At 36.2% G+C, this 72,089-nt stretch overlaps 2 protein-coding genes across 3 annotated transcripts; one reads left to right on the top strand and one right to left on the bottom strand.

The window, feature by feature from the left end:
• Positions 1-24,776: 24,776 nt before the first annotated feature.
• On the top strand, positions 24,777-30,463 carry LOC136210766 (intracellular protein transport protein USO1-like). Of its 2 annotated transcripts, none has more exons than XM_066002164.1 (9): positions 24,777-25,222; positions 25,545-25,745; positions 25,839-25,961; positions 26,086-26,123; positions 26,226-26,334; positions 26,447-28,690; positions 28,927-29,082; positions 29,548-29,684; positions 29,833-30,463. In XM_066002164.1, the coding sequence occupies exons 1-9, from the start codon at positions 25,145-25,147 to the stop codon at positions 30,080-30,082; spliced, it is 3,336 nt and encodes a 1,111-aa protein (XP_065858236.1). In that variant the 5' UTR covers positions 24,777-25,144; the 3' UTR covers positions 30,083-30,463. The 2 variants fall into 2 exon arrangements, with proteins under 2 accessions (XP_065858236.1, XP_065858237.1); XM_066002165.1 differs by having other exon boundaries at positions 24,778-25,222; positions 29,836-30,463.
• Positions 30,464-47,113: 16,650 nt separating this feature from the next.
• LOC136214298 (protein LURP-one-related 4-like) lies at positions 47,114-48,274 on the bottom strand. The gene is made up of 3 exons (XM_066002869.1): positions 47,952-48,274; positions 47,647-47,853; positions 47,114-47,535 (listed from the first exon to the last, which is right to left on the bottom strand). Exons 1-3 carry the CDS (start codon positions 48,195-48,197, stop codon positions 47,401-47,403), a joined length of 588 nt encoding a protein of 195 aa, XP_065858941.1. The 5' UTR covers positions 48,198-48,274; the 3' UTR covers positions 47,114-47,400.
• Between the last annotated feature and the right edge of the window lie 23,815 nt (positions 48,275-72,089).

The following is a 72,089-nucleotide window of genomic DNA, read 5'->3' on the forward strand; positions in this document are numbered from 1 at the left end:
CATTTACTCAACCTACTACATATTTAGACTATGTTTGTGTGACTTTCCCAAAATACCCTTACCCTTTCATCTTCCCCATTCCCCTTTCTTTTGGTTACGCGGACGGTTGGTCTTCCCAAGACCTTTGATTTTCCTCTTTTCCTTTATATTTCGTGAAATATGCACCATTTCTCTACATCACCATATCTTTCTCTTCATCTCTTCATCTCTTGATTCTTCATCTTCCTAGTGCTAGAAAACGACGCCATGGTTCTTTATCTTCCTGTTTATGCTCGTCTCTTGGTTTCCTTCTTCTTGTGCGGATCGAATCAATCGTTATTCTACGTTATTTTCATCGTTTTTCCCAGTTTATCATATGGTTATTGACGATTTTAATGGTGAAAGATGGAAAAAATGTAAGTATCTATTGTTTTCTCTACGTTTTTTCCCCAGAAATTCACTTAGCGTAATCTAGTTTCGCGAAGGTCTGCGAGGAGAAAGAGTCTAAAATGTGACGATCTGACTTCACGAAAACGGATTACGGGAAGTCTGTGAAGAGAAACGTTCATGATTTTCCCTCGCAGACTTCGCGTAATCCGGATTCGCGAAATCAAATCGTCACGTTTCTCCTTGCAGACTTCGCGAAATCATCGTTTCGCGAAGTAAAATCATCCTCTGTCTTGCACGTTTATATTTGCATACTTCACGAATCCTTATTTCGTGAAGTCAAATCTTCATTTTTTCTACCTAACACGATTAAATTTTTCTGAAAGTGGTTGAATACATAACATCCCGCATGGAGGCGGTGTACTGAGATGGAGAGGGGATGACTTTTCTTCTGATACAGGGAGAAATTCCCATCAAGATTGGTCACATTGACTTTGAAATGGTTTGTTAGGAGTTTATTGTGGCAATCTTGTTGTGGAACCTGTGAAACATCCATCCCAAAAGGTCTGGACTTCCATTTCTCATCCCAAAAGGTCTGGACTTCCAATACAGGGAGAAATTTCCATCCAGATTCGTCACGTTGACTTTGAAATGACTAGTTAGGAGTTTATTGTGGCAATCTTGTTGTAAATTTTGACAATGTTATGATTTTAATGTTAGAATCTCTTGTTGTTGTGTCTTTTTTTTGTTATATACCACTTCGCAAATTTTGTTAAAAACACGTCCAGACTTCGCATACTATGAAATCTGCGAATGGAAATCATCTAACCAAACATTATCTTCGGTGATTTCGCATTGCGAAATCTGCGAAGTCAGGCGGGAGGGCGAAAGGCTAAAATTTTTCTAAGTGTTATATATATATTAAGGGTATTTTGGAAAAGTCACACAAACATATTCTAGATATATAATAGGTTGAGTAAATGAGTTAAATATGTAAATGAGTCTTCTATATAACCTAATTTTATAATTTTTCTATAAATTATTAATAAAAAATGAAGTTAGGTTTTAATAAATATATGTAAGTGTATATGTATATTGCCTCTCTTGTCCAGGCTCAGGACGGATCTACCTAAAACTATCTACATACAATTTTGACCTTTTCATCCACATCCAACATTATTGTAGGTTTTTTCTTTGTGAGTGGGCTTTTAAAATAAATCAGCTTGAAAAAGCGAATTAAAATCAGCTTGAAAAAGCGAATTTAACGTTTATCAGGACTTGGTCTGAATATATATACGGTAGTAATTTCTTTTGAGAGAAAATATGATAGTAATTTTTTAATGGCATTACACTCAAATGAGTCTCTAAACTAAACCTTCAAAATTATTAAGGACTCCAAACTCACTCATTGAGTTTCTAAACTAAACCTTCAAAATCATTCAGGACTCTAAACTATCAAAATCATCAATCAAATTCTTAAACTAAGCAAAAATCATCAATTGAGTCATCATCCTATCCTAAAATCAGAAACTGTCACTATTTGATATATATTATAGTAATCTCTGTATTGGTTCAAAATGAGGTTGGGGAAGAGGGTCTTGGACTGTTTAACCGAATGATTCAATGAGACCTCAATTGATGATTTTTGTTTAGAATCCAGACTCAATTGATGATTTTTGGTTAGTTCAGGGACTTGATTGATGATTTTGATAGTCTAAAGTCCTAATTGACTTTTAAGCCTTAGTTTACGGAGCCAAGTGAATATTATGGTTTTTTAATTGTAAATTAAGAAATAAACTTAATAATACTATACGGAGGAAGTATGTTTTTGATTTAACAATAATAAAAATACTAAGTAGATAGGTTTGAGATAATCTTTTTTGTAGCGGCGATGAAAGAGAGGTCTAGGTCGAAAGAACGGGTGAGGGAGAGATCTAGGGAGCGGGCGGCGCGGGGTGGGGGTGAGGAGAGATCGACGGCGGAGTGGGTTTTTCATGAGGGTGGGAAGGGCTTTGGCGATGGGATGAGGGAGGAGGGAGATAGGGGATCGGCAGGGGAAGAGAGGGGAGGGAGCGGCACTTCGGGTATTGGAGGTGAGGGGGAGATCCGACGGGGTCGGCAGGGAGGTGAGGCGAGGGACCTAGGCGGCCGGATGTACGGGGCGGGGGAGATCCCTAAGGCTGGGGTTTGTAGAAATGGCGGAGAGAAGGTTTCTAGGTTAGGGGATTTTTGTAATGGCCAGGGGTTTGATGCGGATGGCCAGGAGATGGTCTGGGGGGGGATGTGAGCAGGAAGGCGGCAGGTGGCTTAGGTAGCAGAGGAGCGGTAGGGAGTGGTGTAGGGAGCAGGGGACTTGCGATGGGTGGTGCGGGCAGTCCCACTGCCCTGGCTGGTTGCGGAATTACGGCCGTTCCTGTAGCGGTTGGGGAGATTCGGGACAAGATGACTGAGGGGGTCATTAAGGCCCCTACTATTTTAAATAAAGCTAATAGGCAAGACGGAGAAACAGTAAATTTGAAAAACTCGTGGAAAGATATGGTCATGGGAGTGGTCGATGATGAGCCATTTTCTAATGATGATCTGGTTGATGATGACGCAGAAGATTTTTATTCTGATTCAGACGAAGAGGTTGGGGAGGAGGATGATCTTTTGTGTCCTGTGATTCGGCTTTCCTCGGCTGATAAACGTGGCCTTAGGGCTAAATGGAAATTATCGTTAATAGTAACGGTACTTGGAAAAAGAATTAGTTTCAATTATTTTGCTCAGAGGATCCAGGCACAGTGGGCCAAAAAGGGGAAAGTCACTATAACTGACTTAGAGAATGACTATTATGTAATCAAATTTACCCGGGCTGAGGACTATAACGTTGTGATAAATGGGGGTCCTTATATTATATCCAATCATGTTCTGGCCTTAGAGCCATGGGTCCCTAACTTTAATCCTCATGATTGTTCAGTGAATAGAATTCTGACTTGGGTAAGATTCCCGGGCCTCCTAATTGAATATTATAATGAGAGCTTCCTTAATAAGATTGGTGGGCTTGTTGGCAAAGTTCATCATGTGGATAAAACAAAACCACTATTGGGGGCAGTCAGAGGAAAGTTTGCTAGAGTGTGTATTGATATTGACCTTGCTAGGCCCCTTTTGTCTAAATTCTGTCTACAGAATACGGTATACTTTATTGAATATAAAGGCATCCATAACATCTATTATGAGTGTGGGATGTTTGGTCACACTTTTGAGGGTTGCCCAAAGAGGAAGAAGGTGGTGGAAGAGGTGTTTGATGCTGTGAAAGAGAAAGAAGGAGAGATTCAAAGAGATGGGAGGATTTTTTGCTCTTGGATGGTGGCTAAAAGGACGGGAAGACGTAGGTCTCGTGCGTCGGTTGTTCAGGTTCATCCTCCTGATATTAAAAAGGGTTCTGATATGATCCAGAAGAGCCATGGATTCCAAATGAATGTTGGAGCAAAATAAAGGCCCTACCTTAAGAAGAAAATAGGTACTGGTGATACCTCAGTTATCAATTCAAGGTCTAGATTTGGGGCTCTTACTATTGAAGATGATCATAACTCTGACCAGTCGATCAAGAATGTTGAGATGAGTATGCCAGGGTTGGAATCTGCTGAGCCGGCAATTATATGGTAGAAGCTGTTAACCCTCTTTTTGTATCTAAAGAAGAGGTCCAAGGTGGACCCCTGGCTCATGCCTCCCAAGGGAAAGAGAAGCTCAATGAGGTTAGTATCCCTAAAATCTGTGTTGAGTCTAAAAATGGAAAGGCTATGGGTATCAATAAAACAAGTATGAAAAAACCTAAGGGTAGTCATAAAAATAACCAAACTTCTTTGGAGTTGATGGATAAAAGGGGACTAGCTGGTACCTCTTCTAGGCTCGCAGGAGCCCCAAATAAGTACCTGGTTTAGGTTTGGGCCTGGGGTCATTAGTTTTCCTATTTGATGGATTTGTTTATTTGGAATGTTAGAAGATCGGCTAGCAAGGCGACCCGCATCCATGTTAAAGATTTAATTAAGCAATTTAACCCTTCTTGTTTTGCTTTAATGGAAACTAAGATTAGTGGAGCTAAAGCTGATGAGGTGGTTAAAAAGTTTAGTAATTGGAACTGTGTCAGATCGGAGGCTACTGGCCGGGCTGGTGGGATTTGGCTTTTTTGGAAGCCGGATCGTGTTCATTTTGATATCGTTAGTATGGATAAACAATTTATTCACTGTAAAGTTATCTTTCCTGGTAATAAACCTTTCTTTATCACTTTTGTTTATGCTGATCCTATCCTGGCCAATCATAAGAGGTTGTGGGAGGTTCTTTATAATATGAGTGTTAGTATGGTGGGTTCTTGGTTTGTGGCTGGGGATTTCAATGATATTTCCCTTATGAGCGATCAAAGAGGGGGTGGTATTCACTATGTTAATCAGTGTCTCAATCATAAACAGAGTATGGATATGTGTGGGCTTTCGGATCTGGGTGCCGCTGGCCATAAGTTTACTTGGAGATGAAATAGTACTTTTGTTCGTTTAGATAAAGTCTATGCGAATATTTTGGCTCAAAGTAATTTTCCTGAGGTGTCTGTTTTAAATCTCCCCTCCCGGCACTCTGATCATTGTCCTATCTTAGTCAAACTGGTGAAAGGCCATCGTCAGGGGTTAGACCTTTTAGGTATCAGGTGGCTTGGGAGTCTCATCCTGAGTTTAATAACTTTGTTAAGATAATTGGAAGCCTCATTCTAACGTTCTTCAAGATGCTGAGAGTTTTAGGAGTAATGTGGCGGGTTGGAATAAAAACATCTTTGGCCACACTATCAGAAGAAAAAATAAATTATTAAGCAGGATTGAAGGCATCCACCGTTTGTTGGAGATTAGGTTTGATCATAGTTTGGATGGTCTTCTGAGAACCCTCCAGAAGGAATTGGAATCTGTGTTGATACAGGAAGAGTTACTTTGGTTTCAAAAACCAAGGAAAGCTTGGATTAAAGATGGAGATCGAAACACAAGGTATTTCCACCTGTCTACGGTTATTAGAAGGCAGAAGAATCGGATTGACGCTATCAAAGATCCGAATGGAGAATAGGTTTATGAGGATGATGATATTCGTCAGTTGGCCCTTTCTTTCTATAAAGATTTATTTAAAGAGGACCAAGTGGATCCGGATAAAGCTCTTTCTGGGTCTACGTTTCCCATATTGGAAGATGTTAAGGTTCTGGAAGCTTTCCAGCCTATTGAGCAGAAAGAGATTGATCAGGCTATCTATAGTATTGGGGCTACTAAAGCCCTTGGGGTTGATGGTCTCTCTGCCGGTTTTTATCATAAACATTGGGGGACAGTGAAGGATGGTATTTATAGCTTTATGAAAGGAGTTTTTAATGGATCCGAGGATATTAGGCTTGTAAACAAAACTCTTCTGGTTCTTATCCCTAAAGTGGAGAAGCCGTCATCTTTTTTACAGATGAGACCTATTAGTCTTTGTAATGTGCTTTACAAGGCTATTACAAAAATTGTGGCCAATAGACTCCGGTGTATTCTCCCTGATATTATTAGTCAAAATCAAGGCAGTTTTGTGCCTGGGAGACAGATGATGGATAATGTGGTTATTACCCAGGAGATGGTCCACTCTATGAAAATTAAAAAAGGGAAAATGGGTATTGTAGCTCTGAATTTGGATCTAGAAAAATCTTATGATCGCCTTAACTGGAGTTTTCTTCTTGATAGTCTGAAGAGAGCAGGTATTCCGGACAATTGGATGAGGCTAATTGAAGTCTGCATCTCTTCTCCGGTGTTTCAAGTTTTAATAAATGGAGATATGTCTGAGGAGTTTACTCCTTCTCGGGGCATCCGTCAAGGGGACCCTATGAGCCCATTCTTATTTGTTATTGCTATGGAAAGGTTGACTCACCTCATCCAAGATGCTGTTAGCAATGGGAAATACCACCCGATTTCCATTAATAAATTCTGCCCCCCGATTACTCATTTGTTCTTTGCAGATGATGTGATGATCTTTGTGGAAGGGAATGAGGAGCAAATTGGTGTGATCATGGATATCCTTAATTGTTTCTGCTCTGCTTCTAGTAAAAAACTTAATACCCATAAATCCCAGATGTTGTGTTCTAAAAACACGAGTCAAGGAGTCTACAAAAGGCTAAGTGAAATTGCTGGGATTCCTCTAACTAATTCTTTGGGTAAATATCTGGGAGTTCCCCTCCATAGTGATAGAGTGTCTAAATCTTCCTTTAAAGAGACTTTTGACAAAACTAACAGTAAATGTGCGAATTGGAAAGCTAAGTCCCTTTCCCTTGCGGGCCGTATTACTTTGATCCAGTCTATCAACTGTGCGGTTCCTAATCATATTATCCAATCTTGTAGACTGCCTGAGTCTGTTCTTAAAGACCTTGATAAAATCAATCGCCGCTTCCTTTGGGGGGACTCTGAGAAGGGGAAGAAAATTCACATTGTTCCTTGGAAAGAAGTTTGTCCACCGAAGAGTATGGGAGGTCTGGGGATTAGACAAGCTAGGGACAATAATAAAGTGCTTTTAATGAAACTCCTGTGGAGAATGTGGCAACTTCCTTCTTCTCTTTGGGTCCGGTTATTGTGTGAAAAATATAGAAAGGACAAGATTTTTGGGAGTCCTAAGGAGAGAGTTATTAATTGCTCCTTTCTCTGGAAAGGCCTTAGTGCTGCGTTTTCATAGTTTTGCTCTGGGATTGGTTGGGCAGTGGGCAATGGCAAGTCTATCAGTTTTTGGAATGATGTCTGAATTGGTAATAAACCTCTTTTAGAAGTCTGTAGAGTTCCACCACCTTTTGACTGTCGGAATTGGAAGATTGTTGATGTTATAGATTCTGAGGGTGAGTGGATTTGGCCGAGGTTCGATTCGTATCTTAGTCTGGAAACGCTCCTGAAAATTAGAGGAGTTAAAATTAGTAGCAAAGAGGAAGACATGGATAGTCACTGTTGGTCTTTGTCTAAAAATGGGGCTTATTCGTGTAAGTCCGCTTTTGAGGCCTTTAATCAATTTGTGGAGACTCCGCACCCTGAAGCTTGGAAAATTATTTGGACCTTGAAAGTTCCTTACCGTATTAGGAGTTTCCTATGGCTTGGGGTCAAAAATAGGTTGCTGACTAATATGGATAGAAAAAGACGTCACTTAGTGGGTTCTGGAGCTTGTAGTAGATGTAGAGGGGATGATGAAACTATTTTCCATGCTCTTAGAGATTGTGCTAAGAGTAAAGAAGTGTGGAGGAAAGTTCTGCCTGACCAGCTGCTATCTGATTTCTTGACCCATTCTGATCTTGACTGGTTTTTAGACGGTGTTAGTGGAAAGTTATTGGCAGGTCTTGAGCATGGTAATATAATTTTTTCAGTTGTCTGTCACCAGATTTGGAAATGGAGGAATGAGGAGATTTTTGGAGGGGAATCTGTGGTTATGCCTAATTTATTGGATTTCTTCGCTAAAAAGATTAGCTCCATTGTTGATAGCTTCAAAGGGGATTCTTTAGATAGGGTTGTCCAAAAGAAGGTTATTCATCTCATTAGCTGGAGTAGGCCTAGGGAAGGGGTTGTGAAGTTAAGCACTGATGGTTCTTGTCTAATGGACGGTACAATTGCTGCTGGAGGGGTTCTGAGAGACGCTGGTGGAGGTTGGGTGTCTGGGTTTGCTCATAATCTGGGTATGGGCTCTTCCTTCTCTGCTGAGCTTTGGGGGATCCATTCCGGCCTCAGGCTTGCTAAAAATCTGGGCGTGAAGAATTTGAATGTGGAATCTGATAATAGCGAAGCTATCAAAACGATCTCTGAGAAGAGTGCTATTTGTTTGAAAAGCCAGAATTTAGTCAAAGGGATTAGGAGGATTTGCTTTTCCTTTGATTCCATCAGCTTCTGCCACATTTTCAGAGAACAGAATAAGGTGGCGGTCCGTCTTGCGGCTGAGGGCCATGACAGGATCTTGGGTGTTTCAACGTTCTCTTCTCCTCCTTAGTTCCTGACTTCTCCCCTCTTGAATGATATGGTGGGGGTTAGCTTCCCTAAGCTAATCCCAGGTTAGGTCTTTTGTTTGTTTCCTTTTGTCTTTCCTTCTTTTCTTACAAAAAAAAAAAAAAAAAAAAAATAGATATGTTTGAGATAGATAAAATATTAATTTATTTAATTTGAAAATCATGCATAATTAATGCATATACACTAGTTTCTATATAATTGTCTCTATCAACTTAGTATCCAAAGTCGAATGATTTATACAGTAACCACTAAGAAACCAATCTAACTTCTAAATATATGTTGGATATGAGGAGTTTGTTTGCGTTAAGCTTTGTCTTCTTTGATTTTGTACCCAATAAATAAATAATACTCCTTTTACAGTATTTGGATAAACAATTACAAGATTACTGCAATTTTACGTAATATATATTATTTATATTGGTATGTATATGATTTACATATGTAGATTTATTTATTTCTGGCTTAATACATCATAAATTTGTCTGAAAAGTTTGATTGCCACTGAATTTTTAAAGTGTCCTGATAATTCCTTCAACTTACATAAAATGTTCAGTTAGTTCATTAAATTTGCATAAAATGTAATTAATTGATCACTCGATTGCAAAAAAAAAATAAATTGAATGCGGAAAATATGTTCCATGCATTTTAGAATGTTATTACATAATTAAAAAATAGATTAAAAAAGAAGTTATTACTTGTTAAACTATAAAACTTATCTTCTCTAATATTAGAACCGCATATACCCAGATCTTGGTCGTTTTACTTTTTTTAAGACTCATGCAATACATTTTTCACATTTAAATTACTTTTTTTGCAATCGAATGATCAATTAATTATATTTTATACAAGTTCATGGGGCTAACTGAATGTTTTATGTAAGTTGAGGAGACTACCGGGACGTCTTGAAAGTTCAGGGACCAATCAATTTTTTTTTTTTGGACAAATTTAGCGAGACAAATGATGTATCAAGTCTTTATTTTTTTAACAGCACATATATGATTTAATTTAAATTTAATTATAGGCTAAAAACCAATAGATGATTTAATTATGGTGCATACGTCATTTTCGTAGCAAAATTATAGAGTAAAATAAAATTATTAATAAATCATAGGTGACCGTTGGCCTTTGCTTCCCCTTTTTTCTTCATTGCCTCATACCTCCGTCGGCGGCCGGCAGTATCTAATCTCATGTATAAATACATAAATACACAAATGACCTTAACACCCCTTGATTTTTTAGATTTTAAATATTTTCCAATTAAACTGCGCAAGCCTGTTTATTTGTATAAATACATAAATACACAAATGACCTTAATACCCCTTGATTTTTTAGATTTTAAATATTTTCCAATTAAACTGCGCAAGCCTGTTTATTTGTATAAATACATAAATACACAAATGACCTTAATACCCCTTGATTTTTTAGATTTTAAATATTTTCCAATTAAACTGCGCAAGCCTTTGCTATTGTTTGCTTTTTTTTTTTTTTAAGATAAATTTCATTAATGAGAATGGCAAAAAAATCAGTACAAAATCAGAAATAAAAGACGAAAATACATCAAAATATGTATGACTAGCATATTGATTAGCCGCCCGAGCCAAAACATGGGCAAAGCTATTAGCTTGTCTTCTAATAAAGCGGATAGAGAAACCACTGTTCAATATCAAGGCGGACCGGTATTGTGTTATAATGTCTCCAAATTCCGAAAGATCCTCCCTCCTAGAGTGAATGGCGTTGACAGTTTCAAGTGAGTCAGTCTCAAAAATCACATTAGTAAACCCCAACTCGCTAACCCATTTTACTGCACTAAGCAAACCTCAAGCTTCCCCTTCTCTGGTTGCCATTACCCTTTCAGTCCTTGCAATTCTGGCATGCATAAAATCCCCTCCAGAGTTTCGGATTACCGCTCCGCAACCCGTTATCCCCAGCACGGGAAAAAAGCTCGCGTCTATACAGCAAGAAACCGCACCAGACAGTGGACAGTGCCACTTCCTCTCGCAATCCATCAAGGTACCATACTCGCTCCCTTCAATTCTTCGTTTTCTTGTTATTTTCCAGTCATCTAGTACTCTCTTGCTGTCCCGTACAATCATCGATGGGGGTTTGTTCAGTTGTCGCCAAAATTTCTCATTCCGGGCACTCCACCAGCTCTAGAGAATGATCATAAACAACTCAATTTGTCTCTTATCTCCATTCCTACATATCTTGAAGAAGAAATCCGCGAAATTAATCGCATTTTCCTCACCTCTGGATATCTGAGCTGTTAACCCCACCTCTAGCCACACTTCTTTCACCTTTGGGCAAAGCACGAATAAGTGCCAAATATCCTCCATCTCAGAATTGCACATTACACATCAAGTCTCCAATTCCACTCCCCTTTGTCTAAGCCAAACCCGAGTTGGTACACAATTTCTAATTAAACGCTAGCAAAAGTATCTTACTTTAAATGGTATTTCTGCCTCCCAAACAACTTCCCAGTTTCCCTCCTCCTTCAGTTCATCATTATCAGTAAGGACTTCAGTCGCCAGACGGTAAGCACTTCTAACCGAGTAACACCCATTCTGGGTTTCATTCCAAATAAGTTGGTCTTTACCTCCCCCATTGCCTGCCGACGATCTAATAATGGCAGCTATATCAGCTTCAGAGAAGATTTTCTGGAGCAATTCCACATCCCATTCTACTGAGTTCGGAATGAACAAATCGCAGACTCTTAGATTCTCCAATCCCTCAATCATTGGCGTTGTAATTTTTTGTACATATGGATCACAAATCCAAGGATCTTTCCAGACATTAATTGTTGTTCCGTCGCCGATTTTCCACCTACCTCCTTTGTTTAGCAATAACTGTGAACCCCAAATGCTACGCCAAATATAACTGGGTGAATGGCCCAGTTTTGCACTTAAAAAATCCCCTTCTGGATAATATTTTGCTTTATATATCTTACTGACAAGCGATTCAGGAGCTGACTGTAACCGCCAACCTTGTTTTCCCAGCATTGCTAAATTAAAGGCCGTGAAATCTCTAAAACCCAGGCCTCCTCCATCCATTTGAACACATAATTTGTCCCACGCTAACCAGTTGATACCTCTTGCTCCGTCTCTCTTATTCCCCCACCAGAATGAGTTAAGCATCCTCTACAGTTCTTCAGCCGTAGATGTCGGTAACATAAAGACACTCATGAAATATATAGGCAATTCCTGACCAGCAGCTTTGATTAAAACCGCTCTACCGGCTTTTGATAGTGGTTTTGCTCTCCATGCCTGTAGTTTCTGCCATAGCCTATCCTTTAGATGGGCGAAGATAGCTTTCTTCTTTCTCCCAACCAATGATGAAAGCCCCAAATACCGCCCTGTGTTGATTGGTTGGAACACACCCAGAATGTTAGAGATGCCCTCCTCAAGCATGGTGTCAATATTTTTGCTACACAAAATCCCCGACTTTGAGAAATTGACGGCCTGACCAGATGCCTGTTCATAAACTTTAAGAACCCTCTTCATCTCTCTACTTTCCTCGATGCTAGCCCAGAAGAACAGAAAAGCATCATCTGCAAATAGGAGATATGAAACTGGTGGCGCTCTTCTACTCACTCTTACTCCGTGAAGCCGCCCCCTAATCTCCGCCTCATTAATAAGTGCTGACAAACCCTCAACATACAAAAGAAACAAATACGGAGATAGGGGGTCTCCCTGCCTCAAACCCCACTGTGGTGAGAAAGGCCCGACCAGTGAATCATTTACCTTAATTGAATATCTCACAAAGGAAACCAAAACATGATATACTTGATCCATGTCTCTGCAAAGCCTAATTTCCTTAATATAGCTTCCAAATAGTCCCAATTAACTCTGTCGTATGCCTTACTGATATCAATCTTGAGCGCCACTTCTCCTTTCTTATGATTCGAATTTTTCCTCATGCTATGAATCACTTCAAAGGCAATAAGAACATTATCATGTATTGACCTCCCCTTTATGAAGGAAAATTGGTTCTCAGATACTAATTTTGGCAGTAGGTTCCTCAATCGATTGGCTAAAACCTTCGAGATTATTTTATAGATGACATTGCAGAGTGCAATCGGTCTGAGGTCTCTCATTGTCATTGGCTGTTCGCATTTGGGTATTAACGCAATAATTGAATCATTTATACCAGTAGGGAACTTACCATTCATCAGCCAAAGCTGACCTGCTCGAAGTATTTCCGTCCCCATCAGTGGCCAAAACCTTTGAAAGAAACTTGGACCAAACCCGTCAGGCCCGGGAGCTTTGTCTGGGTGCATGTCGAACAGGGCAACTTGGAATTCCTCAAGTGTGAACGGAGTCAAAAGAGCAGCATTGTCACTGTCAGAAACTTTTGGTTTAATTAAATCGATAACCCCCTCAACTGCGTTTGTGTCTGCCGCAAACAGCTTGAGAAAGTAATCCTTCATAGTGTTACATAGCTCATCTGCATTAGTGGCCCATGTCCCATCATCACATTGGAGCTTACTGATTTTATTTCTTCTCCTTCGTCCATTAGCCACTGCGTGAAAGAGTTTCGTATTCGAGTCTCCGTCCTTTAACCATTGTATTTTTGCCCTTTGTTTCCAGTGATCCTCCGCTTTCAGTAAGCCGTCAATTAGTTTCCTCCTTACCTTTTCAAACTCCACAATTTCCCCATCAGAGCTCGCTGACCATAGCTGCTCCAGCCGTTCCGAGCAAGACTTGATTTCCTCTCTTTCCGTTCTGATCAATTGCTTACCCCAAACTTCCAATGTATCCGCAATCTTTGTAAGCCTTTTAAGAAAAGGCATGAATCGTGATTCATTCCAGCCTTCCTCCACTTTATCCTTCAAGGCCTCTTCCCTTAACCACTTGTTTTCAAATGCAAACCTTCTTGAGGGGCGTATTAGTGGTTCTTGTTCAGTTCTGATCAGAATCGGGCTATGATCCGATAAAGGGGCCATGGTATTCACTGATACTGCTTGTGGAAATAACTGTAACCAATTAGAGTTGGAGAAGGCCCTATCCAGTTTCTCTTTCACCTCATTCTCCTTCCCTTTGTGTCTGATCCACGTAAACTGATAACCCAACATCGGAAGCTCAAGTAATCCGTAATCATTTATAATTTCTCTAAAACCTCTGATGCACCAGTTTGGGTGGTCATGAAGACCTTGTTTTTCGTTGGGCGACAGAAGGTCATTAAAGTCTCCCACAATAGTCCATGGAAGAGACGATGTATTTGCAATTGAACGGATTAACTCCCACGGTTCCCTGCGTCTAGCCCTCTCCGGGATCCCATAGAAACCAGTAATTCTCCAGTTCCCCTTATTCTGATCTGCCACCTCAACATCGATGTGATTATTCGAATACGATAATAATGAGCATGTCCGAGCTTCTTTCCAAAAGACACACAACCCTCCGCTATGACCAATACAATCAACATTGAAACAACTGTCGAACTGTAACTTACTTCTTAGAAAATCCACACGTGACTTGTTAACTAATGTTTCATAAAGGAAGATGATATCCGGTGCATGAACTCGCACGAGTTCACACAGAACAGGAACTGCCCTGGTGCTTCCCAAACCACGGCAGTTCCAACTTAATATTTTCATGATGATGGGCAGACCCCGCTCTCCGGGCCTGCCTGTGATCTGTTTTTTTGAACTGATACATCTGAACCATTAAGTGTACTTTCGTTTTCCTTCCCCTTACCCGTTGTTATAGTATCGCAGATCATTGCGCTCACACCTTCCTGGAACATCCCATGTTCATGAACCTCACTCCTAGCGTCCCCATTCGCTCTACGTCGTTTCCTCACCTCCCGCTCTATCTCTAAACCCTCCGACTCCTCTTCTTCATCCGCCTTCGAAATGTCAAGGCCTCCACCCCCAGTAACTCCCAGATTCTGCATTAGAAGGACTAGATTCGGTGGGCCTGCCTTCATGTTGTTCTGTTTCACAGCCCAGATATCAGTCTCCTCCACCTCCTCTCTAAGCCAACGTTCCCCTCCCAACAAATTATTACGTCTAGTCGGGGCCCTAATGCTTGCGTCCCAGCTCCTTACCGCCTCCCCCATATGTTGTTCAAAGAATTTGATGCAGTGTCGGTCGATGTGTCCGATTAGGCCACATATAAAACAAAACAGGTAATTTCTCATATTTAAAGGCTCCCATCATCCATTCCCCGCCAGATTTCCTAACCTTCTTTCCTGTTTTCAGTGGTTTCCTGATGTCTACACAAACACGGATACGTAAATATGTTGATTCCATCAATCCCTTCCTCCTATTATCCAGCAAAATAAAAGAGTCGATAAAGTTTCCCAATGCTTGTCCGACAGTTTCTGTGTGGAAGGTAGGCGTTAATCCATGCACTTGTATCCAAAAGTTTACATTGTGCAGCGGAACATTACTAGGGTCAGTTCCTAGTCCTATTGTTTGTAGTGCAAGTAAATGATTATCAAACGTCCACGGACTTCCTTCTATTACCCAGTGGAGATCATGAGGATGATAGAATCTAAACAGTATAAGCTTTCCTCCAAGATTCGAGATTGTCAAACCCTTCCCTAGACGCCAGATTGCTGCCATACGGTTCTTGAAGGCATTGAAATTGTATGCCCTATCGGTAATGAGAGAGCCAACCAGACATAGCTCATAGTTGTCCGTTCCCTGATGCAATCCACCCTCTTGAAATTCGAAACCCTGTTCTTCTGTATTGTGATGGTCCTCCTCTCCCGCCATTGACACAAACGATCGCAGATGCAAACCCTAGCCTTCGAGAATCAAGAAAAGCCTAAACCCTTACTTGGAAGGGACGACTCTCATGAGGAGCGAAAAATAGAAGAAACTTCCTGCTACTGTTTGCTATTTACTATTACTGATAGGAAATACAAATTAGTTGGTTTTTTTTGTAAAAGTAGTTTATTCGAATTTTTACCAAACATTTTTTTTTTTCTGTTTGGATTTAAAAGAAAAAACAGTTTCGAAAATTGAAAACACACCGTGACTACAAATAGTAATGAATAGAAAACGTGCAAATTATAAATGCCCAAAATACAGTGATAATTTAGTCATGTGAATTCTCAGAAACACTACAAACAAACATACTTGAGTATTTGTTTTTTTATTTTATGCTTCTCTATATCTAGCTTATCATATCTTTCCAAAATAAGGACTATTATTTGCATTTTGTTTTTTAGTTTAAATTACATATTATATTCATATTGTGTATTTGAAGAAAACATTCAAACATTATGATTATTTGTTATTATTATGCATTTATAGAAGATTTTTTTAGGCTTAATATAATATATAATAGCTAATTCAATAATTTTTGTTGAATTTCTTACTACACATAAGCCTGCATTATGCTGATAATGACACGGCCTAATATTCTAATAATTAAGAGAATCCAATGGCGAAAAATTGAGTTTTGATTATTTGCTAATAAAATATTAAGTTTTCTACTTTCAATATTCTAAAATCTCTCTCTGCAGAAACCAACAAAAAAAAAAAAAAAAATTCTCATCATTTTCTTCTTCATTCTCTCCCCTTGTTCCGTCAATCTTTGTATTTTATTGACCTACTTTGAAGAGGACGAAGGATCTTCTTTCTTCCTCCTCACATCGGGTTAGATTTTTATATTTTTTTATTGCTTTTTATTCCGTATTCATATATTTCATCGGAACTCTTTATCCGTTTGATTGTATCTGCTCTTTATTATTCTGTCGTTTATGCTTTTTTCGGATTTAGCAAGAGCGGAAATGGTTTATCTTGTCCGTAGATCAATAAATCTACGCGGTTGCAACAAAAAAAGACTCAGATCCGAATGTTCGGAATGATTTAAAGGATGAAGTTTGGATTGAAGATGTCTTTCTACAGATTTGGATTAACGAGAAATATATTGTCATTTTGTGTTTTTTATCCCTTTTATGGGTTCTTTTTGCTCTTTGTAGTCATTTCTATCCCTTTGTGGATATTGTATTTGTTTTAGTCTGTAATCATATGAGGTTTTATTCCTTACATTTTGCTTGTTGTACTTGTTCATATTTTATTTAATGAAATTACAAGCATTTCTTAAAAAAGAATATTCAAAATTTTCACATTAAAAATAAAATAACCTTTTTTTTATTGTAATAATACTGCTAAACTAGATAATAATACTACTAATTATACATTTGGGTGAAGTAAATGACGAAATTAGTATGTTAACCACCCACAAAATAAAATGCAACGTATCAATTTAGAGCCCGTTTGATAAGTCTGTTTCTGTTTTTTTATTTGCTGTTGCTGATATGTATCATATATTAATTATTGGTTTTTAACTAAAAATAACTGTTTCAGAATTTTACCACATACTTTTTATTTTAAAATTAAAATATAAAAAATAGTTCAAGAAAAATAAAAACAAACCAACACTTAATCGATCTGTGAAAGCAAAGTAAGAATTTAATTTGTGTAAAATATAAAACATAAATTTGTCATTTTCTTCATGTTAAGAGCATGTCTCTAATTATTTATAATAAAAAAATGCCAATTTATGAATTTTCTTATTTAGAAACTTGTACAAGAAATTGACCCCTAATCTTAGCTGGATGACATGAAGGCGAATTAATATTCAAATCTTATTTTCATTTTATAATATTTAATTTTTTTTTTTCAAAATTTCACTATTTCTTACCACTGTACATTATTATAGGAAAAAATATTTTTACTCGAGTTATAAACGGAAAGGGTAGAACGGAGATCTGAAATGAAAATGAAAATGTGAATGAAATTTGGGAAAATTACACAAAAATTCATATTTTAAAAACTATTTATAATTATGAAAATCGTTTTTATGTATTTTATCATTATATGATTTTAAATTTTAAAATATCAGAATATCATAATTTTATTTCTATTTTTGTCAAATTTTCAGTTATTCAGTTGCAGGAAATAAAAACAGTTTTAAAAAAACCACCAAATATGACATTTAAATAAATTTGTTTGACATTTATTTAAGAGTCTGACACAGTTATAAATAAATTGTTAATTATGATCATTGTGTAATTTACCAATGGGTTGTTTATATGAAAATCATAAATGAAAAATTATTTATTGTTTTCTTAATATTGATAACTTAATTTCCAACGTATCAAAAGAGTGATTTTTTATCTTATAAAAGTCAAATTAATAAACTAATTGTTTAATTAAAATGGCAGCCGAAAAAAATGAGAGAAGGTGGTTTTCCTTAAAAGCCATAACATTTTTGAATTTGACATAATTGAAATAAATAATTGACAAAATTGTATATTAAATTTTAAACTTGAATTTTCGTGTAAATTTCCCAAGAGAAAATTACACAAAAATTCATATTCTAAAAACTATTTATAAGTATGTCAAGTCATAATTTTAGATTATGTCAAACTAGTAAAATCATTACTTTTAATATATTTTAAGGATTAGAATTTATAAATTAAAAGTCTAAAATATATTTTCTAGGGTTTATGATTTATGAATTGGAGTCTAGATTTTTTAAATTATAATGTAAAATCATAATATATAAAGAATAATGACATATTATGAATTAAGTTTGATAATATGATTTGATTGTAATTTTGTACTTAATTATGATATTGATGTATTTCACCCATGAAATTTTGGGCTCTAAACCCGTAGTATTTGAGCATATGAATTGAGAAAAAAAATTCTCTCCTTCATTTATTTTTATTTTGATTATAAAAATATCAAATTAATAAAAGATAACTAAAATATTTTAATTAAAGACAAATAGTATATATAATTTGTTTAAGTTAAAGTTATGATTAGATTTATTTTATATATTGATATATATAAGTTTTAATTATTTCAAAATCCTTACGGAGTCAAAGATTGGACTGAGACGGGAGGGACACTTTCCATCAATATTTTGATCTAACTTTAAGGATAAAAATATGGACATATCCATCTCGTACAATTATTTTCCTAGAAGTGATCGTCGAGGTAGATTATGATCGAGATAAAAAAAAAGTGCTTGTTTTGTTGATACCTAGATAAATATAAGTAATTTTTATCTAGTCAGTCATTCACTGATTAAGTGAATTTGGTCAGTCATCATTAGATTTAGGAGGTGTAAATCTAAACTCCGTGATGATTTAATCTTCACCATAAAATTTTAATAAACTTAGATTTTTGGTGACTAATCAAAATCATCTAGTCAACCACTCATCAAGTGAAAACCACTAAGATAGTCTTATTTATTACAGAATGTATCCCCTAAAATTATCTAGAAATTTAATAATACATTCGATAACAATTTTTTTTGATACGAAACCATGGAATGAGTCATCACAAAGAGTAGTACTAAGAAAGCTAGGAACTAAAAAATCAGTGAAAGGACTAGTATTGGAACGAGCGTGGCTAGCCATAACATGAGCCACACGGTTCACTAGCCTAGGAACGAAAGTCACGAAAAATCCCGGACGTTGAACTAGTAAACAACGAATATCCTCTACCACCACTCCTACCTCAGAACGATCCACATCACCAGAAGCAATCAAATCAGTAATAGTTTTTGCATCGGATTCAAACATTACATCACAAAACTCCAGCTCGATACACCACTCCATCGCCTTTCGGATAGCTTCCGCCTCAGCCAAAAGAGCAGAAGCTCGTCCAAACAGAAAGCTATTGTAACAGGCTAGAAACGTCCCAAGACTGTCTCGTAGAACATCACCAACACCTATTTCGCCACTATCCGCGAAAATAACAGCGTCTACGTTGCATTTGAGCCAACCTGTAGGCGGAGGCTGCCACCTAACTACCGTCTGACCAGTAGCAGCACCAGTACACGACCCAGACGGTGAACAAGCCATCAACCACTCCTCAAGCAGACGTCCTGCATTTCTAACAATAGATACAACATCCTCGCTCAACTCGAAACCCCAGATCATCGGATTCAATAACAATTTTTTCATCTTAAAATATAAGATTAGTAAATTTATTTACTTGGAATCATAAAGCTTTACACAAAATACCAACTTAAAATTTCTCTTATGAAGTGATTTTTTTTTGTTACATAACTGATCCTAAATCTTAGGCTTATTAGTTATTACATACATTAGCATGTTAAAACTTACACTAATTATTTAAATAGTAAAATAAATATATTTTATTATAAACAAATCAAATTTCAATCATAATATTTTTTTTGTTTGTGGGTTACTAAACCTAGCCACTAATTTATACTTCTAGCCCCTACAATTGAACGAACTACCCTTTGCACTAAATTTCAAAAAATCCAAAACCTCTCAAGAACCCTAAACTATTTTTGCTCAAATCCGGACAACATAGTGAACCGAATCATGGATGACGACAGAAGACGTAAAGAAAAAGATAAAGTGGTAAGATTCACCGCTTTATTTCGTTGATTTTGAGCTCGTAATGAATCTGTGGGTGTTTCTAAAAATTCGTCGGAATCGCATGTCGGGCGTATGAGTATCACGCCCGACCTGCGGTTCGGGCGTATGCGTATCACGCCCTACCAATGGTGAGGGCGTGATAGCCATATGCCCGCACCAACGGTAGGACGTGATACGCATATGCCCGAACCGCTGGGAGGGCGTGGTGCTCATACGCCCTCACCAACGGTAGGGCGTGATGCGCATACGCCCGAACCGCAGGTCGGGCGTGATACCCTTACGCCCACGTTGTTTTTTAATAAAAATATATATTATTTAAAATTTTAGTAATTTTAGTATAAATTTAGTATAGTATTAGCATGATTTTTTTACAATTTTATTAATTTAGGGTAATTTTATAAATTTAGTATAATTAAATTGATTAAAACTTTAGTATAATTTATTATAATTTTATAATTATAGTATATTTACAATTTTATTAATTTAGTAGTATTTTAGCAGAATTTTCTTAATTTAGTGTAATTTTTTATGTAGACGGAGCGACCTACTAGGGGTGGGAAATCCATTCCGTCATCTGCTCGTCGTCTAGATATGGACGGCGAGGATGATACACCACGACATACGAGATTACGTGGTATTGATATTTCCGGTCGTAGACGGAGAGGGGCTGCGACGGACCAGTTGAGGAGGGGATCGATTGTGCAGCAGCCCGATATTGATGGATCGGAGGGGGTGACCGATTATGATGATAGCGAGCCTGATAGCGATGGTTTTCAGGACACCCTGGATGTGGTAGCCGGGTAGTGCGATAGTCTGCAGTTGCACATGATCGCGAGGTTGAGGAGAGCGATGAGCAGCCGACTCTGGTGAGACAGCCGACCCAGCGCGTAGGAGGTCGTTTTGCGAGTAGAGGTATTTTTTAGTAATTTAGTATAATTTAGTATTATTTTAGTATAATTTAGTATATTTTAGTATATTAGTATAATTTAGTATATTTTAGTATATATTTTATAATTTTAGTATAATTTATTATAATTTTAGTATATTAGTATAATTTAGTATTTTTAGTATATATTAGTATTATTAGTATATTTTAGTATTATTTTAGTATAATTTTACAATTTTAGTATATATTAATATATTTTAATATATTTTAGTATAATTTAATATATTTTAGTATATTAGTATAATTTAGTATATTTTAGTATATATTCTATAATTTTAGTATAATTTATTATAATTTTGTATAATTTAGTAATATTTTAGTATAATTTAGTATAATTTTAGTATAATTTTACAGTTTTAGTATAATTTAGTATAGTTTTAGTATAATTTAGTATAATTTAGTATAGTAGTATAATTTAGTATATATTTTATAATTTTAGTATAATTTATTATAATTTTAGTATAATTTATTATAATTTTCAGGGACAAGCAAACGTCCCAAAGGTAGTGAGGACGAGAGCTGGCTAGTTACTGCACCGGTAGATGGTGGCCCCGTTGATGGTTCCGTGATTCCAAGTTTTCTAGGACATGTTGCCTCACGGATGTTGGGAGGAGAGATTCGGTCGTTTCTGACATGCTACAATAGATCATCATCATGCCGAGATTTGTGTCAGTGGTTTTCTGGTGCGTCACCCGAGGTAAGAATAATATATAGTGTCAACATTTATTGTAATTTGTATTTTTAACTATAACCATAAAAAACATTCAGTAATTGTATAAATTGTATATGTGTCATTTTACAGCTGAGGGAGATGATCGAGAGGACTGGTTTGTCTCGCCTTCCACAGACCATGTTTAAAAACCTCGACACTCCGCTATTGACTGCGTTCGTGGAGCGGTGGCAGTCCGACACGAACTCCTTCCACATGCCGTTCGGGGAGATGACTATCCAGCTGCATGATGTGTGGCAGATTCTTCGGATCCCGATCGACGGTCCGATGGTGTCCGAGTCTCCCCCTACTGACGGGCTTCATGCCGCATGATGATGTTTGGGGTGAGTCAGGCTGAGCTTCTGTTGCCGACCCGACATTTATGGGGTGGTGGAGGTGTATTTGTTGGGGCTGTACAGGGGCTTCTCACTGAGGGTAGGGATGACGCTACTCGGGCCACTGCGTGGATGTGGCTTATGCTTGGATCCACTCTATTTGTTGACAAGAGTGGAGATAGGATTAGACCAGCCCATCTTACTGAGGTTTACGGCGGTGTCAGCGGGGCAGCTGGATTATCATGGGGGTCTGCTACACTAGCCATGTTGTACCGACAGCTGGGGATAGCGAGCAGAGAAGACTGTTCAGGTATTTGCGGATGTTTGACCCTACTGCAGGCATGGATATACGAGTATTTTCCGGTATTCCGGCCGCATAGAGGAGCTCACTTGATCCCAGCTGACCATGCCCGTGCACTGAGATGGGAGGTCGGGGTACCAGGCAAGACGACCACCCGACTAGATACCATACGCGGGCAGCTGGACCGTATGACGGCGGCAGAGGTATTTTATAAAATTTTATAATTAATGTAAGTATTATTTATAGTATATTATTATTTTTTATTGACTATTATTTTTGTTTAGGTGACGTGGTTGACTTATGGTCCTGTCCCCGATGATGATCGGCTTCGAGTGTCATACGCCGGTTGGATACGGTGTAGAGACATCGTCGAGCCGTATATGCCCGATCGAGCGCTGCGATAGGTCGGATATACTCAGACTATCCCAGCTGAGCGTATTAGACCTGATAAAGCAGTACGACCATGGAGATCTATAGCGTATAAGTTCACGCATTCCTTAGTCACATTGAGGATACTTGGCGGAGATTTCCACGGGCTCGGTCCATTGATCGGGGCAGATGCCGACCAGTTGGATACGATCCAACTGCCTGTGATGCTGCTTATATGGACTGGTATAGGCGATATTCGCATCTCCATCTCCTTCATGCACCACAGGCTAGACCGGTACAGCATGCTCGCGCCAACAGCGAATTTGTAAGTTTATTATTATTTAATGTTATTATTTAGTATTAATTTATATGTGTTTAATTTTTATTATTTATTTATTAATTTTTTTTTGCAGTGGGTTAGCTGGTTGTGGCGTGTCACCCAACTATCGGCTACCCACCGATCTGACGAGGATGTTCCACGTATTAAGAGGGAGATGGATCAGTTTATGGATGCGTGGCGTCGGGCGAGCTGATTTTTTGTTTTAGACATTCATACATTTAAACACTTTTTGTTGTAGATATTAAATGTTTATTTTAATTTTTATGTTTATTAATTTTTTTTGTTAAGTATATTTATGTAGTTACGGGTTTAACGGCCTATTTACGGGATACAAAAGCTATTTTTTTTGCTCTCTCGACACACGGGCGTGTGTCTGTCACGCCTCACCGTGTGGTCGGGCGTGACAGCCCCATGCCTCACCGTGTGGTCGGACGTGCCACGTCCGACCACACGGTGAGGCGTGTAGATATCACGCCCGCCCACATGGTGAGACGTGGGGCTATCACGCCCGACCACACGATGAGGCGTGATACTCATACGCCCGCGTGTCGAGAGAGAAAAAAAAAGCTTTTTCCACCCCAAAACCCATGAAAAGGTAATTTCGTCCTTTCACGGGACTAGGGGTGGGAAATTGGGGCTGAGTTTAACAACACCCTATTTTTTTTATGAAAATCATAACATTTATTGAGAAATAAGAAATATGGTTAAAATAAGCATAATATAATAAATTAATCAGTCGATTGCAAAAAAAAAAAAAAAAAAACTGCATAGAAAAAATATTGGTTTTTTAAAGATAAAAATAGAAGAAAATAAAATAAAATCAATAGTGGAAATAATAAAATCAAAGGAGCTACATATTCATTTTAATTATATTTTTATTAATTTTTTGAGGTTTTTTTATTATTTAAACCAATAAACAACAAGTTTATATATAATAGAAAAACATAAATTGTCAAAAAAAAAAAAAAAAACATAAACTTTAGTAACTACTAACCATTTTATTAGCTATTAACTTTAGTAATCCTTAACTTATTTATTACATATTATATTTTAGTAACTTGATTGGAAAAAAATAAACTGCATGCGAAAAGTGTTGAATTTTTTTAGGATAAAAATAAAAAAAATGAAATAAATAGTGGAAATAATAAAATCAAATAAACTACATATTTACATTAATTATATTTACATATTTTTATTATTTTTTTTGTTATTTAAACTCATAAACAACAAACCTATATATACCATAAAAACATAAACTTTAATAACTATTAACTTATTTATTAGCTATTAACTTTAGTAATCCTTAACTTATTTATTACATATTAATTTTAATTTTAGTAACTCCACATATTAAAATATATTAAATATCTTTTCATAACCACTGAATCAAAATAACTAATTATTAAATTTTGAATTAAGCTTAACAAACAGTGTATTGTACGCGGTTTAAAATATTATTACGTAATTCACACGAGCAAATTAAAACATACTTCGATCTTGATCGTTTTACTTTTGCAATATCTGATTAATTGATTACATTTTAAAAAAGTTGAGGAAACTATAAGAATATTTTAAAGTTGATGAGTTATTAGGACATTTTAAAAATTTAACGGCGCAATTAAACTTTTTGAATAAGTTCAAGGACTAAATGATGTATTAATTTTTTCTTTAAAGAAATATATCTAACATTATGTATTTGGATTAACTTAAATTAATATTTTTTTTGAAAGGAACTTAAATTAATATTAGGAGTATAATTAATTTAAAAAACAAGACAACTTCTGTTAGAAGTAAAATGACATGTATATCAAAAAAAAAAAAGAAAAAAAAACTTACTGTTCCCTTGACTCAAAGCAAAGCTCTGCCTCTACCTACTAATAATACTTTTTAATTAAATATAATAACATTAGAACTTTTATGAATAATTAAAATTGATTATTAAAAAAAAGGTGGAATTTCTCTTTTATTAAATTCAATTTCATTTTATTTATATTTATATTTTCTTAATTTTAATATAATATATGTGTCATCACTCTCAGCTGATATACTGTTACAAAGAGACAGATACTCACAGAAAGAAATTGGAGCTTCTCTTCTCATCATCAGATCTGCTAAGTTCATCATTTTCTTACCTTCTTCACTCCTTTCTTCACCGAGTTCCTGATTCGCATCCTCAGTCGAGTCGGCTCATTTTTGTCCTTTCTTTGACATTCATTTCTTGGATTTCCATATACTGGTGTAGACTCTGCCTTTGCCTTTGCATTTCCAGATGGACACTGGGGATTGATGTTTTTTTTCCATCACATTTGATGCACCGATCGGTTGGATGGTGAATTCCGCACTCTTTTTGCCGGAGCTCCGGTGAATGACTGCATTTTCAGGAGAATTCGCCTTGGGTGAGAATGTTCAGGTCTGCGAGATGGAGGAGCGAGAAGAGCAAGATCAAGTCTGTGTTCAAGTTGCAGTTCCATGCAACTCAGGTACTCTCTTGCATTCTCACTTTTTTATATACAGGTTGACATTTAGCATCGTCCTACCTAGGTCCTTTTTGGATGTTAAGAAAATGTGGGAAAATTTGAGAATTCAGGATTTTAGGTTCTAAATTGAAAATTTAATTGCTTAATGAGGCAACCAGAACTTGCATTACTTAGGGCATTCCATGGCTATTCATTCGGTTTCGGTCATAGTTCTTCCATAATTTCATTTTTCTTTTTCTTTTCTAAGGATTTTCTTTTTTGAAGAGAAACTATTGTTGTTAATTCCAGTGAGTAATGAGATTTGTTTTGGTGATTTTGAATACAGGTATCACAACTGAACGTGGATGCATTGATGATATCTGTGGTCCCTGGGGATGTGGGAAAGCCAACAGCTAAATTAGAGAAGGGTATAATCCGAGAAGGGAGCTGTCGATGGGAATCCCCAATCTATGAAACCGTGAAATTCACTCAGGACGCAAGAACAGCGAAGATCAATGAGCGTCTATACCATTTCATTGTCTCAACCGTAAGAAATCTTTCTATTAATATTATGAATCGAATTCTGCTACTCCTTGTTAAGCATCTCATGGTGTAATTGGGTCTTATCGGCTTGTTCTAGGGATCATCAAAAATCAATTTGATTGGGGAGGTTTCAATTGATCTTGCTACTTACGCAGAGGCTACAAAAGCTTCCACTGTTTCTCTTCCCCTGAAGAATTCAAAATCTAATGCGGTTTTACATGTGAGTCAAGTCTCTCTCTCTCTAGAATTTATACTGGTCACAGATATAAATCTCAGAATTTAATGGTGAGTATTCAAATTTAGTTGAATTATGGAATTTAATTTCAGCTATTGCTTTTTAATAGATTTCAATTCAGAGGCTGCAAGGGAACACCAACCAAAGGTAACAGTAATGCCGTTGTTATTCCGGTAGCTTCCTTTTGTTTTTCTGAAGTTCTTCTGATTGATTATAACTGTGGTTTTGGCCTTTTTGATGGCGTTGCAGAGTTGTGGAGGAAACAGAGGATGCAAACATCAAAACCCATAATACAACCCTAAATACCCTTTTAAGCAATAGTGATGTAGACGAAGGAATTAGGAGCAAATCCAATGAGGTAAGTTTCCAACATTGTACTTGAATCTCTGGTTGCATGATTGAGGAAATTTAATATAAATAGATAGATTCTCATATTCCGGCAACCCTGTGGTGAATCTCTTCTGTTACAGGTTCGACGCCTTAATGATGCTAACCACAATGCTGAATTAAATGGTGCCCGCAGAATATCTAGTGGATCTGACATTACAATGTCAAGTTCTGATAGCAGCTCTGGGCTCAATACCCCACGCGAAATCCGATTGAGAAATAGTATCCTACAGGACCCAACCAACTTCTTATCATCTCAGAGCCATGCCTCAACTCCTCATAAAGCAACTGCAGATGCCTCAGTAACGGTTTATGAAGGGCATCATCAGCAATCACAATGGGAGTGGTCAGCTGATTCTGATCACGGAATTAGTACTGATGACTCGGTACATGGTTCTCAGGGAACTCTTACATTAGAAAGGTCCCAAGGCACTTCAGATGTTGAAATTGAAAAGATGAAGGCTGAAATGGTGGCTTTGGCGAGACAAGCAGAGTTGTCGGAGTTGGAATTGCAGACTCTCAGAAAGCAAATTGTAAAAGAGAGCAAAAGGGGACAGGATCTCTTAAGAGAAATTGCAGGCTTGAAGGGGGAGAGAGATTCATTCAAGGCAGAATGTGAAAAACTCAAAGCTTTTCAGAAACGTGTAGAGGATGCAAAAAGCAAAAACAGGTCACACTTTGAAGGTGGGGATCCACAGATTTTTCTTGATGAAATCAGACAAGAACTTAATCATGAGAAGGACCTGAACGCTAATCTTCGATTGCAGCTGCAGAAGACCCAGGAATCAAATGCTGAGCTTATATTAGCTGTACAAGACCTTGAAGAAATGTTGGAGCGGAAAAATAGAGAAGTATTTGATTCTTCCAAAGTATCAGGATCCTCTGACATGTTCAGAAGCGAGACTGATGATGATGAAGAGCAAAAGGCACTGGAAGAGATCGTTAAGGAGCACAGAGGCGCTAAAGAAACATACGTGCTAGAGCAAAAAGTCATTGATCTCAACAATGAGATAGAGATGTATAGGAGAGAAAAGGATGAGCTAGAGATGCAAGTGGAGCAGCTTGCCCTTGACTATGAGATATTGAAACAGGAGAACCATGACATGTCGTATAAATTAGAGCAAAGTCAACTGCAAGAACAGCTGAAGATGCAGTATGAATGCTCCTCTTCCTTTGACAACATGAATGAACTAGAAGCCCAGATTGAGAGCTTGGAAAATGATCTCAAGAAGCAGTGCACAGAACATTCTGATTCTTTGGTGATTATAGGCGAACTTGAAAACCATATTAAGAGCTTGGAGGATGAACTCGAGAAACAAGCTCAAAGATTTGAAGCTGATCTAGAAGCTGTAACTAATGCAAAGATTGAGCAGGAGAAAAAAGCCATCCAAGCAGAGGAAGCTTTACGGAAGACAAGATGGAAAAATGCTAATACAGCTGAGAAGCTACAAGAGGAAGTGAAAAGGCTTTCTGTCCAAATGGCCTCTACATTTGAAGTGAATGAAAAGGTGGCTATGAAAGCAATAGCAGAAGCTGATGAACTACAAATCCTTAAAAGTCAACTAGAACAAATGCTTCATAAAGCTAATGAAGAGCTCCGAACAGTTAGGGATGATTATGGGGCTAAACTCAATGGCCTTACTAACCAATTAAATTTGAAGATGGAACAGATAGAACAGCTCTTGGTAGAAATTGATGACAAATCAAAGCAACTGGAACATCAAAAGAAGCATAATGAAGAACTTGCTGGATCCTACTCCGAGGAAACCCTCCGGCTGAAATCCGAGCTTGAAAAACATACAATTGAAAGCAGTGTTCTTTCTGAACTAACAGAACAGAGAGAAAACATGAGAGCTGAATTGCAGCAGCTGAAGGTATCACTTGAGCACAATGAAGAGCTGGTGCAAAAAGGAAATGTAGAAAGAAATGAACTGGTCAGTGCACTTGCTTTAGTGAAGAAGGAAGCAGAGAAGTTGATGGAGGAGTTAAGTAGAATGACATCTCTCAAGGATGAGAAGGAGATAGCAATGGAAATCTTACAGACAGAGGTGAATGCGCTGAAAGCTCAGTGTCAGGACTTGAAACATTCCCTTTGTGAGGATGAGTTGGATAAAGAAAAACTTAGAAAGCAAGTATTTCAGTTGAAGGGTGACCTCAAGAAGAAGGATGATACTATCTCCAGCATTGAGAAGAAGCTCAAAGAAAGCAACAGACGCACGACACTTTCTGATAGCACAAAAACTTCTCCGAGAAACAACAAGTCTGCTCCAGTTCTTCATGGTTCTAAAGAGGCTTCAAATCTGAGGGAGAAGATAAAATTGCTCGAGGTAAATCCATAACTGCAATTGCAAGTAAATTAAGGAGAGTGAACGTTAGCATATCTGGAAACAAATATACATAGAAGAATAACGTCCTCTACTTGTGTTTATATTAGATTCGTAGTTTCTCTGGTTCATTTTAACAATCTTTGATGTTTTTCAGTTATGTATAATTGAATTCTTAAAATGCACTTGCAGCAAACATTATGATCATGTACTCACTATGCTATGCTTTTGTTGGACAGGGACAAATAATATTAAAGGAAACATCTCTAGAAAACTCAGCAAATTCATTTTTGGAGAAGGAAAGGGATCTTCTAGATAAAATTGAAGAGTTAGAAAAACAAGTGGAAGAGCTCAATCAGAAAAGTACAATGTTCAGTGACAACCCATGCCAAAAGGTTTCAATGATTTATAAATTACGCATCATAACTGAAAAATATGTCTTTTAGTATTCATGACCAGTGTTACTACAGAAGGGCCTCCATTGAATTGCCTGTTTTGAGTGATTGTCCACTATATTACTATATAACTTCGAATATTTAGCAGTATCTATTAAACTTGAAACAGGACTCGAGGAACAGGCTTGGTGGAATTTCATCCATTTTTTTCCTGTTTTTCAATATATTACTATATAACTTCGAATATTTAGCAGTATCTATTAAACTTGAAACAGGACTCGAGGAACAGGCTTGGTGGAATTTCATCCATTTTTTTCCTGTTTTTCAAGCTGCTTCTTCTTTTCTTTGTTTCCCCCCCTTTTATACTTTGTATCAGTTACCTGTGTAGATTTACGGGTTTATAGTGCTTCTGAATACAATTGTTCGTTTTATCATCACTTTGTGATCAAATTAATCTTTGTGCAGTTCCATGAAGACTCAATTTCAAATGGCATTACATCAGATGGTTGTTTAGCTGAAGATACAAGAAGCACAGATGTCAATCTGAGCAGTATGGCACAGGTGCCAAAACAAAATGGAAATGCAAAAGCATTACTCAACAGGTATGGTTTTTCTGAGGAAAAAATCAAAGTTATATAAGTTAGTCTTTTTCTAGCTATCATCCTTTATTCCAGAACCTCATTGAGGACATTGACATGGTGGTTGTTGCAACTTATCTAACTTCAATCCCTTCTTCTGTGCTGTTTCTAGCAGTGATCAGATTATATCAGAGCAAGAAGAGAAAGAGAAAACTCGCGCGGTTGGCAATGGATATTGCAACAACAATAAATTATTGAGTGAACTAGAATCATTCAAAGAAAAAAATGAATTGATGGAAAACGAACTGAAGGAAATGCAAGAGAGATATTCAGAAATTAGTCTCAAGTTGGCAGAGGTAGAAGGTGAAAGACAACAGCTTGTTATGACCGTACGGAACCTAAAGAACTCCAAGAAGAGCTAATGATTTATTTTCCTGCTATACTGAAACATCTATGCTGTGTATAGCTCGAGCGTCCGGGAGTACAGACACGGAAACTGTCCATGTGAAAGTTCGATCAGAGTGATATGAATTTGTACAAAATCAATACAAAGTTAGTAGCAATCAAAATGTAGGTAAGCTTTCTTCAATTCATGTTCTTTTCTTTTTTTATTCTTTCATAGCTTGTCATATATCTAATGGTTTTGCCTTAGTACTTTCTTTTTTTTAAGTTAAAAACATTGCAGAGTATGAGTTCTGTTTGCATACAGGATGTTAGTGATTGTACAATATATCTTAACATGAATAAGAATTTTTCTTTCCTGGGTAAACAATACATAAACTTTTAGCTTGTGCTTCAATGAATTCCGCTTTTCTATTTGTCAAATGATAGTCTCAGTGACGGATCCAGGATTTCACTAACAAAGCTCCCTACCCCTGAATCCGTCCCTGCTCACTCTACAAGGTTTCCGGTCCAACTTTGCATGCATATAATTATTCCTCATCTGCTATGGAGCTGTTGGCATCATGTCTTTATGTTTTTTTTTTTATGAAACGTGACAGGTCATTCATATTACTTCGTGTACAATTGACAGAACTTGATGGAGTAATATGAATAAAGTGTCACGTTCTATATTGATGCGTGGATGTTAAATTGATACTCTTTGAAAACCTTAAGGGTCCGTTTGTTTCACCTTCTCCTGTTTGCTGCTACTGTTTGCTGTTTCCGATAGATAGCAGATATTAGTTAATTTTTCTGTAAAAAAGCAGCTGTTTCGAATTTCTCCTAAACGTATTTTATCTTCTGTTCTGTTGAGACCCGCGAAGCCAACCTTGAAGCATATCTTGGTACCTTATATTTTTTTTTATTTAACTGTGAGATATTTTGTTTGTCGTTTTTTAATTACTCTCACTTACTTATGTCATGGTGCAATGCAAGTCACAGCAGGATAATATCTTTTAACGGTTTTTGTTTTTGCTTACTCTTCTTGCTGTTTACATAATTAATAGAAGTAGTTATAAGAACAACTTTTTTGACGTCCAAAGTTATATATATATATATATTTTCAGAATTATTATATATTATGATCCCACCACGTTATCTATATATATGTCAAGCTAATAATAATATAATGTCATATTATTATTTTTTAGTTACAATGTCATATTACATTAAATTATGGACTACATGACATCAAATTAGTAATTTGGTGTACGAGATGACACATATACTAAAATTTAAAATTTTTTAAAAGCAAATATTGCATCAATGTGAATATTTGTAATAGTTTGAGGGTTTAAAGAAAAATAATAAAACAATATGACTCGACAGTAAAAAGAAAGAGACATTTCAGGGGCAGAGTGGTAATTTTTGCATATGAAAAATGGACAACTCGTAGTCTGAAATGTAAGCCAAGTTTTTCTTTGTGTGACAACAAACATTCTGAAGTGAAGAAAATTATTGGAGATAACGAAGATCCTGAAAAAGCTGCATAAGATATTGATGTCCCATTTCCAACAAATTATCGAACAATTATTATTAATATCATTATTAATTTATGGTGCTAACAACTTTTGGTCCTACATTTTTAATATTTTTCGAACAAACCTCATGATCTGATAATGAAGGAGAATCACTTAATCAGATACTCATACATTTATATTTAAATTATACTTATATATAGCTGTTGGGGGTGATAATTAGCGGGGATAGGGATGGGAAATCAACGAAATATTAGGGGAAATGGGCGGAAGATATTTTGCCTCCGAAGCTGAAACGGGATGAAGATCGGGGTACTATTCCTGAACTCTAAGGGTACGTTTGGTAAGACGTAATGGACTTTGTAATGGAATGCCCGTTACATCAAAAGCCCATTACTATGTTTGGATGCACTCTATAGTTTTATTGGAATGTAATGGGAATTTCATGACTTTAATTTTCTTCAATAAGTTCTGTAATGAGGATTACCAAAAAAATCAATAGGAATTCTCATTACATTCCAATATGTATTCCTAATTCCTTCAATCTAACATTTTCATTTCCTCCATTTTTTACATCACATTATTATTAATTTTTTATTATTACTATTGTTATATATATTTATAAGAGTAAATAGAAATTTATGATTATACATAGCAAAACAAACATGATAATTAGGGGTGTGCATCGGTTCGGTTTAAACCGCATACCGAACTGAGTGAATTCAGTTTTTCGGTTCGGTTTTTTTAACAATTCAGTTCGACATCGATTTTAATTTTAAGTTTATTTCGGTATTCGATTCGGTTCGTTTAGGTTTGACAGAAAATGTAAAAAAACGAACCGCACCGAATTACACATATTTTACATTTATATAGTGATTTTTATTTGTTATTTGTTATTTTTAACTTAATTCGGTTTGTTCGGTTTAAACCGAACCGAACCGCATATTTCGATTCGGTTTTAATTCGGTTTTACCTATTACTCGGTTCGGTGTCGGTATGAATTATTTTGATCATTTTGGTATTCAGTTTTTTCGGCTCGGTTCGGTTTTGCACCGATGCACACCCCTAATGATAATATAATGGTAATTACATTACATCAATTGTAAAATTTTACTAACCAAACATGGTAATGTAATGGTTATTCCATTCCATTACATTACAACATTGATTACATTACAATCTTGATTACATTACATTGCATTACAGCGTACCAAACACATCCTAAGGATCTCCGTATTGTCATCTCCGAAAAATCGTACTTCATATATAAGTATAAATTATTTATATTATGTATAATTTTAATTATATAATAGCTTATGTTATGTATATCAATAACTTAGTACTATTAAGTATTAAGAATTATGGTGAAGCTTTTAGCCTAGTGGTTGAGAGTATACCTATGAGTAGGGAGGTCATGAGTTCGAATCACATCCAGATGGGGTGAGGATTTTTCAGGCGCATTGTGCGCAACTTTAAAATTGAAAAATTCTAAATAAGTGAATGTTTAAAGAGATAAAGCTCTGAAAATAATAATTTTGGAAAATATAAAATTTGATTTCACAGTAAATGTGGTATTAAACAACTTTAATTCTTTGAATTTTCAATTTTACGGTCGTTAACGGTTATTTTTATAGTGTCAAACTAAACGGTCATCGTTTTTAGTAAAACGAAAACCTTAGTCTTCATTTGAATAATTTTTTTTTTTACAAATACCAATTTGACAAAACGTGAAGGTACGGAGTTCTTTTTAGACTTTACCGTAAATATTAGGATAGAAACTTTAGCATATTGATGAATGTTAAGGTTAAAATTAATTGTTTCTCAACTTGATGAATATTATGGTAGTCTTTGTAGAAATTGATTATTGATGAAGGTTTTCATAGGCGAACGCATGATATAGTCATGGAGTCAAAATTTTAATTTTTCTTTTTCACATCTAATAAAGAAAACAAAATATATTATATTACTAATAATGTATTAAAAAGGAGACCGTCGCTCTTTGAAGCCATGAAAATCATCACTAAGTGAATCTATATTAAAACTAGGGTTAAGGTGTAAAAATACCCCTAACGTTTTGGGCCAGGAGCAATTTTACCCCTAACGTCTAAAATGATGCAATTTTACCCCTAACGTTTGAAGCCAAGAGCAATTTTACCCCTAACGTTGATAAATTGGATCAATTTCAGAAATAATTCATCAAACTGTCTTCTCGGTCATGAATCTTATCATCTACACTTCACATGTGCGTCATTTTATCAGTAACAAATCATAAACATATGTTGGGATGTGAAAAAAATAAAAAAAATTAAAAATATATTGTCTTTTGTACGAATTAGACAAAAAAATTCAAAAAAATTCACTGAATTTATAAATATTAATCTCCAATTCTATTATTAAATTATAAAAAACATGAAATCTTTTTTTTAAGAATGAATTGATATGCAATTGGTACAAAATAATGAATAAAAATATATGTGTTTTATAATAGTGTCTGAAATTGACCCAAATTACTAACGTTAGAGGTAAAATTGCTCTTGGCTACAAACGTTAAGGGCAAAATTGCACCATTTTAAATGTTAGGGGTAAAATTACTCCTAACCCAAAACGTTAGGGGTATTTTTGCACCTTAACCCTTAAAACTATCAAACAATTTATGAGATAATCATTTTGAAAAATTCCACAATTTATAGATAACATAATCTAATATTATACAAAATAAATAGACCATCTACTGGAAGTCACCATCCAAGCTTACTCATACACATCTCTTATAAGGTTGTTTCAAGTCTCATTAGTAAAATTTATAAGAAAACACATAAGCAATAAAAAAGAAGCATATAAATACATACTAATTGCAACTTGCAAAATAATATATTCATATTATATCATTCATCTAATGATTTCCATTAAATTTTGAACTTAAATTCGATTAAAACATGGTTAAATCCAAATGTATTTGGAACAATTAAAAAGCAATTTGAAAATAAGAGGTAGAATTGACCTTTACTTGTTAAAAACTTGTTTGCATGTTGATTGTGCGAGTAGTTGAGAGAAATGATTGTTAATTTTCAAAATAAGAGGTAAAATGTAGTGTGAAACCAAAAATTGAGGTTGATTTTGTAAGGAGGGGCAAAATTAAGGAAAGAGATGAAAGGAGTGAGGGAGTCATAGCGCTGATTGCCCCATGCAGTTGCACTTTGTGTAGTTTAGTTTTTTTTTTTTTTTTTTGAAGCATTGTGTAGTTTAGTTCTTAGGATTTGAATTTTGAAATTTCTTAGCGTGTTGTCGTTACCCGGGTGTAGGAAGTGAAGAGTTTATTTTAAATTAAATAACCCCTTTAATCAAAGTTTTTCGAGCGTCACGCTTATATAATGATGATGTTAAATCCGTCAATCTGGTTTCCTAGGCTTAAAAGCCTGTAAAATGGAGAGGTGTGAAGTTAAATCTTTCCTCCCCACTTTATTGTCTTCCATGTTTTCTAGAGTTCTTTTTATTTCTGTGAGAGTTTTAGTCCTCTTTGTTTAACACTAAATGACTTAACCATTTTCTTTTTTCTCTTTCTTTTGGTGTATGGAACCCTATTAAATATCTACTCTTAGCGACACAGAAATCATGACTATTTCGAAGCCAACTCCTTTTAAGCAATCCAACCCAAAGTCTGGGAACAACCTCTGCGATATGAAGAAGTTGTGGCTTTGGTTGATAAATACCCCGACCTTTAAAATATGGAGGTCCAACCTAAAGGTCTGGGAATAACCCTCTACTATGATGTAAAAAACTTGTGGCGTTGGTTGATAAATACCTTGATCCTTAAAATATAGAGGTTGTCTTTCTATCAAAATACCATTGCACCGACTCTAGACTAGAGGGCTATATAAGCCTCTTCCTTCAGCTCTATAGTGGGGCATGGGGTTTACTCTCGCATCTAGAATCATGGGTGTTCTTCAAGAGTTTAACTTAAACTATTGTCAGATGCTTGGGTGGAGTTGATGGCCTATGTGAAGAACCAATAAACGATGATTGTTCACTCTAAGTGACACATCACCTCTTTAAGACAGATGATAGAGACCCCATACATATGAGTCATAAATCATAAGACTGTTGCACACTCAAAAAGCAACATGTCATGATGGAAGCTTCTCTATCGGCCATGCCGGAGCAAAACCAACATAAAAAAGGGTTCAGATGTCATATGTTCTCATGAACATGACCATCAAACTTGTCATCCTCAAAAATCATTTTCTTATACATGGTTAATCTTCTAACAACACTCGTGATGCTAAATTGTGCTTAACATATTTTGCTTGTCCAAGGCATCGAAACCCGAGATATCTCAAAAGTGACTAAGTGGGGGACGGCATGTGCATACAAATCTTTTTGATCTCCATGATGTGTATTAACCTTGACATGTAGGTTTGATCAAGGGAGTATCCGTTCGAAATGACAAGTCAAAATTCCAAAAAAACGAACAAAATGAAAATTAAGAAAATTTCTACTTAAGACCGACTGATCTTAATTTCTTTAACTAACAAGGTTGATTCTAAAATATCTTGGTGGCACATGAACAACACATGACACATCATCACCAACCCTTGTGTACAACAAAGCCGATTGATTCTAATAATAAGAAAGAAGTCATTCCTCACCATGCTTTCAATTATTGAGGTTCAAATCCACCATTTTCACTATAAATAAGGTCCAGCTGGCTCAGAAAAGAGGAATCAACATTTGATTGCACAAACTCTTAGGATTAAGGAAGAGTTAAGAGATATCTCTCACTTGTTCTTCATTTCTAGTGATAAAAGTGAGAGAAAGGAAAGAAAAGGGAAGAAATCACAATCTAATTCGGCTTGAATCAGTCCCAAATCACCACAAAAATCAATTACATAGTTAATCCAACACACTCATAGATTTAATTTTCTTCAATATCATCTTAATTCAGTGGAATTATGTTGAAATTTTAAAAACTTCTTGATTTGTGCTTTGTTCAGATTTAAGGAGTGACACTTTGAAGACACGATACAAATTAAATAAACTGAAAGGCCTAAAGATTGTGTCATTTGTTGCGCAAATTTTGTTTGTGCTTTGATTTTATGGAAGATAATCTTAATTTTTTTGGAAACAAGAAACGATCAAATTTTCATGTTAAAAAATAAGGTTAATCGATCACTTTTGACTAAAGAGGGCTAATATCAATATACTAAGCCAGCCAATCGAGCTTAGTGAGAGTTTTTTTTTGTTCAAGATCGATTGTCCTTAATATGCAGATATTGGTAATTTTCTTTTATTTTTATCATTTTTAGTTTTTAAATTAAAACCGATCTACTTGGATATTTGAATGTAAGAGAAAATTAGCATTATTTTAGTATTTCTGACTTTAAACCCCCTCGATTATCGTTTTGGTTAATTTGCGTAGATAAAATTGTTTATTTTCGTTTTTAAGTATGTAAAAAAGTTTTCTTTTTGTTCCCTTTGTATAAACAAAATGTGATGAGATCATGCAAGTTTTGGTGTTTGTGTAGTAAAAAGTATAAAATGTCCTGAATTAAGTCGTTTATTTATTTTTTGTGAGAAAAATTGTCCTTTTTGAATTATTAGATTTTATGAAAAACTTGTCCTTTATAAATAAATGATTTTCAGGAAAAACACGTGCAAAACCTTTTTTTCTTCATTTTCTAGTGACATGGTCGAACGTTCTTGTCTGAGGCAGAAAAGGTTGATCGGCCTTAGATCTCAGAAAACACTATTTTGTGTTCTTTCTAGGATATTTTGGGTAGTTTAGTTTTTCCGTGTGTCCTTATATATATTTAGACTTAATCAGAAGATAAAATTAATCTAAAATGAGCAGGGTTAAAAAACCCGTATATAAAGATCCGCTTGTTTCAGTTGTTCCTATTAGTCTAAAATAAGCAGTAGATATTAGTTGTTTTTTCCTATAAAAAGTAGATATTTCAAAATTTTACCAAAAACTTTCTATCTTTTATTTAGTATTGAAAGATAAAAATCAATTTCGAAAAATAAAAACAAACAGACACATCGTATTTTCAAGAAATTTGATTTTTTTAGTCCTTTTTACCAAAAGAATCAATGGGTGACTATATTTTTTTTATAATAAATAATTATTTACTAATTAGTGTTAACAATTGATTGATTATTAAATTAATGGTTAATTCATAATACAATATATTAATTGATTATTTTGAGTATTTTAACTAAAATAGTTATTTGACATTTATTATAAGAAAATGAACTTGATTTATAATTAATTAGCCATTAACTATTAGAATTAATTATATTTTATGACATTCCTCGTAGTAAAATCTACTCAGTATATTCCATATCTGTCATATTTGAGTCCATATATATGTCTTGTGATCAGTGGCGGAACCAGGCCCCGGATGACCCAGGGCTCAAACATATCAATAAAAAAAAATTTCAAAACGTAAAAAAAAAAAATTAAAATTAACTGTGCAATTGACCGTAAATTTTCAAAGTCCAGCCCATTAGGGCTCGGCAAAAATTTTTTAGCCTCCAAAGCATTAAAACTGTAAAAATGTTATCATTTTTTTTAGAAACTAGCATTGAACTAATAGAAAATTAAAAATGTTTACTTTTTTTTTTGATGGAATGACATAATAAAAATGAATATTAAATATGTTTATTTTTTTTTTGTAAAGACATATTAAAAATGAATTCAAAAGTGTTATGAAAATAAAAATAAAAATAAAGAGTTCATTTAAATTAATAATGGTAACATGTTTTTATAATTATTGAAAAATAAAATTAAAATAAATAAAAAAATTAGACTGAAGGGAATCGAACATAGGATCTCTTAAACAAAAGCAAACATACTTAACCATCTCATCTACCTTTATATATTGAAATAATACTACATAGAGTCAATATAATTCTCTCCAAAATATTACGAGACACCGTTACTAAACTTTTTTTTTCTCAATTCTCGGGCGGCCAGCCGGGGCTCGAGCCCCGGCCAACCCCCCTAGTTCCGCCCCTGCTTGTGATATCGAGTCTAACGTCCCGAAAGAAACCGAAAAGGGGCCAAATGCTTGGTCCGCGACACTAACTGTTATTCCCTCCATTCCATTATATAAGTCATTCTAGGGTATTTCACACAAATTAAGAAATATATTGGTTACTAAAAAAAATTCTCTCTCATGTCACTATTGGGCAATAAGCATTGGAATATTAAAAAACATATGTACCAATACAAAAAATAATTCTCTCTCATGTCACTATTGGGCAATAAGCATTGGAATCCTAGAATAACTTATATTTAGGGAAAAAAACAATTTGCTAGAATGACCTATATAATGGAATGGAGGGAGTATTATTTTGCAGATTTAATGGACGTATATATTTAAGATTGTTTGCTTGTTGTATATCCTAGTTCGATATTTTGTATTCCCATTTATCCCGATTCATTATGAATATATAATTATTTACTTACCGTTTTCCATTGTATTAGCATCAGCATCAATTAAACAACAATGATATCATATAAAATAAATCAAGCATACAAGTTTAAGAGGATTTAATATTAAACAAGTAAGTGACTGTTCTAAACCTATTTCTGGAGGGTGTAGTAATGGAGCACTTTAAATCTACTATACCGAATTTTTCCACTCTAATATATTGGGTGGAAACTCTACATTGGTCAACTATTTGCTTTTCAAAATCACATTTAAACATCATCAAATATCAAAATTGAGTCTAACCACTTCATAGGTTACAAAGCTATATGTCGGTTAAGAGTAAATGAACTATATCGTATCAACAGTCTTGATCACATGCACCTTAATGAGCATGTAGAATTTGCTCATTCACCGTTAGATCTAGGCTTATAGGATCCTAAGGTGGAGATTCAAAGCATCCTGAGGCTTAAATTTAATAAGCCTATATCTAACGATGAATGAGCAAATTCACTTGCTCATTAAGGTGCATGTGAAAATTTCTGCTCGTATCAAATAGTAAATGTTCTGGCGAACAGTATTAATCCCACAAAGACCATTTTCCAATTCCCTACCCATACTAAAATTCTATATTATCTAAGGATTGAATTATTTGATTGAGTTTTGTCACTTTAATTACTAAATTAAACTAGAACGCAAAGGAGTAATATTCAGTTGTCTACGTACGAGTGAAACAGGCTAAAACTTTGGATCCCCGTGTTGATTTATATGGATTTATTTGTGTATGTTTGATGGCTTCCCCAACTTCTTTCCGTTTTTCTCTTACATCCTCCATCTCTATCACGTGTTCATCTCTCATGGTGTTCATTGCCTCTTGACAGATCTATGTTGCATATGAGCTAATTGGTGATTTCGCTTATGAACTTCCTCTATTTAGGCTCGAGGGAGCTGAGACATTCTTCGTGACTTGAAAATATCTCATCGAATTGTCACATGCATCAGTGAGAGTCCTAGACTATCGGGGAGGTTTCGAGGTTGAAAGGATTAAAATATTGTTTAGATGAGCCATGAATATGTTTGTTCGTTCCACGTTCACCGCACCAATTTGATGTGAGATAATCTAAGATAGGTTTGTTAGAATCATTCCAGTATCTGAGATGAGATAAAAAAAAAGATCAAACAAAGGTCAGGGACCACAATCCAACTTTGATGCTTAAGTTAGCAAAGCAAAAGAGAATAGTACTGACGGGTATGGAATTAGAGTATCAAAGAGAATTAGGTTCATGCGGCACTAATACTTACCTCATTGAAAAGAAATACCCCTATTAACCTAAGTTTTTTTTTTTTTTTTTTGTTGAGAAAACCTAAGTGTACTTAATTGATTTACCATGATATCAGTTATTTATCCATTTTAAACTTAAACTTACAATATATAATTATAAAAATCTCATGAAGTAAAGTAGAATGAATATATTCAAACTTGTATCCATTACACATTTAAATCTCAAATTCACAAATAATCACACATATTAAAAACGAATATTCCAACAACAAGAATATTCAGAATCTTGGATCTTTGTATTAAATATTAATTGTATATACATATATGTAGCTTGTGTGCATGATCATAAAAATAGAATCAATACTGTAAAATGATCTGATCGCATACAAATGGGTCAAATACCAACACCTTAATTAACAAATGGATGAGAATCTCTATAATATATACTTTCAGATTTAATTGATTTCAGTTGCCATATATAATATATAAATAAATTACAATAATTAGTTCAAATAAATATAAAAAGCTGTAGCATCTTCTTCTTAACGATCGGATTCAAATATTCAATTGTAAATATACTCATTTTTTGATATTTTTCCTTACAAATCAGAAAGCGTTCAAAAATCACGTGTTTCTCAAACTAGAGTATAAGAAAGGGGATGTCACGGATGAACTATAACAAGAATTTATATTTGTTTAGGAGTTTTCTTCTTCTTTTTAAATAAATATCTTAAGATATGAATCTCAGCTGGTTGATTATTATTTACTTCGATTCCTTTTTTGCTGTTAATTTAGGAGTTTCAATAAATTAAAATGAGGGATAAAATGTAAAAGTACTCATAAATTTGATGGTAAGGAACAATTTTACTCATGACGTTATAAATAGTACAACTAGTTGATATCGTTTATAAGTTGAACTAATTACTCTTAGCTATTAATGATAATTAAAAACGACTGATTAAAATATTTCGTAGGAAATCTTTACTTTCTGAGAGCAATCTTTCAAATTGGAATCAGAATTAGTCCAGACAGTTGATAGATTGTTCGTAGATTAGACCTAACGGGCTTCTGTAAAATTATATTTGGTCCAAACCAGCCCCTTTTTATTTTAGACAGGCTCCGATTGAATCGGACTCAAATTAGAAATCAAATCTTAAACTCACTCTAATTTTTTTGATAATAAAAATAAAAATTTATATTTAGAAATAAATAATGAAAATTAATAGAGCAAGTTGGACTAGACTGATTATAGAATTTTTATAAAATCTAAGTCCTTCCCAAATATAGGGGTGCTTACGATCTAAAAGCTCAAAACTTATTATTAATGTGCAGGAATAGTTTTATTATAATCTCTAACACATATGTTCACGTGCCAATCCCATCATGTATTTAAATTAAACAATAAATAAGATTGACAAGATTTGAACCCTTGATCGTTGGATTCAAGAGACTCACATATAGTATCAGGCAGACTGACATTACGCGGATGACTAAAGCCAGGTCCATAATTGGAACGACACCCCAAATCCCAAATGACAAAAGGTCTAGCCGCATCCAATCAAAGTCCACAACCAACATGCACAACTTTGAATCCAATCACAAGAGAAACTTTCGGAATCGTACGAGATAGAAGATTCATCCAGGATTCAGACTCCTTAAGGGAATATGAATCCTAAATTCATAAGGATTCTTAATGAAATGACAATCTTAACCTAATCGAACACTATAAATAGATAGATATAAGTTTCATTACGTTAACTACTATCTCTAAACTAATCTTTATTAATTCTTCAATCCAATCCAATCCAATCATAAAACTAACTTAAATCTTCGGAATATGAAAGAATCTCTAAACTAAAAGCTCAAACTTATAATTAAGATAAAAAAAAAATTTATTATAATTTCTAACAATATTTTCTTATAAATCTAACATATTACACACTTTAAGCATTTGAACCCGTGAATAAGTCTAGCTGTCAGCTATATGAGATGGTTAAAAGAATTTGATAGCTTGCGAAGCATAACTATATATAATATATTATCAGAAGTATATATATATTATCTGGACAATGGTAGTGACATGTAGTGTTGTAGAGATATATAAGGACAGTTATATATGCGATATTATAGAAGATTGTTATTACATGATATAACTAGTTCCGATATACTATTGTTTTATTTTACTAATTTTGGGGTCAAATGATCCACTTCCAGCACTCAAGTTTACGAATGACTAACTATATATTATTGAGCAAAGTCATTATCCTATATATATATATATAGTTTCAAAGGGTTTAGTTTACCCTTTTGATTATCATACACTGATATTAATTGATTAATTTGATCCCAGAATATGTGGCTTTCTAAATTTATATTAAACTGAAGTAAGGACATATATATACCTTACCGGGGTGTTTGTTAGAAGGGATATAGGAGGTGAGATAGGGATAAAAAATACGAGATAAGTTATCCCGTGTTTGTTTGGGAGATAGAAGAGTGAGACGGATGAGGGATAAGCCTCTTATCCCTCAAATCCTATACCCAGGAGGGGGGTGGTATAAGGAGGCGGGATAAGCTCCTGCGATTTTAATAGGATGGAAAAGTCCATCTTATCCCTCAAATTAATGTTACGTAGTTTAAATAAGGTTAAAATAGTAAAACGTATTATTTTATCCCCATCCCTATCCCACATACCAAAAATTGAATAATAATTCTCGACTATCATATTTTTATCCTTATCCCAACCATTTATCTTTATCCCTATCCCAACCTTTATCCCTATCTCTATCCCAATAGAATACCAAACGTCCCGTACATAATTACAATTATTATATATATATAAGGCGAGCTCAACAATAAGAAATTCATTTTTATGGCACTTTCTGAATTTAGTTTAATTTTTTTTTTCTGTCATTGAAGTCCCTATAGAATATGTAAGCTAATATAGTCTAATGTTAAATAATTTGATTGTACGTTTTTATGTTGATTCACCGTCTTTATGAAACGATGTCTTGCAATATGTTTAATAGTTGATCAGAGAGTGTTCAATATCTGGCGAACTTACTTCGATGCTTAAGTTAACAAAAGTTGATGAGAGGTTGAAGACTATAGAAATACTGGTAACTGTAGTGTTTAAAATGTGGAATATACATCTTATTTATTTATAGGGACTGTCAGGAGTAACTGTCGTAATCCTAAAAATGTGTCCTAATGACTCAGTGGATATATGTGAGCCTTCAGTTGGCTCTAGAACCTTCAGATTATAATAACATCGGTGGTGGATCCTGTCATATAGCCAGGTGTTATCGCTTTATTGGGCTTCACGCTGTTATGGTATCAGACAATGCAATCTGTCACGTACCTTCTGTCTTTTGCACAACCGATTATTATGATTCAGCGGTTCCCTTTTCTTCACCATATGGATAATGTGATTGATATAGTATAAAATATAGAATGGGCCCCGGAAGGTTCGTATGGACCCGTTAGCCCATACTTTTGGTCGACCACCTCAGGATCCCAAAGGCTTTTTACTGAAGCAACAAGAAGAAATGGCCTTGGATCTTAAAGACACGCTAAAGTCACCTAGTGAATTTAGATTCCGGACCAATCTAGTGATGACACGTGTGTCCAAGCACAAACTCAAATATCTATAAATATCTATAAATATGAGCCAAGCTTAAGAAGAAATGTACACAACTCTAAATATTAAAACACTATTACATTCTCTATGCACTGCATTCGCATACTGACCTAGACATTAGAGAGGGTTTGCCGGTCTCCGACCTTCTGTCTAATTGTTTTCTGTCTTGCAGGTCCTTGGAAGCCTCATCCAAATACTTTAAGGATATTCCGATATCAGGGACAAATAATAATATCAATCCACATAATCGAATGATATATTCACAAAAATATTTCTTACTTTATATTACACGATTCTTATGAGTCTTTCTAATCTAATCAGGATCATAATATTGATCCACATATATGTTTTTATGGAATATTAGTTAGGATATCGTTATAATACAAATATACAAATCCTTTCGCAGCATTGACATATTTCTTACAAGAACTATAATTTATATTCATCACTACTAATCAATCAGTAGACTATAAAATTTGTAGATTCATGAATTAACTATGTACATGATAGCATAATATATTTAATAATGTAATTTTATTTTTTATAAAAGAAGAAAAATCCAAAATTAGTATGATTGAAGAAAGAAGAGAATTTCCATTATCATCTCACAGAACAAGAACAGAGCATGGTATATATATGACCCACATAACACGTGGCATGTATAATTATATATATTTTATATGAAAAGTGCAATTATTGTTTTCCCAAATTAAGAATATTCTCTGATCAGTTTTACTAAACTCAACTGAGTTAGTGAGTCGTCGGTCAACTCTAAAACTTGCAAAATAGAGAGGCAACACCACTATTTAAAAAGGTGAAAGTGATTTTAGTTTTTGTATTCATATAATGAAAATAGATAGTGCTTTATTTATTGAGGTCACAGCACACTGGTTTTATATTATTTCTACTTACAATTTTAATGTTGTAGATACACACGTCAACACATGATTGGTGCATTTTTCACATGTACTATTCTTTTTGATATGGACACTCATCATTTTAGGAGAAATTTCACCACACTAATATATTAAATGATTGGTGTAATGAAGAAAATATATAAATGTAACACTATTTTTATTTTTTTGTTTTTTTATAGAAATTAGGATGAGATAGAATTTGAGTGGGTTGAGCACCCATAGTGTAAGAACTTACAAATCCATAATATATTAATAAATGAAAAATGAGTGTTTGAACAAGAGAAGATGAAGGAGAACAAACAAAAAGAATAGGGAGGAAAAAAGTTTAGAAAAGTCAAGAAAAACGCAAGTTAAAATACTACAAATGTCATCATTGATAAACCTGTGGCAAAAAACAGGAGCCGAAGGCCACCAATTGATCACTGAGGAAGAGACTCCAAACTTTGTCAGTGCATCAACAACTCTATTTCCTTCCCTAAAGATGTGTGAAAAAAGAATGTTCATCCTAGAGCAAATATTGAGACATTGCAACCATTATTGACGAATACTCCAAGGAACATCCATGGAACGATATCTAAACAGATTAACAACGTACATTGAGTCTGACTCAACCCAAAGCTGATGTCAATTTTTCTCCTAAGCAAGTTCAATTGCAAAAATAGCGGCTCTCAATTCAGCCATATAAGCAAAAGAAGGAGGGGTAGAAAAAGCAAAACAACCTTTGAAAAATCCACGATATAGTTGCGAAAAATACCTCCCGCTCCTGCCTCGTATGGAGTGCCAAAAGTAGAGCCGTCCACATTGACTTTAACCCAGCCCGGAGGAGGTTTAAACCAATGGACCAGAATAATATTGGGAGCCGGAGGCGGCCTAGGAGAAGCCAGAAGATGGGATAAGATAACATCATCTCTCCGTGAAGAGCAAAAAACTTTAGAAGTGGCAAAGAACTCTCGAATCATTCGAAAGAGGGTGATCTTCAAGTGCTGAATAGAAGGAGAAACTTCCTTAAAGATTGCTTCATTCCTGTAATGCCAGATTAACCAGATGCAAGTGACAGCGGCAACACGCCAGATCATCGACACTTGTGAGCCAAAATGAATGCTACGAAGAGGGGATGAATTGTGAATAACGAGGCAAAGAGCAGTCAAAGTGAAACTCAAGGGCCCTCCAAAGAGAATCTGCAAAAGAACAACTAATGAATAGGTGGTTAATGGACTCAACATCCCTACCACATAGAACACAACGAGAGGCAAATGAGAATCCAAGATGCTGCATGAGGTCGTGAGTCGGAATCCGGCCATGCAAAACTTTCCAGAAAGTGAAGGAACGAGAAGGGAGAGCGAGAGCATTCCAAATAAATTTATACTAGTCCACCGAAGAGGAACTAGGACTGATAATCGAATAGTACTCTTTGGCATAGAAAATACCATTCGTAGAGGGCTGCCAAGCGCAGAAATCAAGATCATCTCTATCCCTATGAATAGATCGAATACTGTATTGAACAACCAAAGGAAGAGTGTCTAAGTCAAGCCACTCCGAATTAACCAAAAAATCATCAACAGAATTAAAGCGTGAACGCTTATCCTAATGATCAAGACCCAATTTGTTCGCCACCGATGGAATGATCCACCTATCTGTCCATAAATTGAGCTTTGAAAACTGGTCAATCCACCAAAAGATCTGGTCCCAAATTGAATATACTATTTTTGAAGTATTCTAAATTTTTTTTCTCATTTTAGACCGGTTTAAAGAAACGGTAAAATTTTAATTAGAGTTTATTTGAATTAAAATTCATCCAAATAAAATAATTTAAAGAGTAAGAGAGTTATCTCTAGCTCAAAATTAGAGTAGTCACTTAATAATTTACAAGATAATTTATATATTGTTCTATTTATTGAGATTCCGATAACAATTATAAGGAGGTGAGCAGTTTCTGTTTTTCGACTTTTTGTTTGCCTTTTTATTTTAAAAAGGAGAGTTTTAGATGTTTGGTTAGACACTTTCTATTTGCATTTTGTAGTCAAAAAGTAGCTTTTTTTATAAAAACAGACAATCCTGCTTTTTGGAAAAGAGCATTTTCAAACAGCAGATAAAACAATCGAATCCTAAAAACCAAATCCAAAACGTAAAATTCACTTTCTTATAGAATAATCATTGATATTACTTCAAAGTTTCATATATAGTTACAAACTGAAGTTGTAAGCTCTGTATATTGAAAATTTACATCCCTCCAAAAAAAATTCAAAAAATATCACAAGAAGAAGAGAAGAAAACCTTTAGAAAATAACAAAAAAATCCAAGGTTAAAACTCACAAATATAAGAGGGGGGAAAAAGAATTTCTTTCTCTGTATTTTCTCTATATTTACAGCAGCAGCAAACTCTAAATTAAAAAATTTCTATAACGATCCAAACGAAACTCAGCAGCTCGATGTGTATTATTCTCGGAGTACCGTAAAATTCAACCTAGATGCTGACATGTCATCAACACGATTGATTCCGGACTACAGTAGAATTTTTCCTCAAACTCATTGAAGAAGTTGATTTCTCTTTTTCACAATCTGTGATGCATTAATCCATAAACCGTAACTAAAGCCATGATAAAGGAATGATCAACTTCTCCATCTACCACCATGCTTAATACATCATCTCCTAATATTACTCCTTTTGATGTTTGCTTTCTTGTTGCCTGCACAATTCATTAATTAACTCATTAATCCCACTCTTAATCAAATACTAATTCTTCATAATAAGAACTAATTAAAATCCCCAAAACAGATAAATTAACTTAAATGCTCACCTTAGCAACAATTCCTCCATTGCTGTTTATGATCTTAAAGGCCGATTTCCCTTCCGAAACTTCCAACTTATAACATCCGTCTTCACTATCATCACCAGATCTAACTACAATTGAACTTTTCCTCACTTGAAAATAAGGTTTCTGAGATTTTGAATTCAATAATCCATCACTTTTGTATCCCTTCCATTCTCTGAAAAACCACAGTTTCTGCACAAAATTAAGTAATTAATTAGAAACAATTACATCTAATCTATGTTTAAGCACTATAATCAATGATTAAATTAAACATAAACATAAATATATACCTTAATCGTGAAAAGAACTGTGCCGCTAAGATCCATTAGAAAAACTTCAGAGCTTCCTTTTCTGTCGTAATTATCAACTCTGTAAACAATCTGGCCGTTTTCGTTGTAAATCGTGCATCCATTTGTTTGCATAACCAGAGATTTCATCCATATGGTGAAGGTTTCTGATTTTGCTGATGAAGAAGATGAAGATGAAGATGAAGATGAAGATGAAGATGAAGAGAGAAGAGGATGAACTTTTGCCATCGATGAGTTCAATTTTGAGATGAGATGGAGAGAGAGTTTTAAGTGTTTTTTTTTTATGTGGTTAAGAAATTGATGAGATTGTGATTTATCATCTCATCGATGATGTATATGCCTTATATATATGTGGTGAACGACTTTGGTTTATTAAATTTAATTAGACTTAATTACTTTATTTAATTGCTAATTATTTCAGATAATCACGTTTATAGTATGCAATTGTGATATTGCTGCTCTTTTCTTTTATTGGGCTATTTATATGGCAATATATATTTCGCATGGGTGTTAAAAGACTTTCGGTGGAGTCTGACAATTTGGAGACTATCAATAGGATTTCGGATAGACAGGCTGTTTGTCTTAAGAGTCAGAATCTCATTAAAGCCATCTTGAGGCTTCGTCCTGCCTTCGATTCTCTTACCTTCTCCCATATTTATAGGGAGCAAAACCGCGTGGCGGATCGCTTGGCAGCTGCTGGGCATGGGAGGATGTTAGGTGTTTCTACCCTTTCCGTTCCTCCTTCTTTTCTGTTACATTCTCTTCTTGAGGATAGGATTGGGATCAGTCTTCCTAAACTGATCCCGGGTTAGGTTTTTGTTTGTTTGTTTTTTTTTCTTCACTTCTTACCAAAAAAAATATGGCAATATATATCTTCAGTCTAACTTTTTTCCATAAAAAGAAATTCATTTATATAAAATATTTTGGTCTAGAATTATATTTAATTAATTGAAGGCATTTTGTTTTTTTTTTCAATGGATTATATTTGTATCATTTTTTTTATTGTGGTCTGTACAAATCTATACTGTACCAGGAGCTATAGGTCAGGGGCTAGACCGTGGATAAAAAAAATTTAAATACTACGTGTTGGGCTAGATGCTACGGGTTGGGTTAGGCCGGTTCATGTTATTTTTATAAATCCCAAAAAATCCTAAATTAAACCCTAAATTAATTATAGGGATAAAGTACCAATTTATGTTTCACGTACAAAATAGCATCAATATAGGCTTAATATTTAAGAAAGGGTACCAATTTAGGTCTCCATAATGAAACGAGACACGTCATTGATATTACTCCATTAAACTCTGTCAATTGTACGTGGAGAGAGAAATCAGAACTTAATAGAGTAATATGAATAACGTGTCTAATCCGTTCTCGAAGCCTAAATTTATACTTTTTTTTAAATGTTAAGTCTATATTTATACTATTTTGTACGTAAAGCCTAAATTGATAATTCTTCAAAAATCATAGGTCTATTTTGGTATCTTATCCCTTAATTATAATCACTAAAAAATCTCTAAGCAAACGATATATTATTAAATAAATCATAATGGAAATTAGAAGTTGTGTAAAAATTAAAAATGATTGAACAATTGAAATTTTAAAAAAACTTTGGACCAAATTATTTATCAAAATTTGATTTGCTTTTGTCCGGAATTAAAAGATGGAAAGGGCAGGGTAATTTCGCCCTTTCCATCTTTTAAAATTTTTTTTTTAACCCGAACAGCTTAAAACGGTCGTTTTGAGCTATTCAGGTTAAAAAAAAATTAAAAGATAGAAAGGGTGAAATTGCTCCTGCTCTTTCCATCTTCTAATTTGTGAAGATGAAGAAGTTCAGCCGCCATGGTTGGGGGCTCTAGCCATGACGGCCCCTGACGGAGCTGGAGTTTAAAACCCTCCTATCGGGGGGTTTTCGGCGGGGCCGAAGGGTCGGCTGACCCTCCCCGTCCCTTCTAGCTCCTGCCACTGAAATAATATATTTACGGTGTTATTAATATGTCACTCTGAACGATCTATAAAAAAATTGGTTAGAAAATGAAAATACAATTAAAAAGATTATGTCACTTTCAAATTAATTCAACTATAATAGAAGGAATTTAAAATAAATACTTAAAAAAATAGAATAAATTATGTTAATAATGTCCTTTTTGAAAAATCAAACTTGAGTAAAGTTTTAGAGTAAATAAATATTTTAAGGGAAAATGTTTACGAGTTGGTGGAAATATTTGTCACAGCTTAGTAATTGTCAAGTATGCCAAATTTTGAAGGAAGCCACATGGCTGACTAGATTATTCTCACTGCCCTCTTCGGTCTTCAACAATTTTTATTTTGCTTATTATCCACTAAAATAAATAAATAATAATTGAACTAATGGTGTTAAAGTTTACTAGCTTGACGATTAATTTATTATAGTTATCCAATATTTATTTTTGCATTGAAATTCAAGCTCTACGCATATCAATATATATTAATATCTTTTTTTATCAAAACTTATCTTTATCGAATGAATCATTGTTTAAGTAGTAATTGAATGATCTAGTGTTCTGGGTTTTTGTTTTCTCAAGGTTTAAATTCTTTTGCAATGAAAAAAAGTTTATTTTCTAAAAACAAAATTACTAATTACTTGATGAACATATTCTAGAGAAAAATAAATGAGAATTTAATTGACTCAATGATACATGGTTTTATTGATAAATATCAAAGGTTTATATAATCATACAAAAACTTAAATAGAGAAAAAAAATAGCTACTATATACTCAAACCTGATTATAATTAGTGTAAAACAAATAATCCTTCACAAAATCTTCAAAAAAAACCCAATTTTGATGGTTTTGTCATCCGGTTTACAACTTGATTTCAAGTTCCACAATGAATCAGATTAACAACCTCTGAAAAAGTATGTTTAGATGCACCCTGTAACACTGGCTTTTTGAAAGCTTAATAGCAGAACAATTATCACATTTCACTATAGTGTTTCCTTTTTGTGAATGATCAAGTTCTTTCAATACTATTCTCATCTTGCTTGACACACACAAGCTACTACTGCCACAAACTCAACTCAGTTGTTGATAGAACAACAATGGGTTGCTTCCTCGATGACCAGGCTACTACATATTCATCATAAACACATAGCCAAAAGTGCTTTTTTGATCTTCGGCATCACCTGCATAATCACTGCCTGTGAAAGCTAATAGATTATCATCTCCTCATTTCTTGTATAGGATTTCATAATTGATGGTTTCTTTTAGATATATCAAAGCTCGCTTTGCTGTTTGTAGATGTAAATCAATTGGATTAGACATGAAACGACTAATCAAACTTACAACAAACATAGGATTGGGTTGAGTTTCTGTGAGATGCATCAAACTTTCAAAATCTATTCGTAATAAGTATCATCTAATTTGATTACCTTCTTATCCCCCTATAATTTGTATCCTGGAAGTGATTTAAACTTTTTAATGCCAAATAGATCTAATATTTCAGCTGCATATTTTCTTTGATATATAAAAATTCCATATGATCTTTATAACACTTCAATCCCAAGGAAAAATATCATTTTTCCCTAAATTAGTCATATCAAATTCCTTTTTAATAGAGCATTTAAACTCACACAACATATTGTCATTAGTGAACAATAGTCCATCAACATAAATACTTACAATGAGAATTTTACCTTCTTTATTCCCTTCGATGAATAAAGTTAGTTCACTATGACGTTTTTGAAATCTATCCTTAACGAAGTAAGACTCAATTCGACTAAACCAAGCTTTTAGGGATTATTTTAGTTTGTAAACTGCTTTGCGTAGCTTGTACACCTTCTGCTCACTTCCTTTCTTCTCATATCCTAAAGGTTGCTCCACATAAACCGTGTGATTGGAATGAGGTTCTCTGAAGCCCAACACAAACCGTTCATTGATTTACATGAGAGTGAAATTTCCCCTGCAACTAGTCATAATTGTTCGATCCAAGAGGTCTCTCATGTATTTGGATTGACATAAGCTTAAGCTCAAGGACATCTAGTGAGCCTCTTCAATGGGAAAATAACTCAGTCGGCCAAGATTCATAATAGCAAATAATGGCTGAAGCTTTTGCACTAGCAAATCTAAGGAGAATTGAGATGAGACATCAACAAAATATCATCAACATAGATTAAGCACAAAATAGTGCATGATGATGTGAAATAAAAAAGAGAAAGGTATCTGACTTGGAGCCCGATAAACCAGGGTTGTGAAGAACATCAATGGGCCTCGTATACCATATCGTAAGAGCCTGTTTCAAACCATAAAAGGGATTTCTCTAAATTATATACAAAATATGGACGTTTGGGGATCAATGAAGCCTTTAGGTTGTTGCATATACAATATTTCTTCGAAATTTCTATGTAGAAAGGCATTGCTAACATCCAATTGAATAATGGACCAATCAAAGGACACAACATCAGCAATAAAAAGATGCACATTAGTTGGTTTGATCATCGAGCTATAGGTCTCAAAGAAATCAACTCTTGGGCATTGATTGGAGCCCTTAGCTAACAGTCGAGCCTTATAACAACCCAAACTGCCATTAGCTTTTTGTTTCACCCAAAAAAGGGTTAATGTGCCATTTTTTAGTAAGAAATTATATTCGTTAGACATAACATGACCACATTCGATGCTTTTTGAGGTTTTGGAAAACGAAGAAGAAGTATCAAGAACTGAATGTAACAAAGCCTTAAGTAACTTTTATTTCAAGGAACCTGTATATGATCGAGTTACCATGTTTTGTATGGAGACTATAGTATCATGGGAAGTAGGTGGAAATTTTCTCTCTCTCATGTAGCTTATAATGGGTTTGAGTTGACCATAAGGAGTGAGGCAAGTCACAATTAGAGGAGACTTGTGTTTGTTGATTTGGGGTGATTCTAAAATAGGTGAGTGGTGGAATTGGGTTTAATAGGGTCAGTAATATTATTTGATAAATTTATTTTTGGAGTGAGGTTTTTCAAGGCGCTACGTACCTGATGTTTTAGCTCAGGTGTCATAAGGGTACCTAGCTGGACAACCTTGTTTTCCTTGATGATGTAAAGTGTCAGAGGTTCCAATGGTTTAGGAGTGTAGCCACAAAAGTAATCAGGCATGGCCATAGTATCTATGCCTAGTGTGGTGCATTTGGGCTCCGTAGATGCCCAATGAATTTCTTTGGCTAGCTGCATGTCTCATTGGATGGTTATTAATACGTGGGACTGGGGAGAATGATGACAAGGTCACAGATGTTGATCGTTGCGTTGATGCTTGCTAGGAGGGGTCGGTCTAGGATGTCGTGTATGCCAACGAGATATCTATAACGACCCAATTGGTCTGGAGTTCCACTATATGGTTCACTTTCTCAAAGACAACATAGGATGAGACCATTCCGAGCACCGATACTTCGATGTCGGAGAGTCTGACTAGGGGGAAGGTTCCCTCCCTGAGTGGTTTCTTGTGTAGCCCCATCGCCTTGAGGGCTTGCCAGACTATGAGGTTGACCGAGGTTCCTGTATCGACGAGAACGTGATCGACCATAAAGATGTTGATGGGTAGGGAAATGATTAGAGCTTCAGTTTGGGCGGTATGTAGTAGGGGGGATAGATGATGAGGGATTCCCTTGCCGATCGTTTGAGTTTCTTTGGACTAGTGCTGTGGGGGAGGGATAGAGGCCCTTTTATGAATGACGTTGATTTTGCCCTGATATCGTGGGCGCTTAGCTTGTACACCTTCTGCTCACTTCCTTTCTTCTCATATCCTAAAGGTTGCTCCACATAAACCGTGTGATTAGAATGAGGTTCTCTGAAGCCCAACACAATCCGTTCATTGATTTACATGAGAGTGAAATTTCCCCTACAACTAGTCATAATTGTTCGATCCAAGAGGTCTCTCATGTATTTGGATTGACATAAGCTTAAGCTCAAGGACATCTATGTTGATCCCGTGTGATTAGTTCCAAGGGGGGGTTAGGAACTAATGTAACTTTTTCGCTAATTAATTTTGCTGACTTGATAATTTTGGTGAGTTTATTAACTCAGCTTTGGTCAGCTTGGCCGATATTAGTGTAAGACAGCTTTAGTCAGATGTTGACTAAGACTGTTTCACTTGGGAGTTGGGAATTGACACTTTTGTGGTCAGCTTCCAACTCAGCACTCTAATTTACTCAGTGCCAGCTTTAAATAGTTTATATGCTGAGTAAATATAACAAGCAACACATGCACATATATATATTTTGAGAGAGTTAGAAATTACTCAGTATCACTTATCCTGGTTCGGCCTCTCTGCCTACGTCCAGTCCCCAGACTTCTCCGGGCTTTTAGAATCCAATACTGAGCTCTTTAAAGGTAGAGCACAAACCAGTTACAAGGAAGTTGAATATGCAAGAGTACCTTCCTCTATTCGTCTACTCAACTCCTACTAAGTGCTGCAACCCAGCACCTAGATTTCTCTACCACTGAGTATTTACAACCAAATACTCAGCACAACACTCTCAATTCACAATTGATACAATTTGCTCTTTTTCAGATAAAGAACACTTTAGATGATAACTAAACAATCAATCTAGCATTTACACAAAGAATAAAAAGTTGATATAAGATTCTTTTCTTGTATTTGAGTGCTTTGAGCTTGGATCTTTCTCTCTTGTATGTTCTGTAATTTGCGGCAATGATCCAAGAGAATTGCTTGTCCTTTTATAGTAGTAAAATGATTTGAATTTGATTTGTCTGTTGAATCCAAAACAGCTCTTTTGGGGGACAAGCTTCTGGTCAGCTTCAGATGTGCAGGCCAATCTTGTTTTCTGATTTCTTCAGATGTCAGGCTTGTCTTCTTCCTACATGCTTTATCTTCTTGCGGCAGTTTGTCTTTTAGCAACGAACAATTGACTCATGCATCTCGGTATTTGGCTTTTGCGTAATTCCAAGGCTTCAATTATTGGTGCAGACAGTTGTCGGATTTGTGTTTTAGCTAACAGATCGTTCATGCTGCCCTGAAGATCACTCAGCTTTACTTCGATAGTCATTGTCTTTGATTGTCACCAAATCTCATACTGAGTTCTTTTTCACTCAGCTTCCATGGACAGCTTCGTTCTGCAAGATCTAGTTCTGAAGCAGACTTCCTTTATGCTAAGCTTCGTTCCACTCAGCTTCTTTGATCAGCTTTATTCTTAAGCTGTTGTTTTGAAGATGACTTATCTTCTCTTGTACTGAGTTGCTCTTCACTCAGCTTGTGTTGTGTTCTTATGCTGACGTTGTCCTGTCTTAATTTTTATTTCCTTTTGCATTTATATTTATACTCAATATTGAACAAACAGATTAGTACAATTAAATCAAAGCACTTAAATTTAATTGTCTCTTAATCATGGATTAAACTTAAATGATTTTGTCAAATCAAAATCTTGTGGAAAGGTGTTTTAACAAACTCCCCCATTTTGATGTTGGCAAAATATTTAATTTATGGAACTCAGTATTGAAATTCCCATGATTGAATTACTTTTTATTCTTCTGAAATTACTCCCCCGTAAGGGTTGCATACATTGTCTTAACTTAACTCTAAACCTTCTAAGATTTACTTGAGTACTAAGGGAAGACATGTTTATACCGACTTAGTTCAATCCTCGAAGATCTGATTCAGATGAACCTAGGTCAATTTTCAGAAGAGTTTAATGTTTACTCAGTTTGATACATGAATAGTTTTGGTATCAGAGTTAATGTGTACTGAGTATATTTTTAATTTGAATTTGTTTGTTCAATTTTAGACAGATCAGCATATAGTATAGTAAGCATTACTTATGAAAAATAATGTGAATGAAGGGATGCTTAATATAAATGGTCAGCATACAAAAAATGCATAGGTCAATTTCTTAAAACTAAGCTTGAGCTACCCCTTTGCCTTTGTCCTTCCTCTTTTGCTTGCTTCCTGAGGTTTCGTCTGCCTTAGGCTGAGTTCCATCAGCTTGTGCTTTCTCCCCTGTTTTGCCACCATCAGGCGGAAGAGCAATGAAGGTGTCATTGAGAGCAGCACGAGTCAGCTTGACCGAATATGCCTTTAGACGTTTCGTGCTTTCAAATAACCCATCAAGCACTGGGACTCCATCATCCAGAACTGAACTGGGGACTCGAATAGATGCGCTGATCATGCTGAGTATGTATTCCTGTGACTTAGTTAGCCATGATATCGCGTCAGTTAGCTGGGCATAAGATTGATGGTACATTCGAAGTACAGCCTTGTCGTAGATTTCACGCTGAGAGTTTGTGTGACGCACATGTCTAAATAGGCTTTGAGTAGTTTGGAGGATAGTATTGGTTTTTACCAAGTCAGTTTCCATTTCCTCTTTACTCAGGTTCAGAAGACAGACAGCTTCGCTAATTTCATCCATTGAACATTGGGAAGTTGAGGAGAGAAGTTCACGGGTGCCAGTCAGCTCAGAGGATAACTGGGTAAAATAGTGACTTAACTCAGCAGATGTAGCACATCCCATGTTGATTGTAGGTAGAGCATTGATTTGTCCCTGAAGTGAATTCATATGATTCACCATCATCAATTGTAGTTCGGCCAGCTTGACAAATGATTCTTGCTTGGGTTGCTGGGCTTGGACCGAGGTCATGACACTTACTAAATCTTTGAGACTTTTGAGCTCATTGAGAAGCTGAGTGATTGACGAAAATTCTTGTGACTCAGCATTGGCAGACCCAGCAGCATCGGCATGAGAAGTACTTAAATCCTGGAGAAGATTTTGAGCCGAGTCAATGATACGACGTCCAGACTCAGTTGCATGAAGATAGGCGAATTGTGCCTCAGGATTTAGCTCAGTGGCCGGGATTTGAGTAGCACCTGATTGAGGAGGTGTTTGGTGCTGTCCTTGAGTGGAAGTGCCAGTATGGTCATCATCTGTACTTTGATTTTGATTGGCAGCAGGAACTGACTTCTTAATGTTCTGCGAAATTGGATGGGAAGGAGGTGGATCTGCAGAGATATTTGCCTGCTCAACATGGACTTTTTGGTGCAGGAAGAGGCACCTCAGGTTGAGCAGGAGTTTCCTTAGCTTGCTTGTCTCCCTGAGCAGCTAGGACTTCAAGATTTTGCTTGGTTTGGTTTGGATTTTCTGGAGTCTCGGCGTGTTGCTCAGTATGAGTAATGGAGGCTTGTTTTTCCTATATAGAGGACTCAGGATGCTTTGAGAAGAACTTAAATTGGGTATCCGTGAGGTCAGTGATTTCATCCATCAGAGGCAAATCATCCAGGAGATCAATGACTGGAGATTTGTAGGCCTTCTTCTTAAGCCTTTTCAACTTTTTGGTCCTTGGAGGGGAAGGGTCAGCAGGAATGGAATCAAGAGATGACTCTACCCCGAGATCATCGTTGAGACCTTCCATGACTAGTTCTTGCTCTGTGAGCTCAGCATCAACTGTCTTACTCTGTACAACTGGAGTTTCATCTTGCTCAATATTCCCTGTTTGTTCTTGCTCAGCATGAACTTCTTGATGTTGCTCAACATCCTCATCATTATCATGCTGACCGGCATTGTTTCTTACTTCTACTTCCTGATCAGCAAGGATTTGCTCAAGGTCAATCTTTTGGCTTCTTATAAAGTGGGAATCATCAGGAACTGTAAAGCCGAGAGGGACAGCATCAAATGGACTCAGATCAGAAGTTCCCTTCTTCTTCTTCAGAGGGGTTTCTTCACTTTCCAGTTCATCAGGCTTATCTTGCCTCTTTCTTTTCTCTGCTGACTTACCCTGCTCAGCATCAACTTTCTTTCCCTTAGAGACAACCCGTATTTTCTTCAGAACAGCATCAACATCTTTTGAGCTAGTTTGGATTGCTTTGCGTTTCTTTTCTCGCTTGGTTTGGTCAGCAGTTTTGGCTATAGCGATGTTCTCTTCCTGAGGTTGCTCATCATCAACTTCCTCCTAAACTTCCTCGATGACCCCTTTTCCCTTCTTAGGCTTGATGGGTTGGTCATATAATAACCCAAACAACAAGGCAGCCGTGATTTCAGTTTCCCAAGTTTCTGTTTCATTGATCAAGTCGATTTGATGATCTTCGAGGATTCTGGTAATCAGAGAACCTAGCCTGAGCTTGATAGTACTCCGTTGAAGTGCTCCTACCAGAAATACGGGCATGTTGAGAAGGCTATAGGTCAGCATGTGCCAAATGAAGCCCTGCTCGAAGTTTGAAGCTGATGATGCTGAGTTGATTTTTGGGAAGATGAAGTTAGTCAGGAGATAGTGAGCCATCTTTTGATTTTGACCCATGCAAGTACTGGGTATTTCTCCTTTGTGATTCACTGGTTTACAGAACGTTACAATGTGGTCAAGCTTTTCCTTAGTGGTCCTGAATTCTGTTCCGGTGTTTGGCAGATTTAGTAAGGTTGCGAGATAGGACGGGGTAATCATTAGCTTCTTACCTTTAACGTGGGTTACCAGATGGTCAGCATCATTTCCATCAACACAGAGGCTGGAGTAAAATTCCCGTACTAACATAGGGTAGGTTCTACCAGCAAGTGAAAATAGTCCATCCCATCCATTTTTCTCAATCCATTCACAGAATGGTTGCTCATCCGTTATGAAGCTTGGAGAGAACCATCGATATCGAAGAACCTCATGGTTCTTTACGCTCGGATAGACTTTAACAAAGAATTTCTCATTGGGCTGCTTGTCCTTTTTCTTCTTCTTTGAAGAGGTTGCGAGGTCAATTTTAGGGTTCTTGTTTGGAGTTTGGTCATGCTGACCCAGCTGAGGAGGAGACTTAGGGTTTTCGTCGGTGTGGTTGTCGTTGTAACTATCACCGGAGAGATTTTGGGAATCCGTCATGATTACGAATTTTTGAGAGGGTTTTTGTGTTTTTGAGAGAGAGAAATTGGAATGCCGAGAATTTTGAATGTAAAGAGTTCTAAGTGGGAACTCTTTCACTATTTATAGAGGTGCGATTTGATCCTATACGTTGAACTAGCCGTTTTACCTCGAGATGATCAACCGATAGAGATTCTGGCATTTATGACACGTTCGGCGATGGGTTTTCTAATTATTGCTTACGTTATCCTAGGTGGCTATTAATACGTGTGCTAGCATTTATTGTTTCAAATGGGTTTTACTCAGCATTAAGAATATCAAACGTTTGAGATTCTGAGTAGTCAGTTTTTCGTAGGATGGTTGTTTGTGGATTTAGTAACTCAGCTTAGGATAATCACTCAGCATGTATGTCTACTCAGCATATAGTGATTTCATGTCATTTTTAACTCAGCATGCACAGTTACCAATTTATCACAAATCACTTAGCATGGTAATAACTCAACATTCAATTAAGCACATAGAATTATTGAAGAGGATTAGACATACCGATAGCTTCCCTTAATATGTTAAATTGCTCACGAGCCAAAGGCTTGGTGAAAATATCCGCAAACTGTTCATCTGTTGGAACGTAGGTCAGCTTGATCTCACCCTTGAGTACATGGTCTCTAATGAAGTGATGCCTTATGCTGACATGCTTCATCCTGCTGTGTTGGATTGGATTTTTAGATAGGTCAATGGCGCTTTTATTATCGCATTTGACTTCAATTGTTTCTGTTTTGACTCCATAATCCTCAAGCTGTTGCTTAATCCATAGGACTTGTGCAACACAGCTTCCAGCAGCTACGTACTCAGCTTCAGTTGTAGACAGGGCAACTGATGACTGCTTCTTACTGAACCAAGATACTACACAGCTTCCAAGGAAGTGACATCCTCCCGAGGTACTTTTTCGTTCTAGCTTATCTCGCCCGTAGTCAGCATCAGTATATCCAATCAGTGTGAAGTCACTTGTATTTGGATACCATAAACCTGCATTAACTGAGCTCTGCAAATATCTGAAAATTCTTTTTACAGCTATTAAGTGAGATTCCCTGGGGTCAGCTTGATATCTTGCACAATAACATACTGAGTACTGAATATCAGGTCTACTAGCGGTAAGGTAAAGTAGGGAGCCAATCATACCTCGATATAGTTTGCTATCTACAGATTTACCTTTCTCATCTTTGCATAGGACAGTATCAGTACCCATTGGGGTTGATATGGGTTTACAATCTTCCATATCGAATTTCTTTAGCATTTCTTTGGCGTACTTAGACTGACTAATGAAGATGCCATTCTTACCTTGCTTGATTTGAAGTCCAAGGAAGAAGTTGAGTTCGCCCATCATAGACATTTCGAACTCAGTTTGCATCTGTTTACTAAACTCTTTGCACAAAGATTCATCAGTAGCACCAAAGATTATATCGTCTACGTAAATTTGTGCCAGCAGGGTATGTTTACCCTTTTTCTTAATGAACAAGGTTGTGTCAGCTTTGCCTCTGACATAATTCCTGGTCAGCAGGAAGTTGGTCAACCTCTCATACCAAGCACGTGGTGCTTGCTTTAGGCCATATAAGGCCTTCTTGAGTTTATAAACGTGGTTTGAAAATTTTGGATCTTCGAACCCTGGAGGCTGACTAACATATACCTCTTCGTTTATAAAGCCATTAAGAAAAGCACTTTTAACATCCATTTGATATAACTTAAAATTCATATAGCTAGCATATGCACACAGTATACGTATAGCCTCTAACCTAGCAACGGGTGCAAAGGTCTCACCGTAGTCGATGCCCTTTTGCTGACTATAGTCTTGGGCTACAAGTCGGGCTTTATTTCGGACTACGTTGCCTAGTTCATCTAATTTATTTCTAAAGACCCACTTAGTTCCTATGGTCTTTTGATTCCTAGGTCTAGGTACTAAATCCCATACCTCATTTCTTGTGAATTGATCAAGCTCTTCTTGCATAGCGTTGATCCAATATTCATCGTGCTCAACATCAGCGAAATTCTTTGGCTCATGTATTGAGACGAAGGCAACATTGCTGAGATACTTCCTAAGCTGATCTCTTGTCATCAGCTTGTTGTCAGCAGCATCAAGAATGGACTTCTCCGAATGTCCTCTTGGAATTTTTATTTTTTTGGGCAATGTTGAGTTGTTTGGAACAGGTGTTTCTACAATCTCTGCAGGAATAGAATGGTCAGTAAAGGTTATTTCAATTTCTTGCTTACCTTTGGTCAGCCCTTGTATTGATGACTCAGAGGCTCCATTTTGATCAGCGGAAGATGAGCTTGGTTCATCTTCATCGAGCTGAGTTGACTTTCCTGCAGGGTTAGCTTCATCGAACTAAATATGGACAGACTCTTCTACAACCTGAGTTCGTTTATTATACACCCTATATGCTTTGCTGTTAGTTGAGTACCCTAAAAAGATCGCTTCGTCAGTTTTAGCATCAAATTTTGCAAGATTATCTTTTGTGTTGAGTATAAAACATTTACACCCAAAGGCACGAAAGTAGCCAATGTTGGGCTTTCGTCCTTTCCAAAGTTCATATGAGGTTTTATTAAGAATAGGTCTAACTAAAGCCCTATTGAGAATGTAACATGCTGTGTGGACAACTTCACCCCAGAAATACTTTGGAAGCCTATTTTCACTCAGCATTGTCCTAGCTATTTCAACAATTGTTTTGTTCTTCCTTTCAACAACCCCATTTTGTTGAGGTGTTCTAGGAGCAGAGAAATTGTGGTCAATACCACTAGCTTCACAGAATTCATCAAACTGTTGGTTTTTGAATTCTCCACCATTGTCACTTCTAATATGAGCTACTTTTAGGTCTTTGTCATTTTCAAGTTTCTTAATCAATGTTGTGAACATCTCAAATGTTTCATCCTTGCTACTCAGCAAGATGATCCAAGTGTACCGAGAGAAATCGTCTACAATAACCAAGGAAAATTTCTTACCTCCCAAGCTGAGTGGCTGGACAGGTCCAAAAAGATCCAAGTGTAGTAATTCCAATGGTCTCTTAGTTGAGACAATGTTTTTACTTTGAGATGACTTCTTAGTTTGTTTACCTTGCTGACAAGCATTACATAATTGAACTTTTTCAAATTTAAGTTTGGGCAACCCCTCAACTAGTTGCTTTCTAGCTAATTTGCCAAGAAGGTCCATGCTTACATGACCAAGTCTTCTATGCCATAGCCAGGAGTTATCCTCTTTAGACACTAAGCATATATTTTTAGAAAACTGTTTTTCTAAACTCAGCATGTATACATTGTCTACACGAGGGGCAGTAAAAATCAATTCGTTTATTTTTCCCTCGAGTATTGATAGGGGTCAAAAACCCCTATCTTTGGGTACGGTTTTAGGACGGGTTTTAGCGTTATATAGTTAATAAGCGAGCAATTCTCGCATTTAAATGCTTTTGTGTGAGTTAGTTAGAAATTGGAAACGTTTTATTTACTTTTCATTGTTTAGGCTCGTTTTATGATCAATTTAGGCAAATACGACCAAAATGGCATGCATATTATAATTCCGTTATCTTTTGAAGCTAATTGATCCGTCAAAAGTCGCACCAAACGAAGCGTTTTGCTCAAATAAGCGATTGGCGGGTCAATTTAGCCCTTAGACTAATGTTGTTTGGAGTTTATGTGCGTGTGCAGGTTAAAACATGATCAAATTTCAGGCAAAAATCGTGTCTCGGGGACCCCCGGCAGTCGCTCGGTGAATTGAGCATCGGCGCGCAGCCCGGGCGCTGCTCGGCGAGCAGCCCAGGCACCGCCCAGGCACTGCCCAGGCACTGCCCAGGCACTGCCCAGGCACTGCCCAGGCACTGTGCCTGCTCGCCGAGCAGGCTGTGCCTGCTCGCCGAGCAGGCCCCTGGAGGCCTGCTCGGCGAGCAGCCTGCCCTGCTCGGCGAGCAGCCCTGCGGGAATTGGTCAAAAAGACCAATTCCGCCCCCATGAAGCCACATTCGGTCCTATGTCTTCCTACAGCAACAAGGACACGAAAATAGGTCAAAACGAGGCCCGAGATGCGTCTATAAATAGGATTTTTCAATTGTAATTAGACATCTTTCGTTTTTGTAAATTATTTTAGCTTTCCCCTTATAATTCCTCTTCATCTTCTCCACCTTCCTCAAACTCCATTGAAGCTCCTTCAAAGCTTTCTACCGAGGAATTATCAAGGTCCGTCCTTAAGATCAAGTCACCGGCTGCAGAGTAAACAGGTTCCCTGAAAGGGATTTTTGTATCTCCTTTTATCTTTCCATGTTTGTACTCTTTGATACAGTTGCCGAACTTGACTTATTGTATCTTGTGACAATTACCTTCGCCTTTAATAATAATTTAGCTCTTGTTTTGTTCTATGTTTATTGTCTAATTCTTGTCTTACCCTTTATTCAATTGGTTTAACTCATTCAAAAGCCCCAAAATCTAGTAGGCACATATTGCGAGCTGAATCTGACCTAGTCAGAGCCTAGGAGATTGACAACCTCTTAGTTGATTAAACGCCAATTTACTGAGCCTTAGACCTAGTTTCGGCCTTAGGGAATCACGCGCTAGGAACCTCAGGAGGGTAAGTAGGGTTAATCGCCTTGAATACAAGTGACTTAGATTAGGTCTTTATTCAATAGACTTGATAATCTATCTTTATTATTATCGCTCATACCATGTTCCTTCGAATAGTTTCATTAATGAAAGATCAATTAGGGGTAGAGTAACTTAGTTAGGCTTAGAATAACTTAGTTAGAATTAGATAACTTAGTTAGAATTAGATAACTTAGCTAGGATTAGCATGATTCAACCTAGGAGTAGATTAATTAAACAAACCAAACTCAAAACCCCCCTAAGCCTAGATAACATCCGAGATCGAGTAGCTTGATACTTGCAGAAATAAATCCTGTGGACGATAACCTGGACTTAAACCAGAAATTTATTACTTGATAACGACGGGGTACACTTATCCCTCAGATCGGGTTCTTCGCGGAATCCGCATCAAGTATTTGACACTGAGTATCATCAAATACAACCTTTCTGCCACTCTTGCAAAGCTGAGCTACACTCAGCAGATTGTATTTGAGACCTTTAACTAAGGAGACTGACTCAATAGTAGGGTTACCTCCGATAGTACCTGAGCCGACTATCTTACCCTTTTTTTTGTCCCCAAAGCTTACACTTCCACCTCGTTTAAGCTCTAGTGTGATGAATTGAGTTTCATCACCAGTCATGTGCCTCGAGCATGCGCTGTCTATATACCACAGTTTTGATTTCTCCACGCATCTCAGGCTCACCTGCATTTTAGACTATTCATCTTTAGGTACCCAATTCTTTTTGGGTCCTCGTTTGTTAGCATAAACAAGTGCAAAGTCATATTTTAATTTGTGACGACATACTTTTATAGTGTGGCCACTTTTGCCACAGAAGTTACAATGAATTACCCTTTGAGGGTGATGTTGAGTGTGGTCAGCATTATTGTGCTGAGCATGCCAACATACCTTAGTGGTATGTCCTTTCTTTCCGCAGAAGTCACATTGGACAATCCACTTATTGTACCAACACACTTCTCTTGTGTGCCTCTTTTTCCCACAATAGTCACACTGCGTGAACTGTTTATGCTGACTAGTACTTGAGTACTCGGCATGGGATTTATTTTTATTTGAGCCTCTTATTTGGCTCTGTAGGGTTGTGATATCCTTTTTCAGTTTCTTTGAATCTGATTGGACCCCCGAGACAAACTTATGCACAAGTTCTATGTTACTATGCAAAGTTGATTGTCTTGGAGAAGATATCGGAGGTCACTCAGCTTGACCTCTTCAATCTCATCACACCGCTTGCTGAGTGCCTTTACTTTCTTATTGCACTTTTTAGTTAGCGCATATAAATCACTCAGGGCGTTTATCATCTCATTTCTAAGCAAAATTAAGGATGTTACCTCATTATTGTGTTCCTCCTGGTCAATTTCATCAGAGAGGTCAGCTTGCTCAGAATAAGTGCACTCAGCATCATCGGCCATGAAGCATATATTTGCTGTTTCATTTGCATCAGCTTCTGATGAGGTTGACTCATCACTATCACTCCATGTGGCTACCATAGCCTTTCTACTGCCCTTCTTGTCTTTCTTCAGCATGGGACAGCTTGACTTGATGTGCCCAGTTTGGTGGCACTCAAACATGTTACAGGCTTTGAGCTGTCCTTCTTATATTTGTTGTCGCTGGGCTCAGCTTTGTATTTGTCATTTCTTCTGAATGACCTTTTGCTGTTCCTATCATTCTTCCTGAACAACTTTTTCATTTTCCTGGTGAACATTGCCATTTCCTCATCATCAGATGAGTCAGCTTCGGTGGAGTCAGCTTTCATGACAAGTGATTTTTATTTCTTATCTTCTGACTTCTCTTTTTCTTCAAAGTTTTTCATTGATATCTCATGAGTCAGCAACGATCCGATCAGCTCATCGTACTTATACGTAGTCAGGTCCTGAGCTTCCTCCACTGCAGTCTTTTTGGCCTGCCAGCTTTTGGGAAGACTTCTCAAGATCTTCTTCACCTGTTCTTCCTCGGTGAAGTTCTTTCCAAGTCTTTTCAGCTCATTTATAATGTTGGTAAATCTAGCGTTCATTCCCGAGATGTCCTCATTATCATTCATTTCGAACAACTCGTATAATCTCATATGCTGATTTACTTTTGATTCCTTGACCTTGCTTGTACCTTCGTAGGTTACTTCAAGCTTTTTCCAAATCTCCTATGCTGACTCGCAACCTGAAATCTTATTGTATTCTGCAGCATCTAACGCACAGTGAAGCATATTGATAGCCGAAGCATTGTTTTGTAATTTTTTAAGGTCGTCTTCTGACCACTCAGTTTCACCCTTAACAACTTTCTCATTGTTAACAGTTTTATATGGCACATATGGGCCTTGAACTATTGCAAGCCATGCACTCATGTTTGTGGCTTGAATAAAGTTCTTCATCCTATTCTTCCAGAATGTATAATTGGATCCAAAGAATAGGGGAGGCCGACTAATTGATAATCCCTCTGGGATTATCTGTGTTGTTTGGTTCCTTGGAAGGAAACGAGTGCTGTTCTCAGCCATTTATCGGGATCAGCTCAAGATAGTTACATCTTTGAGTAGTGAGCTTAGGCTCTGATACCACTTGTTGGTCCCGTGTGATTAGTTCCAGGGGGGGGGGGTTAGGAAGTAATGTAACTTTTTCGCTAATTAATTTTGCTGACTTGATAATTTTGGTGAGTTTATAAACTCAGCTTTGGTCAGCTTGGCCGATCTTAGTGTAAGACAGCTTTAGTCAGATGTTGACTAAGACTGTTTCATTTGGGAGTTGGGAATTGACACTTTTGTGGTCAGCTTCCAACTCAGCACTCTAATTTACTCAGTGTCAGCTTTAAACAGTTTATATGCTGAGTAAATATAACAAGCAACACATGCACATATATATATTTTGAGAGAGTTAGAAATTACTCAGTATCACTTATCCTGGTTCGGCCTCTCTGCCTACGTCCAGTCCCCAGACTTCTCCGGGCTTTTAGAATCCAATACTGAGCTCTTTAAAGGTAGAGCACAAACCGGTTACAAGGCAGTTGAATATGCAAGAGTACCTTCCTCTATTCGTCTACTCAACTCTTACTAAGTGCTGCAACCCAGCACCTAGATTTCTCTACCACTGAGTATTTACAACCAAATACTCAGCACAACACTCTCAATTCACAATTGATACAATTTGCTCTTTTTCAGATAAAGAACACTTTAGATGATAACTAAACAATCAATCTAGCATTTACACAAAGAATAGAAAGTTGGTGTAAGATTCTTTTCTTGTATTTGAGTGCTTTGAGCTTGGATCTTTCTCTCTTGTATGTTCTGTAATTTGCGGCAATGATCTAAGAGAATTGCTTGTCCTTTTATAGTAGTAAAATGATTTGAATTTGATTTGTCCGTTGAATCCAAAACGGCTCTTTTGGGGGACAAGCTTCTGGTCAGCTTCAGATGTGCAGGCCAATCTTGTTTTCTGATTTCTTCAGATGTCAGGCTTGTCTTCTTCCTACAGACTTTGTCTTCTTGCGGCAGTTTGTCTTTTATCAATGAACAGTTGACCTATGCATCTCGGCAGTTTGTCTTTTATCAACGAACAGTTGTCGGATTTGTCTTTTAGCTAACGGATCGTTCATGCTGTCCTGAAGATCACTCAGCTTTACTTCGATAGTCATTGTCTTTGATTGTCACCAAATCTCATACTGAGTTCTTTTTCACTCAGCTTCCACGGTCAGCTTCGTTCTACAAGATCTAGTTCTGAAGCAGACTTCCTTTATGCTGAGCTTCATTCCACTCAACTTCTTTGATCAGCTTTATTCTTAAGCTGTTGTTTTGAAGATGACTTATCTTCTCTTGTACTGAGTTGCTCTTCACTCAGCTTGTGTTGCGTTCTTATGCTGACGTTGTCCTGTCTTAATTTTTATTTCCTTTTGCATTTATATTTATACTCAATATTGAACAAACAGATTAGTACAATTAAATCAAAGCACTTAAATTTAATTGTCTCTTAATCATGGATTAAACTTAAATGATTTTGTCAAATCAAAATCTTGTGGAAAGGTGTTTCAACAATCTAGTGAGCCTCTTCAATGGGAAAATAACTCAGTCGGCCAAGATTCATAATAGCAAATAATGGCTGAAGCTTTTGCACCAGCAAATCTAAGGAGAATTGAGATGAGACATCAACAAAATATCATCAATGAAGCCTTTAGGTTGTTGCATATACAATATTTCTTCGAAATTTCTATGTAGAAAGGCATTGCTAACATCCAATTGAATAATGGACCAATCAAAGGACACAACATCAGCAATAAAAAGATGCACATTAGTTGGTTTGATCATCGAGCTATAGGTCTCAAAGAAATCAACTCTTGGGCATTGATTGGAGCCCTTAGCTAACAGTCGACCCTTATAACAACCCAAACTACCATTAGCTTTTTGTTTCACCCGAAAAAGGGTTAATGTGCCATTTTTTAGTAAGAAATTATATTCGTTAGACATAACATGACCACATTCGATGCTTTTTGAGGTTTTGGAAAACGAAGAAGAAGTATCAAGAACTGAATGTAACAAAGCCTTAAGTAACTTTTATTTCAAGGAACCTGTATATGATCGAGTTACCATGTTTTGTATGGAGACTATAGTATCATGGGAAGTAGGTGGAAATTTTCTCTCTCTCATGTAGCTTATAATGGGTTTGAGTTGACCATAAGGAGTGAGGCAAGTCACAATTAGAGGAGACTTGTGTTTGTTGATTTGGGGTGATTCTAAAATAGGTGAGTGGTGGAATTGGGTTTAATAGGGTCAGTAATATTATTTGATAAATTTATTTTTGGAGTGAGGTTTTTCAAGGCGCTACGTACCTGATGTTTTAGCTCAGGTGTCATAAGGGTACCTAGCTGGACAACCTTGTTTTCCTTGATGACGTAAAGTGTTAGAGGTTCCAATGGTTTAGGAGTGTAGCCACAAAAGTAATCAGGCATGGCCATAGTATCTATGCCTAGTGTGGTGCATTTGGGCTCCGTAGATGCCCAATGAATTTCTTTGGCTAGCTGCATGTCTCCCTGGATGGTTATTAATACGTGGGACTGGGGAGAATGATGACAAGGTCACAGATGTTGATCATTGCGTTGATGCTTGCTAGGAGGGGTCGGTCTAGATGGCGTGTATGCCAACGAGATATCTATAACGACCCAATTGGTCTGGAGTTCCACTATATGGTTCACTTTCTCAACGACAACATAGGATGAGACCATTTCGAGCACCGATACTTCAATGTCGGAGAGTCTGACTAGGGGGAAGGTCCCCTCCCTGAGTCTTTTCTTGTGTAGCCCCATCGCCTTGAGGGCTTGCCAGACTATGAGGTTGACCGAGGTTCCTATATCGACGAGAACGTGATCGACCATGAAGATGTTGATGGGGAGGGAAATGATTAGAGCTTCAGTGTGGGCGGTATGTAGTAGGGGGGATGATGATGAGGGATTCCCTTGTCGATCGTTTGAGTTTCTTTGGACTAGTGCTATGGGGGAGGGATAGAGGCCTTTTTACGAATGACGTTGATTTTGCCCTGATATCGTGGGCGCTTAGTTTGTTGGTGGTCATCCTATTATTAGGACGCGTCGCACACCGTACCCTCATTCTGTGGTTGGATGCTATGCATAGGGCCTTGGATGAGGAGTTTCTCATATTCACGTGAATGGTCTATACACTCCTCCATGGTTTGGCGCTCTATTTGTGGAACTTGAAAAACTTGTCCCTACTATGTGAGGCATTGGGCGTGAGGTTTAGCATGGAAGGGGTGGGTTTCATGGCATGGTTTGTGGTGCCTTTTTGTGCATGACTGTTGTCTGAATAATGCACCTCATGTTGGCCTCGCTCTTCACGTGAGTCATCATGGGTGTTGTCATTGTGAGCGTGGTAGGAGATGGGCCATCATCCTTCCAAGAGCGAGATCCCATCTGTCTGCTGGGGACTTTCCTTTATCTTCTTCTTTTTTATTTTTTTATCCTCGTCGCGCTCTTTGTAGTCTTTCGATCATAGGCTGTCGTCATAGCGGACAAAGCTTTAGCCCACACCATGAGTTTTTGGAAGGTGAGGGGTAGATTGGTGTAGCAACTCTAGCGAAGGAGTTATCGAGGTAGCGATAGACACCATGGCCGAAGGAACTGTGCAAGGTATCCTCTCAAGGGCTATGTGGGTCGTTGCTTGATGTGGTTAAGGTCGGAGCTGATTTGCTTGGCTTTTACTGCCCCTACAAAGCGGGTGATGAACAAATCTTTCAAGAGATCAAAGTAATCGACAGATTTGAGTGTCAAGCCTCAGTACCCTCCTACACAACACCAACCAACATGGTTGGGAAGAACTTGCACATGATGTGGTCTTCCTTATAGTAGAGGTTGATCATGCTTATGAACGTAGCGCAATACTCGTTTGGGTCTTCGATACCAGTGTAAGAGGGTAGTCATGGGGTCTTCCAGTTCCTGGGGAAGCTGGCCTCTATGATCTGTTAGACCAAAAGGGTTTTGATATATATGATGCTCCCACCCATGCCCCTAAGGCCTTTTTGTCCAAAAAGTGCTGGAAACGGGTCTCCCAATTGTCACCCTATTTAGTGTGTTTCGTTGGGGTGGTTAGCGTGCGGATTATGGGGAAGGTTGCATGTCTGCAGATAGGGAGTTGACTTCCTCTTGACACGAAATGGTTTGCTTTGGAGTCGGGGGGTGCTTTGATTGGAGAAATTATCATATCTTTCTATTGTCCTCTTGAATCGCTTTTTGCGTGGCCATCATCTGTCGATGTGCTTCTACTAGCCAGCTTTGGTCCACCTAAAATTTGTGTAGGGTCTTCAGGAGTTTAGCCGTGGGTCATGCTCGTCTTCTAAGTCAGAGTTGGCCGTTGCGCCATCTTCAAAAGTAAGGTGAGCAGTTGATGCCTCGATTTCTTGTTGTCTGACGGGTTGGATGGTACCCACAATTTCTTTGGTGGGTGTGGGTTCCAAAGGTTGGGGTGTTCCAGTCATGGTAAAAAAAGTGTCGTGAAGGGTTCGATCCATGCTCACCGTACCAAATGATGAGGAATTGATCATAGGGTTCACTAGAAGCTCCATCTATGCTTGAAGTATCTTGAAGACACTCTGATGATCAAGTTAGTATAAATGGTATTAAGAGAGAGAAAGAGTAAGAGTTGGAGAGAGAAAGAGCTACTCCTGAGTTAGACTGCTTTGTGGATATTTATAGGTTCATCGGGTGATAAAGGGTTAAATGACCCTGGTACCCCTAGGTGTGGGGGTTCTTCTGAAAGTTTTCTTCCGGGGGTCTAGGTCCGGCGCGTATCTAGGGTCGAGGGATAAGATCGATGCCATATGTGTTGGTCGACTTCTCATATACTTCATCATCTATTTTTAATGAAAAATACATTAAATAATAATTTAAAGTTATTATTAATATTACTTTCCATACTTGTAAAAATATATTAATAAAATCATATAAAATTTAATTATATATATATATATATATATATATATAAATTAATTAGTAATAAAAGGGTAAACTTGTTATTTCATATACAATTTATGGATGGATGGATTAAATAATTAGCTTTGTAACAACTTAAGACTTTATAATCTATATATAATATAAAACAGTAACGATGGAGCTGATGTGTCACTTCCTCCTTTTTTACTGATAAAAAATATAATATAATATATTAGTAATTTTAATTATATTATTATATTTATCTATAGAAAGATTATTTTATCCGCACTATATCTAAGAGTTCTACAAAATTTAAATTAATCCCTAAAATCTCTTTAATTCTTTGCATATCTATCTATCTATATATAATATAAAATAGTAACGATGGAGCTGAGGTGTCACTTTCTCATTTTTTACTGATAAAAAATATAATATAATATATTAATTTTAATTATATTATTATATTTATCTATAAAAAGATTATTTTATCCGTACTATATCTAAGAGTTCTACAAAATTTAAATTAATCCCTAAAATCTTTATAATTCTCTGCATATCTATATATAATATAAAACAGTAACGATAGAGCTGATGTGTCACTTCCTCCCTTTTTAATGATAAAAAATATAATATAATATATAATATATTAATTTTAATTATATTATTATATTTATCTATAAAAAAATTATTTAAAGTAAATGTGAAAATAAAATAATAATATATAATTTATATAGCACCTTTATATCATTAATTGTTATTATTAGATTATATTTTTGTTAATATTTATATGTTAAGATGAATCCGTGCATCGCACGGGCCAAAAACTAGTGTATTTTTAAAAACATAAGAACGGAGGGTTAGGCTAAGAACTGATTAGTGTAATATGTATAAATTTAACTAATAAATTATTTACTGAGATTAAACTTTTATTATTATTATTATTGATAGAATATACAAGATTAATTGAATTTTTGTATATTGAAAACATGTGTATAACTATGATAAAATACACCTTAAACTAGTTTGACAATTAATATTTGTGTAGTTACAACAACAACCGATTAAAAAAAATAGCCAAGAAAAGAATCTCAAATAATTATATGTTTAAAATAAAATATGAATACGTAATTAGTTAATTTGTATTATTATACTAAATAAATACTCATTGTATTATTGTATATTGGACCACATAATATGGTCAAAGATTTTTTTTCCCACACAATTATTGGAAATGTGCTTAAAATAAATTTTAATATAAATTTTTGATAATTAACTAA

This window comes from Euphorbia lathyris, chromosome 1 (genome assembly GCF_963576675.1).
Source record: "Euphorbia lathyris chromosome 1, ddEupLath1.1, whole genome shotgun sequence".
Lineage (NCBI taxonomy): Eukaryota > Viridiplantae > Streptophyta > Magnoliopsida > Malpighiales > Euphorbiaceae > Euphorbia > Euphorbia lathyris.

Coding starts and splice junctions, on each gene's coding strand:
- LOC136210766 (XM_066002164.1), top strand. CDS start 25,145: ATGTTCAGGTCTGCGAGATGGAGGAGCGAGAAGAGCAAGATCAAGTCT. Junction 29,083..29,547: donor GTGACAACCCATGCCAAAAG/GTTTCAATGATT, acceptor ATCTTTGTGCAG/TTCCATGAAGACTCAATTTC. Junction 29,685..29,832: donor GCAAAAGCATTACTCAACAG/GTATGGTTTTTC, acceptor TGCTGTTTCTAG/CAGTGATCAGATTATATCAG.
- LOC136214298 (XM_066002869.1), bottom strand. CDS start 48,197: ATGGCAAAAGTTCATCCTCTTCTCTCTTCATCTTCATCTTCATCTTCA. Junction 47,854..47,951: donor CAGTTCTTTTCACGATTAAG/GTATATATTTAT, acceptor AATTTTGTGCAG/AAACTGTGGTTTTTCAGAGA. Junction 47,536..47,646: donor ATGGAGGAATTGTTGCTAAG/GTGAGCATTTAA, acceptor TGAATTGTGCAG/GCAACAAGAAAGCAAACATC.